This window comes from Gallinula chloropus, assembly GCF_964237585.1.
Source record: "Gallinula chloropus genome assembly, chromosome: 4".
Lineage (NCBI taxonomy): Eukaryota > Metazoa > Chordata > Aves > Gruiformes > Rallidae > Gallinula > Gallinula chloropus.
In genome coordinates this window covers 89,969,517-90,025,372 of record NC_140088.1, presented here as the reverse complement: position 1 = coordinate 90,025,372, position 55,856 = coordinate 89,969,517, and the positions used below count along the sequence as shown (strand labels likewise).

The following is a 55,856-nucleotide window of genomic DNA, read 5'->3' as shown; positions in this document are numbered from 1 at the left end:
CAACATGAGAAGCAGCATGAAGACAAGAGCAGCAATCTGTCCTGCTATTCACTGCTGAAACAGAATCATTCCAGCTCTTCTTTAAAAGAAACCTGAAGTTCTAATTTATTTATTTACAGAACTTAACCACTCATCCCAGCACCCCAGCACTGCTCCCCACATTCTGCTTGCAAATAAAGGTATTTTGCTGCTTATTCACTTCCAAGATTGGCAGTTGCTTGGTGTACTACAAACATTCAGAAAATCCTCTCACAGTTCACACCAGTCATTAAATGTCTCTGTAAGAGAGGGACAATAGATGGCTGTTGACAGGGTGGCATCTCTGCTGAAGCTTGCAGGCTTACTTCTAGCATTTGCAATAGAGTTGGTTTTATTACAGTCTTACAACCCTGGAATGTTTTGTTTTAAGGAGACAATAACAACTGCAAGATAGACACACAGCTGATGCTCACCAGCAAAGCCAGGTCATGAGTACAGAACCTCAGTGCTCCTGCTCAAGGAAGAGACCAAGGGCAAGATGATTGCAAGTTTTTCTTTTAAGCAACATGTGAGTGTGTTACTCAAGACACTTACCTGGTGGAAACACCAACTGAACTCCAGTACTCATGAGTGATGGTTTACTGACAATCCCCACAGGAGTTACAGCCAATAATACCCAAGTGGAAATCCAAAAATTTTATTTTTTCCCCACATACATAATTAAAAAGCAAGTTAACACACAAGACAGGGAGTCAGAGATGGACATATTTACAAGCCAGTGAAGCTATCAGATTTTCTCCATCTTCAAGATCAAGTCATCACAGATTTTTGTTAGTTCGTCGTTTTCTTTAGTCTGTTGAAAACAGGAGAAAAACTAGTGAGTTTCAGGTATGCCTGAAGTGAGCAGAGCCTCAAGAAGTCACATTTGCCAACACATGGGGTTGTAGAAAGTACTTTTGTATGTTTTGACTCATACTAAAGGCCAGTTTACTTTGTGAAAGGTGACATAGCAACCTCAAGAGCCTCAGGAAGTGACCCACAATCCACTACACTACCTCTGCTGCTTCTACAAATTTTTCCTTAATACATGGAGACCAATTGATCCAGGGAAATGAGACTTTCCAGACTCAAAGTCTTCATTAGATACACTGAAATGTAAGATCATGACTGTTTAGGTGTTAATCTTCAGACAGACATCTCTAGGATCATGCTTTGATACTTTTCCTGACATATGGAAAGTTTCCAGTTTGTATAACTCCTTATATGGTCAAACCATTTTAGTAACTGTTCTTAAAATAAAATATTACTGTATTTGTAACAGGAATAAACCTCATGGTAAACAGTTTGTCTTATGTCTCAAGTTAGTAGGCCTACTGTTTCCCCAGCTGTGCAAACCTTAGCCATAACCCTGAAGACTAACACAATAACAGGATTTTTCCCTAACAGGAATGTGTTGGTATTATCTACTTTTGATTCTTCCATATTGGCACAGATACAGCCAGGATGCAGTAAAATGACATTTACAGCACGCCTCAGAATGGCTTTTCTTCTGAGGGGTTCTAACACAGGAAACTGATGCACCTTTGAAATTCTAAGTCTGAAACTTGAAACAGTATCAACTGCAAGGATTAGTGTGGCCCTGGGAAGAGAGGGGTGAGGGAGCTGGGCTGGTTCAGCCTGGAGAAAAGGCTGCAGGGGGACCTCATTGCAGCCTTCCAGTCCCTGAAGGGAGCAGAGGAACAGGAGGGGAATCAGCTTGTTCAAAGGGTAGACAATGGCAGGACAAGGGGGGTGGATTAAAGCTAAAGGAAGGAAGGTTTAAATTGGATATTTGGGGGAAGTTTTTTCCAGAGAGAGTGGTGAGGGGCTGGAACAGGCTGCCCAGAGAGGGGGTGGGTGCCCCGTCCCTGGGGGTGTTCAAGGCCAGGTTGGCTGGGGCCCTGCCCTGGGCAACCTTGTGTAGTTCCAGGCCTGGAGGTTGGTGTCCCTGCCTGTGGCAAGGGGTTGGAGCTCTGTGATCCTTGGGGTCCCTCCCAACCCATGCCATTCTATGATAATACCAAAAGAGCTCAATCAGCACAAAAAAGTCCGTATCAATACTAATTGTTTACAAATCATGTATTTATGAACAAGCTGATCCAGACTGTTTTTCAAAGATAGTTCCAGATTCTGCTCGGGAACACATTTACATTTTAGATCACCGTCTCCTCCTTCAGCAGTTCACTTAACTTCCTGACACAGACTGCGTCAATCACTTCTGTGACCCATCTATGTGAACCAACCTTTTGCTTCTGAAAAAAAAACAAACTGGCCCTACAAATGAGTCTGGACATATTGGAGTTGTGCCTCAAGTTTCAGTGCCTATTTCCCAGTGCAGTAACCATCAAAACCAGCACAGTTTGCCTATCAATTTCTAGCCCTGGTACAAGGCAGTTCTCAACCTAGTTTCCAGCAATAGGTAGTTTCCAGCTTAGAGACCCCTGAGGGCATTTTGACTAACCTTTTGTTCCAGGCTCCTCTCCAAAGACTGGATCCTCATCTGCTCCTTGCGGAGACTGGCCTGGAGCGCTGCAGTCTCGGATTTCGCTTTGCTTCGCACCTGGGCAATTTCCTCATTGGCTCTGAAACCAAGCAGGATGGAGTTTACACACCCTTCAGACAGCACAGCAACACAGAATCATCCCCACTCGTACTGTGGATGAATCCCCAAGTGGAAAATGTTTTAAGCCAAGTTTTGGCACTACTGAACCCCCTTTTGCAGGGTCTGTGAAACGGAGTTGTTGACACAGTACTTACTGCTGCAGCTTCTCTTCAGCATGTGCCTTCAGTGCCTGGTATCTCTGCTCCTCCTTTTGAACTCTGGCCGAGCAATCTTCAACACATTTTTTCAGAAGTTCTTCATTCTGTCCCAAGAACAAGCACTTGGTTAGCTTTTTATGTGCTAGCAGATGGAAGGATCTCTCCACAGAAGGGCTATTTGACTACACAAAAGTAGCAGTATTTGCTCAGAGTAACAGGAGCAACTGTGAGGTCACACAGGGACTAAAGTTCCAACTATTAACTGTGCAAACTAATATTTACTCATCCTATTCCCCTCCCAATGTACTCTGTTTATTCAGTAACAAACTTTGCTAGAGGGGAAAAGTCTCTGAAACCACTGATCAGCTTTTTTTAAAGCCAGTTTTGTCAGCTTGCAATTGTCTTCAGAACACCTAGAAATCCAGCTACTTGAGAGATTCCATGAAGAGATTCAGGCTTTGGACACTTGATGTAAATGAACACAGCATTACCAGCAGGAAGGTTACCTAGGTAGGCACAGACACTACACCACCTTTTCATTATCATATCAAATTGGAATTGTTTGAAAGAAGTGCTGAGACTTCCTACCAATTAATTCCAGCTCTTGAGTTTAGCAACTCTGTCTCCAAGTGGTGCTTTAAATTCTTTGCTAAGGAAAGCACTTCTGAATTTAGGGTGGAGAAACAGAAGGGGCACAAGATGAAGGAAGTCTGATGTGTTAGTAAAGCAGGAACTAAAGTCTAAACACAGACATGTTTCCCACACCTAGACTATCATGAGCCTTGTAACAGGCTAGCTCTAAGCTTGAGTAAATAAGGCACGTGAAAGGATAAACTGAAGGAAAAATCTGAAGGTGCTTTAAGCACCAACTGCATTTTTAAATACGTTTCATGCAATAAAGACAACATAGCTTGTGCTCTCATTAGCTTCATTCCTCCAGTTTTTAAAGAGGCTGCACAATGAATGCCTGAATTCACAAGGTAAGGGTGTGCTAGAGAACACCAGATTTGCACTTGCATTAGTAAATCTTGAGCATCAGTTCAACATGACGTAGGGGAAGTATGCAGCAGTTGCTCCATGAGTGTGGCTATGATTAACAGAAGTTATACACAGGCAGCAAGAAACAGTTCATTCTTCAGTTTGAAGACACTCTGGCTTCAGTATGATAATGATCTCACTAAATACAACAAACCAGTAATTTTTTTTAATCTTCAAATAAACAATTTAGCACCTGGTTTCACAGGTAGTGCCTATACTAGGTAATTAATGTCTGCTCTAGAAATCCACCATTCCCTCTCCACTGAGTCTCCTTGATCTTGGAAAGATACCCTTTGCATTATGGTCTCTTACTTTGCAGTACCCAGCTATCACACCTTTCTGTTTCTCATATCGTTTGAAGAGCTCGGAGAAAGAGTTCTCCATCAAGTCCAGATCTGAAATAACTTGTTGCTTCTCTTCCATCATCCTCTGGATTTCGTTCTTTGAAAACTCCTTCTGCTTCTGAGCATCCTCTAAAGAGAGTTAACAGGGTTATACTTGTGGAAGTTACTGCATTAGCATAACACTAGTTCCACTATATGAGCAGTTAATCCCTCACCTTCAATTCTTAAGCAAAAAACATATTTCATAGTGTAGCCTCTTCTCCAAAAAGGACTTTGCATTTTTGCTTTTAAGGAAGCAGTCACATTCTCTAAAGAGTCACATTCTCTAAGAGACTGCTACATGCTACTTCAATCCTAAGGCCACAACAGACAGATGATAACATAACTTGCCCAAAGCATTGGTTCTCCCTGCAACGTAGTAACAACACTACAAGTTTATCACATTTGTGATTCCTGCTATGGTAGAAGCAGGAAAGCCAAAATATTTTTCATTAAATATACACAACAGCTGGAACTTTTGGAGGAGACTGAGATAACAAGCCAAACTAGCATAGCAAACTCATTCAGGAGAGATTTTTGTTAGCATACCGGAGCTATGTTTCCCATATACTTACAGAAGGACAAAGATGGCATAATATTCAGTGTCCTTAAATTTAAGCAAGGCACAGATCTGTCTCTTCAGCTTTGAAGAAGCAGAATGTACCTAAACAAGAGTTTCATTCAATCTCCTCCTAGCTTTGAGGTCACAAGCTTGTCTGAGGCAGAGACCAGATCTGTCCAGCAAGAATGGCTACTGACATCACTTAAGGCCATATAATAACCAGTTAAACACAAGGTACAGACAACCAGATCTACCAGTTATAATAAACCAACAGCTCACATTCCACTGGAGAGTAAGAAAGAGTTAGATGTGTTCATGCCTGATTCAGGAAGTCATTATTACTTACCCAAGGCTATCATGTCTGCATGAATACTAACTACCCTGTCTGAAGCTGTACACTCATCCTGCAAGCACTCGAAGTATTAAAGCCATCAGAAGTCAAGGAATACCAACTTCAGCTTAACCTGAGGCTAAACATGTCCCACCCCTTCCAAGCCGAAGGGTAGATATGGAACTTACCCATCATTTGGGTTATTGTACCTTCAAACTCAGCAACTATTTTTCTAAAAAACATTAAAAAAATGTTGAACATAAGTTAGAGAGAGCAGGTGGAGTAAACAAGTAGAATTAAAATTTTAAAAAAAAGACAGATTCATACCCCATTTCCTTGTATTCTATATGAAGCTTATCATACTTCTTTTTCCATTCCTCAATCTCCAACTGCTTCTCTTGAACCTTTGAGAGAAGGGGTAAAACCCTTAATTCTTGCACAGAAAGATACAAGATTTGGAACTCAAAACAGTCTAACAGGCAGCTTAGGTATGTGTATAACCTGATACAAAGAAAAATAAGCTCTAGCTGCTTAACAAGTGCTTCATTAAAAAGTTGAGTCAAATAAGATCTAGATTGATATTTAGATTTCAGAGTCATGATTCCCATTCAGAGCTACTGATCTCTCAAATGCAAAAAAAAAATCAGAGCCAACTGAGTCCATCTTTTGGCTACTCTTTTTCATCCTATATATAGATGATTCTTCCTTGGCCAGTAATGCTCTTGAGGGAAGTCATATTCTCAAGTGATTTATGTTTTCCTTTTCTTTACAAGGCAGATAAAAGAAGTCACACAAATCTGCTAACCTTAGCACAGGAAAGAACACACCAGAAAGCTGTTTCAGTCAGTATCAAATTGCTCTTTGGAGTCATTTGTATTTGGCACACAATCCTCCCCCTACCACATTTGCAAATTTAAAAGACATCTGAATTTATTTCAGCTGGTGTGAAACAGGTATGGTTACTCTTAAATAAAGGAGAGCTCAGTAACAGTATTAAGCAGTGCAAGTACTCTTTGCTAAATGCTTTCTGCAAACCCCATGAACTGAATTTTGCCCTGAGGTTTTTATTAAGAACTGTTCCACTGCAGCCAGCTATCAGTATCAGAGCCCCCAAACCACACAAAACAGAAGGTGAGAGCACACAATTACTGTCAGTCTCCCATCAAAAGTGCATGGTATACTTTCTTCTGCAAACCTGAAAGAAATGGTTTGCTAGACCCATCCCCCCCCCCCCCCAAAAAGCATGCTTTCCCAGAGTGCTGCATTCATCCAGAAGGAAAACAAGGGGTTGCTTCTGCTCCTCCCACTCTCAAGCTGTTTCACAAGAGCAATCTTCAAATTTGGTCTGTCTTCCTTTCAGGTTAAATAATAAAGTAATTTCAGGCATTTTTAAAGTGACACAAAGCTGGCTAGTCATCCAGTCACACCTGTCTCACTACAACTGTCTCTGCATGTTTAACATAGTTCTTTAACACAGGAGATCAGAGCTCCAATTTTAAGGTATTACAAGCTTTACTTTAATTTTAAGTTATTTATAAGCTCTTATTATACAAATTCTTAATTTCAGATCAATGCTTTAACAGTTGCCCTCTGTCAAAGCTGCACTTGCTTTCCTGTACTAGACAGTATGCTGTGTGTCCTAAGTGACAGAAAACAAGTATTACTCCTAGAAAAGCCAGGATCTCTGTACTCTAAAGGGCAAGAAAAAACTTAAGCAGCAAATAATCACAAGTCACATTCATTTGCTCTCTGTGTCACTGGCTGCAGCGTAGCTAATCAGGAATTCTGAAAGCTCCATTTGCTTCTGAAGTTCATTTTGACATGACACAATTAGATTTAAAGGCATTTATACTTAACTGCTCCTCTTATGTTTAGTATTTTTAAGGTTACATAACCCAGAAGCCATAATGAATCAAGTACATGGATTTCTGAAGTGAGGAGCTACATGACTCTTCCTGCTTCAGTATAGAAATGTAGATTCAAAAGCAATTTCTGTAGTTAGACAGTTACAGAATATGCTTGAAGTTCCACCAGCTACTTCTTCCCCTCACCCACTAATGTTTTTCTCCTCCAGAGAGGACTTCAGATCTCAGTTTTATTACCTGGACATACTGTTGTGCCTTCCCATCCTACAAAAAAGTGATCAGTGCACTGAATTGGCATTACATTTTTTTCATGAAGTTACAGCCAAAGCCTTTCCCTCCCACTGGAAAGAACAGCTATTTCCTGCTTGAATACTCTGTTTTAAACTAAGATTACCAATATTAAGCCTAACCATGCCACCTGGCAAAGGATGCTTTGTAAAACCAACAGTTCTAGGCAAAATCTGACTAAGTGAAGTTTACCATATTACCTTAATTATCAGCTCTGAAGCCTTCTATACCTACTGCTCCTCTCAAGCACACAGCAAGCTGTTCAGAATGAGATGCTTACATCAAGTATGACAAAATTATCAAACACAGAGAACTATACCAGATAATCTAAACAAAGGGAATGTTCAAAATGATGCAAAGTCTTGTTTGGAGGGATCACCATACCTCTCTCTTCACCAGTTCAACAGCTGCATCCATGTCTTTCTGGCTGTATTTTAGCACATCTATAATAGCATCCACAGGAGTGCTTGTGGAAGAATCAAAAGGGAGTGAAGGAACATCACTTGCTAGGGAGTCTGGAACTGCAGGATGTGCTTCCTGGGAGAAGAAAAAGCAGAACTTCAATATATTCCTTTTTTCATGCCATTGATTATTTGATGGTTAAGTCAACATTTTACTTAAACACCAAAATACTTCCACAACTCTGTTAGGACAGCTTTTTTTGCAGGTATCTTTTAGATCTGTGTAGCTATCAAAGTATTAAGGAAATTGCTACCCACCAGTTACAGCTAGCTGTTCCCCATCAGTGAGAAAGGGACCATTTCAGGTGCCAATCTGTTCATAAAAGGCTATTCAAATTAAGCCTTAGACTTTACAGCATGAAGCTGAATCACAGAAATGCTTTCCCTCCAAGCAACACAGTGAAAACAAGATTTTCTTATTTTTATGGCTTCAGCTGCACAAAGAGAAGAATTACCTGATTAAAGCATTCTTAAAACCAGCTCAAATCCTCCTAGAACACATACAATGCCACCAGTTCCCACAAAGAGAGACTTTGGTTACTTAAGAACATGAAGTCCATCAAAAAGTTCGGGTTTTATGTAAGTCAGCACCTGACCCGTTTTTTAAAGAATGAGTTTAGTAAGTATTCTGTGATACTTAATATTGGCCTAAGTATTTAAACCCAGAACCTAGCCAATTCCTTCTCCAAAACATCAAGATGAAACTTGATACCACTTTGGACACCCTTACAGTAGCTGTAAACGTTCCCAGAAGATCTAGTCCTTTTGGTTTTTCTTCATTCTGAATGTTCACTGCAGGCTTTTCAGCTTCCACAAGCAACGTACTTAAGTCAGCAACAGGACTGAAAGTGAGCAAACATACACCATTACATTCAAGCTCTGTCTTTGTGGAGCTAGGAGCTACAGCCTAGACCAAGTCAACACTTACCCAGAGTGAAGTGGAGCTGTCATGATATTCATGTTTGTTTCAGAGGTACCAGAAACTGGTTTTCTTGGACTGTCTCTCAACAGAGGGTCAAACTTCAAATACAGCGACTGCTTCCTCAAGGCAGACTCTTTGAACTGAGGGGAAGGAGGCATAAACTGGCAGCTATGCTGCTTCATAGCTTCACACATGTTTCCAGCCCCCCCACATACACATAACAATCCTCTGGAGAGAGGGTGAGCCTGTTCTTCAGTGGCTGAAGCATTGTTCTCAGGAGAAAAATTACATAAGAGAACTCAATGCCCACACACTTAGGTCCTTATGTAATAAGTGAACTCAATCTGCTCACACAGAGCCAAAAGGGCAAACATTTATGAACTACTCACACCAGGAGAAGACACTGAAAGGGGAAGATAGTGTTGTAAGCCAAAAGGTAAGTAGTGTATGTCATTCCCTCTTTGCTTGCAACACAAAGGACTTGACCAAAAACCCAATTTCAGTTCAGTGTATTCACTCTACATTCACAGCCACTCCTGCTCTGGACCACAGTAGGAGAAAGAAGAACTAAGCTGAACTACTGGAACATGATGTGGCCAATTTAGAAACAGATTTCCTGAAACTGCCCATGGAACAAAAGAACTTAAATATTTTCAGAACAATGGCCCTGCACTTGGAAAGCATTCTGTTCTTGAAGTTTTGGCAGCCACAGGTAAAACAACATCCATCACAGTTTCACCACTGTTAAAGAAACACAGCACCTTTCCAAACTGAAACCATAAGACCCCAAATCCTTAGCAGATTTGCTTAGAACTCACATTTCTTTCCACCCCCACCAAGGCATCCCTTTGGAACTGAGCCTGCATTTCCATGCTCAAGTTCAAAGTGAGGTTATTTCATAACAACATTTAAGGCTCAAGGTTTCATTTTCCTTTCCTCTCTCCATCAGGGAAGGAAACAAACCATTTCAGTGTCATACTTACAGATGAACTCCCAAACTGTTCCAGATAGTCTATGCCCATTCCTAGAACTGGAAAAGCAGAAAGTGATACCTTGAAGGTGCAGCGTTGTCATATTTTCTTACAGACAGAAACAAATAGGTACAGGTATAACAAATTTCCAGTCCCACCTCATGGCCTCTAGTTTCCCTGTCCCCTAACAGTGTAGCTTAGCAATCCATTGTTAGAATTAGCATGCTGCTCAGATTTGAGCAACAAAGCTCCATCCATCTCTCAATACAGTAATTCCAAAGTATTAAGTGACAGACTGCACTGCAGCCAAATCATCTGCTCATCCTTCCACACAGTGTTCTAGAAGGATAACCCTTCCAGGTGGTTAGGTCACAGCTACATAACAAGCTGTCAAGACAGGTATGCAGAGCAGAAACCCTTACACACTGCCGTATGAAATCAGTATTCAAGTAGTGCTCTGGCCACTGTAACCTACAAGGCTCAAACACAGGCAGCTGCACAGCTCTAGTGCTCTCAATTGAGAGATTAATAATTAACACCAGAAGTGATCTTTTTAAGGAAGCGTATTTTCAGCACAGAAAGCTGCCACTGGAAACTCTGAAGAGGTTGTTTCTGCGCCATCCTACATTTCATCCTTCCAGGCAGCTGAATGCCAATAGCCAGCTTTGAGTTTAGCTTAATCCAGAGAAAGTTAGAAATTCACTTAGGTACATTTCCCAGGCTTGCTGGTCCTTCTAGGTTTTACTGTCCTTTCAGAAGAGCAAAATGTGAGACAAAAACTAAAATCAATGCCAAAACTGAAGTAGAAAAATACACACACAGAGGTTATTGTAGAATAGATTGCAAAGATATTATTAAAGAAATGCCTTTACCTTCTGATGATGGTCTGAAGAGCTCTTCAGGTTCTGCATCTGCTGACTGCTCATCTGCTGTTATTTCAGTTCTGTGGGAACTAGGTGTAACTTCTTCTGCAGAGACTGACTTTTCTCCATTGTCAATAGAAAAGAAATTATCTTCAGAGGAGACATTAGCTGGAGACATTTCACATGGGCTTACTTGCAGCTTCTGAGGAGAACAACACAATCCTTGGTGTTAAAATAATTATTCCCATGCAATGAAAAATCACAATGGTCAAATTGGTTTGTCAAACTAGGTGGGCAGCCAGCATAATAAACTAATTTCATAGGCACAGAAACTCAACTGCCAACACTGAGTACAATTTATAATAAAGGAGTCGCTTTTTTAGTCCACACCCTTATGTTTGTCCTTGTATGTGACTGCTGATCAAAAAAGCTACTGAATACCAAGGTACCAATTTGGCTGCCTCTGATGTTACCTTCAAAGGACAAGTCTGCACAGTTGATATTCATTCTGGAGCTGCTGGAGAGGCATAAAAACACCACTTCTTAAGACAAAACACCAAACATGGGTTTGACAAGGATAAGTCAGGGAAATCTGTAAGAACTGGCTCTTTTCCCTGCACCTTACCATGGCTATCTCTCCTGGAAGTTCAGTCTCTGCTTGAACTCCTGGCTCGTCTATCACACTCTGCTTGACGATGTCCCTAAAGAGAGAAAATAAAGTCACACAGCCAGTTCTCAATTCCATTTGCCAGACATTTTGAATCACTGAGCTTGAGACTTTCTACTGCCACATTACAGGAAGCTTTAAGCTGGGTGGGGATGTAAATCCATTGTCTTGCCTGGTGACAACTCAGATGACAGAATGCTCTCCCTCCATCAGAAGGCATGTTATCTGGGAAGCAGAAAGTCCCTGCAGTATCACTTATTCCTGTTCTCTTACTTTAATGTTAGAAAGGGCTTAACAAATGGAAGATAGGGTTTTTTGTTTAAGTACAGAATTACAAGCAGCCTGCTACTCTTTCCAAAGTAATACAGTGATTAGTGGTGTAAAGCACAGAACTTCATTAGAGAAATCCAGTATTTTTAGTTACTGCTGACAGCACAACTTAACTTTTCAGCTTGGTAAACAGTTGCTGATTACATTAGCCAGGCAGCAAGAAAGCAAACATTTCTGTCATATGAACACCTTGTGCCAGTCTAGTTCTGGGAAGCACCTGCCTGCCTACAGCACTGCTGACATTGTAGTAGTAGTACCAAAAACCTGGCCTTTTTACTGGAGAGCATTCAGATACCAAGAACAAGCAAGGAAGAAACAGCACCTCCTCTGCCAAAGCTAGTCATCTGAGGATGGTGTCACCAGTGAGATCTTTGCTGCTACAAGTGTCCTGGTTGCAGCCAGGCCAGAGTTCCCCTCCCCAAGCAGCCAGCACAGGTGAGCCAAGTTAGCTGGGCTGTTTTCCATACACCTGACATCACTCCCTCACAGAGGGGGGCTGGTTGAGGAGGGGCACTTCTGGGTGCCTCCAGAACAGTCTGAGTGCAGCACTCTTAACACTGGGTGTGAGACTTGCCATTGGCTGTTGTTGTTCCCCTTTCATGATGATTTTGTCAGTAAACTGTCCTTATCTGAACCCTGTTCTGTTTCTCCCCCAGGATTGAGCAAGCAGCATGTGGTGCTCAGCCACTGTTAGGGTCTGAACAGCCACAACTACTGTCATGTTAAAAGGTTACAGACTCAGACAGCCTTGGAAGGAGGAAATCAAGGAGGCAGGAATCAACTAGTTAGAGATGCTATCTAAACTGTCTTCTTCACAGAAGTTCAAGGTACTTCCACATTCAGCTACAGGTTTACTTACAGACTCTTGGGTTCTCTTTTCTCAAGAGTTTCACAGGTACTTGGGCTGTTACTCAGCTCCACTGGAAGAGGCTCCCTTCCTGATGAACTACCTTGCTCCTCTTGCAGGTCAGCCTTCTGAGGGCTAGGCTTAGAACACTTGGGTGAGGTGGAAATTTTTGAGCCTCCTCCAAATGGATTAAAGTTCGGATCATCAAGTTTGTCCCAGTCAAACTTATAAGATGCTTTGGGAAGAGGGATTTCATCTTCCACATGACTTTCAGTTTGTGCTTCAGTATTCTCTGGTTTTGTTTTGGTAACAGGAGTTTTCTTGGAAGGTGGCTTAATTCCAGGTCTTTTACCTAGTTTCTTAGGAGGTGGCTTTCTAGCAGTGGTATTATCAAAGTCAAATTCCAGTTTTACTGGTCCAGCCTTGGTGACATCAGGCTTTTCTCCGGGTTCCCTTCTGGGGACAATCAGCTTTTCTGTAGGCTTTGATTCTCCTGGAGAGGCTTTTTCTGCTACTGAAGCACTCTGAAGCTTAACTTCCCCAGTTTTTGAAGAATTCATTAAATCAGAACTACTGGGACCCACGTTGTCAGACAACTGTACATGAGGTATAGGTGGTTCTGCTAATCCCACTGAATTATCAGTTTGGCTCCCATCTGTGGAAGCAGACTGCACATCCTGCCCAGAGTCGCTGACTGCCTTCTCAGGGGTCAGCTTGCACTTGTTAGACTCCAGCTTGCTCAATACAGACTCATTTTCAGAGGAGAAAGTCTTCTCTTCACTTGTGCACTCTGTACTCCCTGTGGTTGAAGCAAAAGCAGCTGTATCATCCAGAAGAGAATCCTTACTTCTTTCAGTGTTTTTCTCAGGGCTGCTGGATGCTTTTACAGGAAGCTTTTGCAGATTTCCAGGAGAATGCTGCAGCTGCACTGAACTTTGAAAGGGATTGATGTCATCTAAGTTATCAAAATCAAGACTGTAGGAACCTCGACTCTTCACTGGCATCTCATCATCTGGGTAAGGAGTTGCACTGACCTTCTCTGGCATTTGTGTATTTATCACTGTATTATTTGCTTCAGCTCCAGCCTTTTGTTGACATGTGCTGTATTTAAAAATAATCAGATCACAAATGCTGTCAGTATTTTTTAGACAAAGTCATCTTTAGAAAGCTATTTGCACAAGTAGCTTTGGATGCTTGGAGCAACAGAGTTTTTCTGACATAAGGCAACTGACAGCAAAAGAATATCCAAACAGCAAGATTTTAGTAGCCACCTAAACAGTCAGAAGTTATGAGCTCTGGTACATATGAGCTACAGGAAGATCAATTGTTGAGACAAGCCAGAATTCTGAAGGTATCTGCCCTCCACAGGTACATTACTGTATACCAGCCAGCACTGAAGACTGCTCTATGCACTACAGCACACAGACATTTCCATTTCACTACAGTGATCTATGCATTGCTTAGGAGGTATTAACACAGCTCAAACACAGGCACAACTAGCAGCACATCTTCATGCAGATTCATCTACGAGTCATGACAGACTCACAAGTCAGGGACCAAACTCAGTCATGACTCAGTTCTCCCAGTGCTAGTCATTACTTTGGCTATTCCAGTAAATATTTCCCCCCCAAAAGTATGCACAAGCATTAAATCTGTGAGGGCCTACACACCAAACAGAACCTGGACATCAGAACTCTGAACACTCCACAACATGAAAGCTGAAAAGCAAAACAGTATACAAGAAAATACTTGCCCAGTAAGAGAAAGGTAAGATTCTCCAGCAGAAGTAACAGGTTAAAGTTTGTGTACTCAGCACTGCTGGATATTCTACAAGTTCTTGCTCTTCACTTAATTTCCCCAAACTCTACTCAACTTTGGAGGCACAGCCTCAGACCACAGAGAGTTAAGCCATTACTTCCTGAAACAGGATTTCCTCCCATTGTTTTGTCCCTTCCTCAAGTTATTATTTTTATGTGCCATCCATATCAGCCTTAAAACAGAAGACAGATTAAAAGTCACTCACTACAAACACAGCTGATAAACCCGAAAGCAAAGGCAGGAGATAAGAGTCCTGGCAGCCCTTCTCACCGGTCTGAGTGCCTCTCCTCTGCAATAGTTCAGCCTCAGGCTTGTTCAACTCCTCAGGCCCCTCCCACTCTCCTCCCGCGTTTAACCTAATAAATGCCAGCCCAAGTGAGACACCTGCTTCAAACTAGCTAAAACCAACCCGATGCCAGCCCTTTAACCTCACTTGAGCCTTATATGGACTAGATCTTTGTTTATGACTGTGAGTCTGGGGCACAAATGAAGTTAATTACTTTAAAAACAGTGAAGGCCAGCTCAGAAGTACTTCCTAGGCAACAGTATGCACACAAGTTAACTGTTGAAGCAAATCTATACTTAAAGAAGACTTAATAATTCATATCTTCCTCCTTCTCCCCATCCCAAAACCAAGAATATGGGTGAAATGAAAACAGGGAGTTGTAAAAGTATGTATTTTCTAGAAGAAGACAAAGCTAGGATGTGAGACTTCTTGCCACCAGGAATTACAGATGTCAGATGTCCATACAAGTTTTAAAGCTCAGTTTAAAAAAGTCTGCTTTGAGACCTACTAAATAGCAACATTTTATTGTACCATTATAACAATATTTCTAGTAAAGGAGGGTTCCAAAACCCCAAATTAGCACACTACAGATGTTATGCTCTTCTCAAGACATCTACCATGAGCCACTTTTGAGACCCAAGCTGCTAGACTACAAAGCCACACAAACTTGTTTGTACTTGGGCTTCTTGTTATATACACTTTGTGCTGCTAGATTTTCTTTAATCTTAATACTCATTAAGTCAAGGTGTGAATTCAAGCTAACCCTTCAGAAGATGTATCTTAAGGAGAAAATCTAAAGAGAAAAATCTGTATTTAATTTACAAGAGAAGAAACTTCAAGGCTTTAGCTTTCAGAATAGTTGTAGTCTCACATGAAAACTTTACCATGGGAAACAGTTTTGTATTCTCTGCTTAATGTGCTTCTTTTCTCTTAAACTATTTATCCATAAGTCATTTCTATGTACACCTGTTACTGAGGAGTTAAAAACAGTCTAGTAATCAATATTAAAACCATGATACACATCATTACTTTTAAGAAAACTTTGTCTTTGAAAGAGTTGGTGAAAAGTCAGCATCAGTTTTAGTGCTTTTGTGCAGTTTGCATCTTGTTATTAAAAATACATCTTAATTATGCAGGTTTATAATGAGGAAAGATTAAATTGAACGTCCCACAGGGCTAATGCTGCTAGCAGTAAATACACTACTTACTCAGTATTGATGGGTACAGATAAAAGATCATCCAAGGCTTCACTGCAGTCCTCAAGAGTGAAAGTAGAATCCAGTTTGTCCATCACAGCAGGGCTTAAGATTTTTCGTGTCTGAGGATCTCTTAGAGGAGTCTGAAAGGTCACCTTTAAGAAAGGAAGAACATGAACACCACAGTATTTTCAAGCTCCAAACAGCATACGCAGTCAGTAGCATATAGAAGGCAAAAGAATGTAGCCCATGCTAAAGCACAAGTTTACCTTCATAGCTTTTGCCACGCTTTTTGGTGGCAAGTTTTCTTTCTGGGACAGGCGCAGAATGGAAGGTCTGCCTGTAGGCTCCGGCAGTGGGAAGAAGAAGTCCGAGTCCTCCGCCATCAGGTCATCGCTGATGTTTCCTCCGTTCTCTCCATTTTCTGAATTTAAAATCTGCAGACTCATTCTACAACATCAACACACACAACATCACAGCATGAATGAGAGGGTGTGGTCAGCCAGATGTACTTGCAGATAACCAAAGTTGGAAGCCTGACACTAGTAAAAACCAACAGCGTCAAGAGTTTTGAAAGTATTAAAGATCTGCATACCAAAAGGTGTCTCAAAAGACTCTGGAACCATCTAAACACAGCACTGCACAGCCCCTCTGCTGTTGTTTGGGAAGGTCTTCAAACTTAACCACCAATATTATGCTTCCCACAGTTAACATTAAGCCTCCTGTCCTTTAAAGGGAGCTCTGGCATCTGCGAGTCTCTTCATTCCCAACCCCTTAACACCAGTAGTGACATCATCACATCTCCTGTAATAGGGGCATCTCACCAGAGCAGAATTACAGCTTCTGCAGGGGACAGATAATTATTCTCCTCTATTTTATCCACACAGGCTCATTGCTACGTTGTACATCAGCAAAACCAAACTTGGTTATTTAGGGGTGTGGTTAAGATCAGAGTCCCAAAGAAAACTACCAAGAGCTTTTTGCCCCTGCACTGTCTAAGCACGTGCTGCCTTTGTACACTTAGTGCTTACAAACCCTTTGCAGCACAGACATTATTTGTAGAAAAATCTTTTTAAAATTGTAATTAAAGAGGTATTTCTTAAATATTGCTCTTGAAATGGACACATACAAGTTTTAGTAGACCATACAGGCTGATCTAATCTTACTCTTTTTTAGCTCGAAGTGCTTTGTGCTTGTAAAGCCTGCACCACAACTCAGGGCAAGGATGAAAGTAAGTTAGAAATAAAGAACATATTTTAAATATGCCAGGCAAGCCAGCACGTTATAGGTACTTTAACTGTCTTCTTGTTCCCACTGGAGTCTCTACTATTCTTAAAACTTTTAACATTAATACTCAGTGATGCTGCTGCTGTTTCTCTTTTAAAGAGACAGCAGACAAACCCAGACAAGTACCAGGGCACAGAAGGCATGTTCAGCAAGACCATACTCACTGCCCATGAAGGGCCACCCCTGGGAAGTGCAGTTAATCATCAGACAAACCACTAACAAAGTGATTCCTTTCTTAAGGACCGATGTGTTACTTCATACCACCTATGCAAGATAACCAGCATCAAATGGTGAAGTTGGCTTTCTGCAGTGCATAACCATTCCAAATCATCTCACATGCTTGATTTAACCAAACAGCTAACCCTCAGCTTGTTTTTCCATCCTCCATGATGCAGTCAAATTAATCCAGAGAAAACAGCTGAGGAAGACTCCAAATGATTGTCTCCATTGTCATGAAGGAATAAAACAAGACCAACCCCACTGAAAATCTGCAGTTATGTTTCTCAATCTCATAACCCTTATGCATCCAGCTATCAAAAAATCCTTATGGGAAAGTTTGCTTCATAATCACCCCTGAACTCAGCTGCTTTGTCTGCACACCCAACAGCAGCGCTTTTAATCAGCAATGGAATGCAAACAACGGCCACAGAAGCAATAGCAAGCAAATCATGCCTCTATTTGCTATTTCTCCATTCCTTCTTTATTTTTCACACTTGTACTTTAGCCTAAATTCTTTTTATCTATTAAGAATTTTTACATTAACAACTTTTAGATCTTGAAGTGAAATTCACTCTTTTCCTTCATTTCCAAGTAAAATTGAGACAACAGATCAAATGAATCTTTACAGGCTGGAGTTGTTCACCCAATAATTAATAGTTATATGTATGGTGTATGTATATGGTGTCAATAATGATAAAATATAACAATAATATTCACACCATGCACATACACCACATTTGCCCAGCATTTTTATTATTAAATCTAAAGATTAACCCCCTTTCTTGGATTAAATCATCAAAAGTAATTCAACATTTAAAGTATTTGCAACCAAAATTGAATCTAAATTGTATCTCACAAGTTCATTAGTCAGTAGCTGTAATAAAGTGAAAGGGGAAGGGAGGCTTCAATAAAGAGACATCTATTTGTTGAAAGTGGCCAGTGTCCAAGTTATACAAGTACCATGAAAGGCAGCGAGTTTTCCCCACCACAGCGAATCAAAGTTGACAAAAACGAAACTGCTCCTAGTTTTAGAATAATATTTATCCAGGCACAAGCAGCAGTCTGTCATTCTGTATTTAAAGATTTCCATAAATCCTCAGGTATCTGCCGTTTTTAAATTGAGAGCTTCATGGCAACTACCTGTTATTTAGCACACACTGGGGGCACAACATCCAAAACACCAGTGTGGCCTCAAACGCCTAAAACCAGCACTGAACATACAATGCAAAGATGGAATTTTCCTCCTTAATTATCCCCCTGAGCTCCTCCAGCAGCTAAGATGCAGAGCACTTGCTCACAGAGTAACTTCCTACTTGCTGTTATGTCCATGCAAGCTGACAGAGGGGTGACTGCTACGTGTTTACCACCAACAGCTCAATTCAGAACAAATAAACACTCTTCTGGTTAACAGACTCCTTCGTAATCACGACTTTCCTCTTACTGCAGAAATTGCCCAAGTCTCAGCAGACTGGCTTGAGGAATGGGAATTCACAGGGGGTTTAACCAAACACTAAGCTTGGGAGGCAGCAGATGGGGAGCCCCAGCCCAGTTAATCCCCGGTGAGGGGAACAAAAGATGGCCTTGGCCTTCAGTGGCAGTCAGAGGCAGTGGGGAGGGAAGGTGCAACAAGGCTGGGAAGGCCTTGCAGGCTCTCTGGGAAGGCACCATGGCGCCTACCATGCTTAAGTAACAAGATAAAACCAACCAAACAAAAACACCCCACAACAACCTCCCCCCCCCAGCCCTCCAATTCACTGGGGTGTCCCCAACACTCCTGATCCACCCTTGGCCACCAGGGCCCCACATCATCCACCTCGAAAGCCGTCAGGGTGCCCTCAACAACCGCTGACCACCCCGGCTGCCAGAGCCTCCCGCAGCCCCACAAATCTCACTGAAATGCCCACGGATATTTTTCTCATCTCCCCCATACTCAGAAACAACCCCAAGCACTCCTAAGCCCCATATCACACTGAGAACGCACAGAGACGCTCCCCAAGACCCCCTGAGCCCCGCCCCACCCCCGAACTTACAAGGAGCCCCTCAGCTCCACCCTCACCATCCCCGACCTCCCCTCATCCCCAAGCTCCTATTTCACCCCCCAAACTCGCAGAAGTTCCCCTCAGGGCTCTTAAATATTTAAACTCATAAAAGCGGCCCTGAAACCCCTCCATGGGATCCTCTCACACCCCCTCCTCTCCCCCCCTTACCCCCTTCTCTCCCCCTCTCACGCCCCCAAGCTCACAGACGGGGTCGCCGGGCCTACCCGCCCCTCCACCCCAAGCCCCACACCACTCCCAGGCCTACAGGAGGGGCTCCCCGGCCCACACCACCCTCAGGCTCACAGAGGAGGCCCCGAGCCCCTCCCCTCAGCCCCGCTACACCCAACTCCAACGGGGCAGCCCACAGCTCCATGGGGGATGGCAGCTGCAGCCTCCCCAGCACCCCAGAGAACCCCTACCTGCCGCCGGGCCTCGGCGATACCGGACACCAGACAAGAACAGCTCCCAACCGCGGCAGCAACGGCTTCCCCTCTGCCGCCGCCGCCACAGGATTTCAAACTTCAACGGCTCCGCCAGCCCGCCAATCAGGGAGCGGCGTGCGGAACGCGCCCGCCAATCGGGAAACCGCCCTGCGGGAGGGCGGGTACAGCCGCCACCGCTCGCCCGCGAGCCCTCGCGGTAGAGCGCTCCGGCGCGAGGCACGCTGGGAAGTGTAGTGCGCAGGGGCCCGTCATGGCGCCGCGCTACCGCTGACCGCCTCCGCTCAGAGGCGGCCGGTGGCGACATCCCGCTCTGCACCCGCGCTTGAGGCGGCGCGTACCGGCTGCGCGGGCAACCCGCGTTCCTTCGGCAGGAGCCAGGGGGCCTGTCAGCGGTGTCACCGCCAGCCCGAGGCCGGGCCGCAGGGCCCGGTTCTCTCTGCAGGCCGAGGCTGGTGCCTGCGAGTCCCGAGGTAAAAGATCCCGCCCTTTGGCGTGGGATCTTAGAGAAGGAAACACTCGGCACCTTCTGCAGCCGTAGGAGCGACTTAAGAGGGCACGGGCGAAGCCCTGAAGCCATAGGGGCTGCAGGGAGCCCGGCGTGCCTCCAGGGCAGCGGCCTTGCCGTCGGGGAGGGCCCTGCAGGCACCTCCCTGTCCTGTCCTCACCGCTCTGCTGCACACACGGATTCTGCTCAGGGACAGACCGTGAGGTGGAGGCTCCAGTACTGTGTCTGGGGGCGATGCTGGGCCAAGCATTGGAGGAGGGGTCAGTGGAAGTGTCTGGAGTGTCCCCAGAGGCTCAGTCCCGGGGTGAGTTCATAACGGGCTGCTGCTACCATTGGGATTCTTTAAAAGAAACAGAACTTGCTGATTGAGGAATTAATGGAGGCTCAGCCCAGAAGCTGGAAAGCTTTTGGAAGATGAAGGTCCACATTCAAATTCTGGTTCCATTCGGGTATCTGCATTGATAAATAAATCTATGTGAACTTCCATTGCCTTCAGCACACCTGTGTGGCTGTTAGAGCGTTCTGCCTCTCTCCCCCCTCACAACATAAACCCATCAGTCTCCTGTAGCCTCAGGTAAGTCTACAACCTAACATTGAGTTACCCTGCTTCAACAGTCTTCGAAAAAAACACAGAAAGAAAGCCTGCAGCTTCACAACCCAATTTTTATTTAAAACACTCCCGGCTCTTGAGTCATTAGATGGCATCAATGAAATAATTTATCAATAAACAATGAACTTGCCAACAATAATGTTTTTCAGAACAAAATATGCCTGTAATTCACACATAATTTCACTGATGCCTCAGTCTTACTCAAGTCACTAAACTACCATGGATTCCCAGTACTCATTAACATCTGTAACACATCAGCCACCTGCCAGCACGAGATTTCACGTTACCTGGGCAGCATCTCCTACTGACTTGGTTCCCCATCGGTTGGAGCATATAACATTGCATCTTGTTTTTCTCTGTTGTTCTTTTCCTATTGTGCAGTTTCTGCTTTCTCTAGAATACACACACATGGCAGCTGAGGGTTATTACAGGGTGCAGGTGGGGAGTTTTGTTGAATTCTAAGAGAAACGGTTGTTCTCTGTACTTCAGCAGTAATAAGAGATCCCAGTCAGGCATCTCCTTTTACTGTGTTTGGGAATAGTAACACATCTCTTCTTTTTAAGGCTCTTTACCCTGATTTGATCATTCTCTGGTAATACTACACGAAATTCACCAGGACAAAGAGCTGTGCTCAGTAAGTCAGACAGGCCATTTGCCCACTCCAGGAGGGTGCTGCCCTCATCCAGCACAGCCCATGTAAGCTCAGACCTGGAATCGGTCTCTTTTGCTGGGCCCACGAAGCTCCACTTCGGAGGTTTATCAAGCGTGAGGTCATGGGGAGGGCTGGGCTCCTGGGAGCCGAGTCCGGGCCAGCGCTGGGGGTACGGGGGGGGCGGTGCCGGATGGGAGGGATGCCCGGCCGCTGGGTAGGCCGGGATGGAGGGGCTCCGCGCTTGAGCCTCAGCGGCACCACCCGGCTCGTACCGACCCTCCCGGGGCCGTGAGCCCGCCCCGTTGCCGCCCGGCTCCGCCTCGGCGGAACTGCCAGCCCGGCAGCGCCCAGGGAGCGCCGGCTCCTCCCGCCGCCGCGCCGTCCATCCGGGGCTGCGGCGGGAACTACCGCTCCCAGGGAGCCGCGGGGCTGCGCCGGGTCAGGTCGTGCCGGGCCGGGCCGGGTCGTACCGGGCCGCGGCGGGAGCGGGTAGTGCCCGGCGGGGCGCAGCATGGAGAGCCCCGCGGTGACCTTTACCTTGGCCTACCTGGTGTTCGCCGTCTGCTTTGTCTTCCCGCCCGACGAGGTGCGCTCGGCGGGGCTGACGGTGCAGAGCCTGCTGGCCGCCTGGCTGGGCAGCGAGGACGCGGCCTTCGTGCAGTACCACCTGCGGCGCAGCACCGGCACGCTGCTGGCGCACTCCCTCCTGCCCCTGGGTGAGCCCCGGCCGGCGGCGGGCGGGCGGGCCGGGGATGGAGGGGGAAGGGGGATCCCCCCCCTCCCCCGGGCAAGTCACCGCGGGGGGACGGCAGCCCTGAGCCTGCGGGTGTGAAAGGCGAACCGGCTGCTCTCGGGAAGCGGCAGGGCACGGCGTGACCCCCGGCCGGGAGGGAGCAGGGGGGTTCCTCAGCAGTGTCTGCGGGTGTGGGTGAATCCGGTCACACTACACGGCTCGGGGATGAGGTATTTTAGTATCTCCCCGGTTTTCTACACCCTGAGTTTTGCAACTAGTTGGCTCTATCAGAGCACAGGTTCCTACAAAAGGGTTTAATTTAATTCAAATCAGCTTGCTTTAGCTATGTAATTCTGCCAAAACTAATGTTGTAGCTTCTAAAACGCTTCCAGAAGTGGTGATTTTATTCAACCAGCAACTTCAAATCTGTTTCATTTAGCCGTGTTATTCTGACAGGTAATTTACCTCAGATTGCTTAGGACAAGAGGCTTGAATCTGAGTTCTCACCCAGAAATGCAATAGCTATCCTGGAGGTGACGTCACTGGTTGGATAACTGTATGACTCAGGGCTGAGTACGTATGTGTGTACTTAATTGCTTTCTGAAAGTACGTGTTTTTCCTTGCAGGTTATTACCTTGGCATGTGCTTTGCTGCACCTGAAAAGCATCTTTGTTTTTTCTACCTGGCTTCAGAAGGGTGGAAAACTTTCCTCTTCTTCGCTGTTCTCCTTCCGGCGGTCACCAGCGCGCTGGCGTATTACTGGTCACGGAAAGGTTGGACGAATCATCCTTTAGCCCGGACGCTTGCTGTCCATGCTCTCCCCCAGTCAGGTTGGAGGGCTGTAGCTTCTTCCATCAACACAGAATTTAGGAGAATCGACAAATTTGCTACCGGAGCCCCAGGAGCCAGAGTGATCGTTACGGACACGTGGGTGATTAAAGTGACCACCTACTGTTTACATGTTGCCCAGCAGCAGGACATTCACTTGACGGTGACAGATTCCAGGCAGCACGAACTCACGCCAGACTCAAATATGCCCGTGCAGTTCCTCACCATCCGTGTTGCCAGTATTAATCCCTACGTGAAGGCATTTGATATCCGGTAAAACAACTACCCTCTTACCTATTTGCTGTTTGATGGTGCCAATGGAGTGCTTTTGTGGCAGATCTGAAGACTCCTTGGGTCTCATCCCTTCCCTTTTTGCTGTGTGCCTGGTGTTCAGAGGGGCTTTATGTACAGTTCTGCCATGCAGGGCGCTGAGGAGAGGGTGTTTAGAAAGATTCAGCATACACCTACAGTACTGAATGCACAGTGGTTGAACAGAGGGACTGCCCTGCTTCAGCCGGTCTGAGGAAGAGGATTGTGCTGGATACAGAAAGAAGTAACTGAAAAAACTTAGGTGAAAGATGGAGAACAGGAATAACAGGGAAAATCTTTGGTCTTCCAAATTTTGGGCAAGGGGAAATAGTTTTTTGTCTAAAAGTGGCTTTTTTTTTTTTGGTCCTTCTGGTCAAGGCTTATAATTTTGTGATGGTCAAGGCTTATAATTTTGTGACCGCTCATAAGCGTTCTCATTGAGCTGCTGCAAGCCAACTGTCCTTAAAAGCAAGCAAATAATTATGTTCCATTTCTGATGTATGTGTATTTGTAGCAGTAAATGAGAACAAACCTGCTGTGAACTGTAAGGGCTCGCTTTCCAAGGGCCCATGCTATTTTTTTCAGCAGTCTCTTTGTGTAGCTAGGCCAAAGTGCAAGTTCTACAGAAACCTCTAACAGAGTAGAAGGGTGCTAAATTCTTCATTGTTGTGTCATTAAAAGAACTACAGAAAGTCACATTAGTGCCCTTAAAACTGCATATTTGAAAAGGTGTTTGGATGCCTGCTTGCTGTAAATCTGTGTGTACGCAGCATTTCTATACGAGGTAATTAAAAGCAGGCAGGTCACCAGACTGGTAGGTGAGCAGAACGGTCCTGGCAAGCTTTGGGAAGGCATAGAGGTGATTGTGTTAGATATCCAGATGAATAGAGCTCAGAACAAGAGGTTAATTGAGGTAAGTGTGACTATCCTAAGAAAGGAAGAGACTGTTACAGACCTGTGAGAGTGGTGACCAAATAAGTATTAAAAACCTAATGATTTTCTTCTGGAAATGGTTCAGTGCAAGAGTAATAAAACTACATCCCCAGCTGAGAAAATCATGGCTTCTCTGACAGTTCTTAGGGGGGAAAAATCCAAACCACAAAACTTTGGCAGCTAAACAGAACAGCACCAAGAATGCTGTTGAAATGTTCTTATAATAAGCCAAAATAGCAAATCTCTGCTAGAATACAGTGGTGTGGGATTTAAGAGAAGTGTCACAGGACACAATTCCCCTATTAAAGATAGAGGATCATTGTATATATGCAGAATCAGAATTAGAATAAGTGTTCATTGTGATTTTTTCCTCTGGTCTCTCATTTGCACAGATAGCATCTGTTAACAAACAACATTACCCTGTAGTAGTTAAAAGAGTGGAGACCACAGGGAGCTAAAGCTAAGCCATGGGCTCTGGGAACAAAATGTGTACTGGAAAGAATGAGGTATTCTAGGGTGCTGTTCCCAGGGCTTCTCCATGAAAGCTGTTTAATGAGTGGAAACACTGAGTGGGGGATTTCTGAACTGTTACATTAAACAGAAGTAATAAGAGTGAAGTGTCACTGCAGGATCTGCACAGCATCTCCTGTGCCACTTGAGGTCTGTGGGGCTCCCTTTGAGAGACTTCAGCAGAGGCAACCTCATGGGAAAGGCAGCTTGTAACAGGCTTAAATCAAAGCTAAGTCAGTCACATTCAGCAGCTGTGTGTAAGGAGCCTTTGTGAAATTTTAGGCTTTGAATCATAGAATCCCAGACTGGTCTGGGTTGGAAGGGACCCCAAGGATCACAGAGCTCCAACCCCCTGCCACAGGCAGGGACACCAACCTCCAGGCCTGGAGCTACACAAGGTTGCCCAGGGCCCCAGCCAACCTGGCCTTGAACACCCCCAGGGCCGTTGGCTAAAACTGTATCAAGATCACAGAAACCCATTGGCATTCTTCTGACAATTACATGCACTATATCCCACGTGGTACATGCCACATGACATAACTCTAATTGCTCTCCTTGGCAGCTTCTAAACTAGAATTTAGATAAGGTATAAGTAAATAGGCATTAAAAAGGTGGACAGAAATTGCACAGGCAGTACAGTGCATTATTTACATACCTGTATTGCTCTTTTTCATGCTGTTTACATAGAAAAATAATTTGTATGACCTCTTAGATAATCTCTGGCATATCCTGTCACAAATACGCACGTCCTGCTGTCTAAGTTGGGTCAAAACCAGCTAAACAGCAAAATAAAATGCTCACTGTGTATCTATTCCATTATGTACCAAGCTAAATAGCTTTGCTGGGGATTCACTTCTCAGATGTTAACCTCTGCAGTGTAACATCAAGCTGTTTGAGTGGATAATCGTGGTGATGTCTTGTTCCATCTTTCTGTCTCCAGGTTGAACTCCACAGAGTACGGGGAGCTGCGAGAAAAGCTCCGTGCTCCCATCAGCAACGCAGCCAACGTTGTGATCCATCAGAGCCTTAGTGATTTATTCCTAGAAACCTTTACATCTCTGGTGGAGATTAACCAGACCTATTCTGTTCCAAGCACTCAGGTGAGACTTTCTGTCCCTAAGAGAAGGCAGTGATTATGCTGTTCAGTCTTGGTGAGCCTGTGATTGCTGTGCAATTGATAGCTGTTAACTTAAGGTCATCATAGGTGAATTATTAAGAGATGTCTTTGTTGTGGAGTTAACCAGAAGGTTTTATTAAATGATGATTGATGGTTAAATGATAAATAAACAGTAATCAAATGGTAATTCACAGAATCACAAGGTTGGAAATGCTACAGTTCCCTCCATTGCAGCTTGCTTTTCTAGCCAGATTTTTATTGTAGGAATCCTTCCTTCACTAATATTTGTGGAAACGTGGTTATTGTTGTGCTGCAATCAGCATAGTGACCACAGCACTTTGTAATGTACAAGAGGTAACTAATTACACTAGTTCTTGCAGTGATTCTGGGTCAGATGTTCCAGCTGAGAGAATGAGTACTTGGTACCTTTGGTAGAGTTGCACAGCTCGTGTGCTGTCTTCACTGTATGGTTCCATGAACTAGCTGAAATAAAACTGGATCAGACCACTTGTGACACTTTTCAATGCTGAGCTACTGAGTTTTGGTTTGAGATTGAGTGATAAATAACATCAGAAATTATCATAGAGAAGACATCAGTAATACATGGGATTTGCCTCTACGATGAAGCTCCATGAAGAAATTGTAAAAGTTAACTAACCTTTTCTAGAGTTTTTCCTGCCTAAAAACTAAGTCCTAGAGACCACAAAGCAAAGCTACACCAGGTAGCATTGTGAACAGGATTCACATCTCCACTGTGCTGCTGTTTGAGTCAAGTTCTTGAAGAGCTTTGGCTGGAAGATATATGGGAAATGCTACTTAGTGTTTATTAATTGTAAAACACTACATAGCAATATGACCTCTATATGCAACTGCAAGTTCATGTGGCATAATTAATGGTGGGCAAATATCAATTATTCCAATATTATCTAAGAAAAATTAATTAAATTTATGGTCCTTGAAGATGAGTGCCCATTGTGTTCAGTAGAGTCCAAATTTCCTCTGTTATTTCTGTTTTTTACAAAGGTGGAAGATAGGAACAGACATTTGCTGTAATAACTGCCAAGAACTGTTTGGGTTTTTGCCATATTTTATTGGTATGTTTTTTGAAAAACAGTATATTGGAGTGGTAAAGATGGTTTCTTGCTTACCTTGCTCTGGCTGCTGTGCTCTGGGAACAAGTGGAGCTCTTCAGAGAGAGAAAGAACTGCTCATTTTCAGTCATTTTTGTTTACTCAGCCTCATGTAGCAGTTCTGGGTTTTCTCTTTAAAGTGATAATTTGTTGTCATTCTCTAGAGAGCATTCTGATAAAGCACAGCTCAGGAGTTTGAAATGCTTGGTATCTTCTGGTGGGGCAGTTCTGCCCACCACAGGTTCCTGCTGGGCTTGTGTGCAGATAATTTTCCAAAAGCCCTCTGAAGACCAACAAAAGCAGCCTGTGCAGTTCAAAACACATTGGCATTTTCCCCCTCCTGTAGGAGCTGGAGCCGTGCATCGGGTGCATGCAGAATACTGCTAACATCAAACTCCTCAAGAACTGCCAGGAGCTGAACGAAGGGGAGTGCCAGCAGTGCTACTGTCGTCCCATGTGGTGCCTCACCTGCATGGGCAAGTGGTTTGCCAGCAGACAGGATCAGCAGCACCCAGAGACCTGGCTGTCCAGCAAAGTGCCTTGTCCCACCTGCCGAGCCAAATTCTGCATTTTAGATGTTTGCATAATACGATGAGTAACACTTGGGTAGGTTTTAACTTCCTAAATTTGTATCTATTTCATAGTGGGTTTGGTTAAAAGGCCTGTTAGATTTGTTTCTGAGTTGTCACAGGAGTAAAAACTCCAGAGCTTTCTTTTACAGTGTTGAAAACAGATGTCTCTTCAGTTCCTCTACATTTTTACCTCTGTCTTTGTTTTTTATTCACTAGATGTCAGTTTTTGGATTTATTTTTTTTAAACTATATTTTACTTTCTGATGTGTTGGATGGAACAAGGGCATCCCTCTGTATTTCCAGTACTACTCTCAAGTTTTAACACAGGTTAAATTCTTTACATTTTTAAGATTTAACCTGGCTTTTGATTCTTTAGTAAAGGGCTAACTGAGAAAATCGCTTTGGTTAGACTTCATAGGTACTTCTGTTCTCTCATCAATTTCTAAAGTTCTTACTAATCTTTGCAAGTGTTAATCAAGCAAGTATAAAGGTTGTGTTTCTTCTGCTGGTCCCACTTACAGAGGGGATCAGTTCCTGTAGGCTAAGGAATTTAATCCCTGAAGATATAGAACTCCCACAGGGACCTTTTATCCCATTAATCTCCTCTAGCTTATTTTTGGATGGATGTATATCTTCCAAACAGCAGGAAGATTCAGGAACACACCACATCTACCTACACTGCTAATGCTGGGCATCATCAGTTCTCTTGGGTTTCCAGGAGGAAATTTGCTTAGGGTTTCAATGCTCTTTATGTGGTGGAATTCTTACTACACATTTGAAGTGACTGCAGCAAACACCTGAACTAACTAATCTGGAAGAATACTCAGCTATTTCAGAGCCTGTAAACTTTCTGAGGAGTAACCTTTCCCCTGAAAGAGATCACAGAGGTGTAACTTGCCATGCCAGATGCCCCAGCAATGACCACTATTAACAAAAGCTTTTCAGGCTTGCAATCCAAAAACTGATCACAAACAGTTGTCCCTGGTTTAGTATATACAGAGTACTGATGCACACTTCTTGATCTGATCAGCATCAGAATAATTTGTGAATTAAAGCATTTTCTATGCATTTAAAAGAGCCCTCCTCCTATACTTAAATGCAGTGCTTAGTGTCCTGGCTGGCTGTCACACCCGTCAGTGAACAGTCATTTGACATATTGCATGGGGGAGACTTGAGCTGCTGGAGAATGTGTGTTTGAGTCCTTATGCTATCTTAAGACGACATAGCTGGCAAGAGAAAGGACCATTTTAATGCTGTGGTCTAGGAGAATGAAAGCCCTAACACCTCCTACCTGTATAATCAGAAGGGTCTTCCCAGTACATCACCAGCATAGATGATGTGCCAGTGGTTAACTGAAAACCTCTTGATTACCACAGGCAAAACTGCTCTGAGCAGGAATGGGTGGCAGGATGTCAGAAAGGGGACAAGTCCTGAAAGCCCTAAAAGATTTCACTAGGGTCTCAGCCTAGCTACAGGTTGTGCAGCGAATGCACCAAGCTGCACTTAGCCAGCCAGCCAGGGAACGGTTATGAGTGTGGCTGCAAGCCACGTGTTGGACAGGGTTAAAGCCTTGAGAACAGATTTGCCAGCATCATTTGAGAATCAATGTGTATTTTATATTGTTGGTGTTGGGGGTTTTTTGTTTGGGTTTTTTTTTACTAATACACACTTTTAAAAGTCCAAACTGTTTGGGTTTAAGGATGCTAATTGCTGGTGCATATCTCAGTTGTTACATATACATTTACTATGCAATTATATGTACTACCAGTTAATAAGGGTGATTTTTCTGGTTTTCATTACCTGTTGTTTTGGACTGTATAGACTGAAAAGTTGACACTGAGACTGCTTTTGTCTCTCTTCCCCAAAGAGATCTTAAGTGACATGTCCCTCTTCATCTGAACAGGATTAAATTGAGCTCCTGACTTTCAGACAGATTTGCTGACAAGTCTGAAAATCAATTAAAAAAAATCAAGAAGCTGATCAGTGATTGAATTGAAAATATTTTCTAGTACTTCTGTAGGAAAGTTATGTGGAAGTTTGGAATGGTCTCTCAAAGGCATTGAACCTTTGGGCTGGGTGATGTCACCTGACATACACCTCACCACGCACACAGCAGCCTTTACACATAACCATTTTGTCTCAGTTACTTCTGGGAAGTTTCTATCAGGTGGCACAGGTACAAGGGACATGGTCCTTGAAATGTTGCAGTAGAGGGCTTAGGATTTTGGAGTTGTGGTTTTCCCACTGGCAGTCATTCAATTCCTGCAGCTCATGTCATGTTTGGAACAGAAACATTTATTGTAAAGCTTGCTGAAGTTAAAGGCCATGAGAAACTTGGGTAATAGATGCATGTAGTCACATCTGGTTTTATACAAGAAAAACAGGTCAGTTGCCAATAGCATCTCATGTAATAAGAGCTTCAGTCTCCTAATTGCTTGCACAGTGGAGTAGTTCTTCACAGAAATCTACTTTGGATCGCTTGGAAGTTTTCATTTCAGTGGATCTTGGCTTTTTTTCATCTTACTTCTTTTGCCTATACCACAAAACAACAAAGTAACAGTCATGTGTGTATAATACTCTTGCATATTTGAATGGTAGTGCTCTATCCACAGAAGTGCCTCTTAGAAAACTTAGTAATAATTACCAAAATAAAATTGTGATCTGTGTTAATAATAGTGCCTGGCTTACATTCCTTAAAACAACCTTAATTTTTCCCAAGTTTAAATTCACAAAGTAATCTGGCATGCCTCCAAAGTTTGTAAGCTCCTTAAAGGTTGTGTGAAGAGCCAACTTGTTCAAAATCTCTATGATGTGTCCTTCTTGGAGATAGCAGAAGGAGAAACTGTGACTTCTCTCCCCCTGCACAGTCATGGGGTATCTTATTTGTCTTGAATAAATCCCTAACAATAATAGAGTATAAAACCAGCCATTTGTCTTTGTGACAGCTCCAGGTCATTAGCTGAAGAACCACTTGCCTGTACAGGGCTGTTTCTAGAGATCTCCATTTGCAGGAAGAAGAAAGAAATAGCCTCCCACCCAATCTTGACACAGTTCTTAAACATAATGGTACAGACTTTTACAGCATTTTTCTAAGAAAACAAACACAAACAAGTAATGTGAGGGGCTAAAATACTTAATGACTTTTTTTTAGTTATTAGTGATTTAGTCTTGCTTTTTCAGCTGTGTGTGAGCTTTTCATCACTGCCTTGTGGGTAGGCAGTGTTAGCATACTGAAGGGTGTTCTATACATGTCATGTCATTACAATGAGACTGTATGTGGATGCACAGTGTCAGTAGAAATACCCCATACGTACGTCTACATGTATAGCCCAAACTTCCCCAGGTGCTGCAGCTGAGTGGGTGTTTGTGGAAGCGTGGGCTGTGGCTACATCACTTATTTCCATAGTCGTGCTATTTCTGTAACTGTAGCATTCCAGAATGTTTGGGCAAGACCTGTTATCTGTTGATTTTTTGGGTTAGCATAGTTCACTGACCCTGCAAGGGCATTTTGTCCAAGCAGGCTATATTTTGAATCCATGATCAGGCGGCAGTGGCTTCCCACAAGGCTTGCCACAACTTGAAACTGAACTACCAGGTTACTGTGTGATCTTGGTAGGAGCAGTTTTACTGTGTTCCAGCAGCACCATACAACTCCAGTCCAGCTGAACCTCAGCGAGACACAACTGGCTCAACTGCTGGCTGCCATTTCTTAAGAAATGTTGACTTTAAGACATTTAAGATATAAATATATAAAAAAATATTGCACCTTCCCTATGGAGAGAGGCTGAGGGAGCTGGGCTGGTTCAGCCTGGAGAAGAGAAGGCTGTGGGGGGACCTCACTGCAGCCTTCCAGTCCCTGAAGGGAGCAGAGGAACAGGAGGGGAATCAGCTTGTTAAAGGGCAGAGACTGGCAGGACAAGGGGGATGGAGTGAAGCTGAAGGAGGGAAGGTTTAAATTAGATATTAGGGGGAAGTTTTTTCCAGAGAGAGTGGTGAGGGGCTGGAAGGGGCTGCCCAGAGAGGGGGTGGGTGCCCCGTCCCTGGGGGTGTTCAAGGCCAGGTTGGCTGGGGCCCTGGGCAACCTTGTGTAGCTCCAGGCCTGGAGGTTGGTGTCCCTGCCTGTGGCAGGGGGTTGGAGCTCTGTGACCCTTGGGGTCCCTCCCAACCCGGACCAGGCTGGGATTCTGATTCTATTAAAGCTTTCACATGCATTACAAAACACTTTCTTCCAAAGATGTACTGCCGGTGTGTGCATATATGTATATATTTCTGTGGGTTTTTCCTGTTTTTTGTTGTTTTTTTAGCCTGGTAGCTGCCCTGGTTTGAGATGCAGTGTTATTTGTTTAGCCTTTGACGAAAAGGCTTAACGAATGCGTGCATTTAACTGTGAAACCCTCTGCAGAGCTGAATAAAAATACAAGTTATTTTATGTAAGACTTAGACTTTCATTTCAAGGTTATGTTTGACAGCTGAAACTTATGGCCCTCCCCTGGCGGTGCGGGTGGAGGTGCCTGTCAGCGCCTCCTACAGAGCTGCTTAGCTCGCCGCATCTAGCAGGAGCCAGACTGGGCCAAACCCGAGAGGCCCCCGCCACCCCCGGCCGGGCTTTAGCAGGAGAAGCTCCTTTCCAGCGCAGCCCCTGCTCATGGCGCGCAGCCGCCTCAGCCTACAGGGCTGTGCGCGCATGCGCAGCCACCGCCCCTTCCCGCCCCGCGTCCCTCCCGGCAGGAACGCCGCGCCTGCGCACTGCCCGCGGCTGCCTCCCCGCGGAAGGAGCCATGTTCCGTGGCGGCGGCGCCGCTCGCCTCAGCCATGTTCCGCGGGCAGCCGGGCCCGCCGCGCCAGGCCGGCCCGCCGGGCGGGCTGCGCAGGTGGGAGCCGCGGCGGGGGGCCGGGGTGGCGCAGCCGCGGCGGGAGGCACCGCTCCCTCGGGGCGGCTGTAGGGGCTCCCGGCGTGTGGGCGGGGCGGGGGCGTGGCGCTGCCCGTCCCGGGGTGCCTGTTGCGGGGTTAGGCGGCGGCGGGGGAGGGTCGCAGGGTGCTTCGTGCCCCCTCCTCTGCCTCGTCCCTACCGGCGCCCGCCAGGAGTGGCGGGACGGGGCAGCAGCTGGCAGCCGCCGCCCCCACCGCGCGTCTGCCCCTCCCGCGGGGCTCGCCGGGGCAGCCGCCTCCTTCCAGCGGGCGCTCTGCTCTGTCTGGGCAGCGGGGAGAGAGGCCGGGGCTCGGGCAGAAGCGGCGTGGGCAGGGGTGAGTCCCTGGGGTGAGTCCCTGGGGCTTGCCGGGAGCCTGAGGCCGGGGAGGGCGGCAGAGCCCGGCGCTGGGGAGAAGGGTGGCTGGAGTTGTTCTCAAGGGCATCACTTTCGGTTGGCGCTTTCACGTGTGTGGCGTGTGAGGGGCTGTGCCCTCCCCTTCCCCCCCTTTCTCTCAGGTCGTTACGCTGCGTGGCTGCTGCTGAGGGCGGTTAGAGGAAGGTTTTGTCAGCTCGCTGCTCCTGCAAACCCCCAGTGTTTTGAAGCGCCCCTGAGCCTAGATCCTGGCTGGGAGTGAGCTGCCTGTTCCCTCTGCTGGTAACTGAGCCCTCTGGGAACAGGAAACTCCCGAAGCCTGTCAGGGTGAGAGGAGAGGAAAACACACATACTTAATCCGGGGTTAAAACAACAAACCCCTCCCTTCCCTTTCAGTGTTGAATTAAAGGTGCAGGACAGGCAGTGTCACAGTTTGCTGTGTGGGCAGTGAACAGGGTGATGCTCTCAGGCAGGGGGGGGAAGATCTGCTTTCAGTCTCAGCCCAGAAGCCAGGTCTGGTGTCAGTAGACACTCTGGCCCTGTTTTGTTTAGTAACCCACCATTCAGGATGTCAGAGCTGCCAGAACTGAGGAGGAAAACGTAGACAGCTCTTAATCCTTAAACAATCTCTGGCTGGCCTGCCAGCATGTTGCAAGTGCCCCTCTCTAGCTCCTTGTCCTGTGCTTGTTTGTGAAGCCTCTGCAGCAGTATCTGGTAAAGAGTTCCTGTGTAAAATTGTTCCCACGCAAATGTTTGACCATCTTCTCCTTTGACATGCTGTTTTGAAGTGCTATTTCTGTAGCTGCCTCTTTGGTGAGCTTAATGCTGGGTAGAATGGCATGGAGATGTCATATAATGCATTGCTGAGGGAAGGTCTGTGAGTGTTCACACATGACAGTGGTTCCATAAACACTGATGACACTCCTCATTTGGGTTTTTTTCACCCTTTTTTTGCAAATAGAGAAAGGATATACTTTTGGATATCTAAATATTAGTAGTTTATTTCAGAATTCTCATGTTTTAACTGTGTTAGTCAAAGATCTTTTCTCAGCAGTCATGTTACCTAACACTGTCATTAAGCTACTGTTGCCTGAATAACTTGATGCAAATCACCTGTCTATGCCAAGTCAGCATTTTGTAGCTCTAAATTCTGATAATCAGGTTGTCCATGTTTTGTTTTGTTTAGGCAGTGTTCACTGACTTGAATTCTGATCCAAATTCTTACTTTTCTAGTTCTGTGCGACATCCACACCACTGGCATCAGGAGCAGGACTGCAGAGGCTGGAGTGATTCAGGTTCTTTGGTCCTTGGTGAATATGGATGCAGACATTTAGACCCGTGGCTGGAGAGGTAAGGACAAAGTGTGTTTTTCCAGATCTTCATTCTGCTGCATTCTTTGAGGAATCCAGCAAAACCTTGGATGTGATGGTATTAAAACTCTTCTAGTAGTACAGTAGCATAGGTGACACCTGCATCACCCAAGAGCAGACTATTCAGTTTGGCTAATTGAAATACATGCCATAATATTAGCAAGCATCCTATGTGAAAAAGAGTAGTAGTATATGCTGGGTGAGTAGTTTAAGCCCTTTACTGCTGAAATTTTCAATTTCAACTGAAATAGTTGTGATCAACAAATGTTCACATTGAGTTCTCATTGTTTTCCAGCTCTACAACACCAGAATGTTCCAGGCCTCTTTCTAGTTGCTCCAACTGGGAGGATAGAATTGAAGAAGGCAAAACAATGAGGACATCAAATAAAAGAATAACAAAGTAGGTGTTGAGTGCTTATTAACTATTGCTGTGCTGGCTTTGGCAGTAGCCATCTGATGATCTCCAGCTGCTTTACATGCATTAGTGAAGACCTGAAGGACAGGCAGGCTGTTTCATACTGAGTCTGAAGGAAGCCTTAAGGAGACAATAGTGCTGAGAAGTCTTAACCTCATTTCACATTGTCTTCTTTTTCAGTTTAAGATAAAGCTTATCTTTATCTTAACACTTTCTGTAAGAGAACATACTGGATAGTGAAAGGAATAATGAAAACCAACCATCAAGGCTTGGAGAGAGAAATAGCTGTTAGACCATGGGAGTTAGCCTCCTTTAAATTCCCCATCTTTGGTTTATTGAGTTGAAGATTTTTTTATAATTATGTGAAGAGGTTGTTACACAGCTGTGCAGCAATCATGTATCCTTGGATTTCCTTGCTGTAGGACTAACTAGCTTCTTGTTACGGCAGCTCCAGCACCAGAACCCTCATGTATATGTTTACTTGTTAAAACCTGAGCAGTTGGATGAACTTGGGAAACCTACACTTTTTGTTGTAGGGATTCATTTGGTTAGCACAACTTTCACTTCTGTAACCTGATGAAGTAAGAGTTGTGCTTGCTGGCAGAGTAAGAATACATGCAGTTCTAGAGCATGCATCTCTGTATGACTCCTTGTAAAGCTGTTAAGGTTCTTTTCAACCTAATTCTCATTTTTATTTTTAAGTTCTGTCTCAAATGATTCTGCTAATCCAGTTGAAAGGGAAACAGATGAAGTGGTTCTGAGGAGAAGACAAAAACAGATCAATTTTGGAAAGAATACCCTTGCATATGACAGATACATTAAGGAAGTTCCAAAGTAAGTTGCACTATGTTGCCTGTTTCCAAATAAACCATTTTATTTGTTCCTGCTGTGCAACAATCATCACACAGCTTCAGCTGGCTTAAAATTATATCAACAGTAAGTAAACAAAACCGGAGTCAGCTTTTATCAGTGGGAAGCCAGGTATTTTCTGCATATGAGCAAATTTAGCTGGGGAAAATGTAAAGCTAAATGTTCCCTTTGTGTATTGCCATTGCTAGTAGCAAATATGCTTTAAATACACTCTGTATTAATCAGCTCCCTGTGATGCTCCTGGTGACTCTGCTGCTACAGCAGTGTGGAGTTAATTGATGCCAGGAAATGGCAGCTTTGAGTGGAGGCTGAATAAAGACTTGCATTTAATTACTGGCAAGGAAAACCAGTCTTCAGTGATTCATTAGTAGCTATCAAATCAAAACCTGGATGTCTTGCTTCAAAGTCATTTGACTTTGGGCTTTGGAGTCTGTGAATTACAGCATTTCAATCCAGATTTCTGAGCCAGCCCCCTCTGCTGTGGAGTGTAGAGATCAAGCAGCCAGTCTGTAGTAACGTGTGGATGTGCATCTGTGTTCTGGTTTTTTGGTGGTGTGGGTTATTTTTAGAGGGGTTTTTTTTAAACATAGCTTAGAGTTGTCAGCTTCCTCTGGGCTCTGCCTGTGGGAGGATGTTGTGAAAATTGCCAGCCAAGTGCAGTGGATGCTGCAAGCTGCTTGTTGAGCAGAACCTGAGGGATTAGACTAGACTAAAAATCAACAACAGATACTGTAAGTAGATCAATGATCACAGATCCCTTCCTCAGTTGGAAGGGATCCTTAAGGATCATCAAGTCCGACTCCTGGCTCAGCACAGGGCCAGACACATCACAATGTTCTGAGCACATCTTCAGTAATACTCTTTTCCATGGAAGTACCTTGGATTGCCTTGTGAATTGTGACTTTGCTTGTTGCTTTCTTGTCAGAGGTAGGACTGCAGCCAGCCTTACAGCGATGCCTGGCATTTACACAGCTGTGCTGTGCTTAGTTATATCATAGGTGGAGAACAGGAAAGGTCTAGAACAATGTTCTGAAAACTAAACATGGGATGAACTTGAAAAAAAAGTCTTCTGGGTAGCATTTTAATAGGGTAGTTTATAGTACCATTCCTTAGCAGGGGTCTCTTCATCTTACAAAGAACACTATGGCTAAGTACAGTGATCTGTGAAGCTGGTAAGGGGGGGATCCACTTGTGACCAAAGTACTTGATGTGATGTAAAATTTTTCCTGCTCCAGGCCTAAAGCTGCCTCCAGTATGGCAGGACTATGAGCAGAGTTATTTTGTGTTGGAGATGCAATTTGAGTGAGCTCTGGAGTAACGTGGGGTGGGCAGGAGCTGGGTTTGGGATACCAGCTGAGAAATAGCACTTCCAGTCGTGGGGTGATCCCAGGCAGCTTTGTTAGTGTCTGCCCAGTGTAGATTCAGTGGGAAGATGTACCATGTACCAGAGAGTGTGGGTGCTTTTGTTGCCTGTAATCTGAAGAGACAAACACTCTTTAGAATTACAACCATCCCTGGTGTAATAATGCACAGACAGGGGAGAAATAGAAGCTCACTGAAGATGCTTGTGGGTTGACCCCTGCCAGTACCCAGGTACCCACACAGCAACTTCCTCCCTCCCTCACCCCTGTGGGGTGGGGAAAGAACAGGGAGAGGAGAAGTGAGAAAACTGATGGGCTGAGCTAAGGACAGCTTAATAGGTGAAGGAAAGAAAGAGGGGGCAAAGCAAGTGAGGCAAATGCAATCACTTACTGCTCCCCACAAGCTTCCTCTCATTCCTCTGCCCCAGTTTGTATTGCTGAGCATGACATTATGTGGGGTGGAATAGCTCTATGGGTAACCCAAGCCAGCTGTCCCAGTGGGTTCCCCTCAGTTGGGTGGCTGTGGGAGGGGCAGGAAAGGGGAAGAAGAGAAGGCGTTGAAGCCTTGCAAGCACTGTTCAGTAATAGCAACAAAATACAGTGTTATCAGCACCATTTTAGCCATAAATGTAAAACAGCACTACAGGGACTGCTGTGAGGGAAGTTAACTCCATCCTGGCCAGACTTAATACAATACTAAATACAGAGAAACTGCACCTGAGGTGGGAAAACTGAGGTAGAAGTAGCTGGAGGCTCAGATGCTGTTGAAAGGGTATGAGTTATGCTTTTATTTTTCTTAAAGGAAGGAAGGTCTAAATTAGATATTAGGGGGAAGCTCTTTACAGAGAGTGTGGTGAGGGGCTGGAACAGTCTGCCCAGAGAGGGGGTGGGTGCCCCATCCCTGGGGGTGTTCAAGGCCAGGTTGGCTGGGGCCCTGGGCAACCTTGTGTAGCTCCAGGCCTGGAGGTTGGTGTCCCTGCCTGTGGCAGGGGGTTGGAGCTCTGTGATCCTTGGGGTCCCTTCCAACCCAGACCAGTCTGGGATTCTGTGATATTTGTCCATGGGTAGTAGGGATCTGCTTCTGGCACCTGTCAGAGTGCAGGGCTGGGTGACCCTCTGGTCTGACTCTTGCTTGCATGATCTGTTCTCAGCAGTTTTACAATATGTGCCTTTGAGTGAAGTGTTTTAAAATAGGGAAATTTCTGTAGTGGGCCACTGATGCCTGTGTGGTCTGATGGACTGAGGAATTTTTTAAAAGGATGAAAGTCCCATTCTGAGTTAATAACAGTTCCTGTGTGTTTACAGGAATCAGCGGATTCCAGGAGTTCACCCCAGAACTCCCAACAAGTTCAAGAAGTACAGCCGGAGATCCTGGGACCAGCAGATCCGGCTGTGGAAGATAGCACTGCACGCCTGGGACCCTCCTGCTGAAGAAACCTGGGACTTGCAGCCTGTGTATGTGTGGCTGAATTAAGTTAGCACTTGTGTCTTGCTTCATTGGAGGACTCTCTATTTCCCTGAAAGCCTTCCTGACTGGGAGCAAGAGGTCAGGTTCAGAAATGGGAGTCTCCTTGAAAGCCTGGTTTTCCTTTGGAATTCTGTTAGTCTTCAAGATACTCCCATTTTTTAGTCTAAATTCGTCTCTGATAAGGCACTTGGGGAAGGAAGGCATTTGTTCTGGCTCCTGCAGTACACACCCTTCCCCTCTGTGTTTACACTGGTCAGCACAAGGAACAGTAAATTTGCCAGAAAGGAATGGGCATAAGCAGAAATTTGGTGATTACTGTTCCTTGACTTGATCAGGTTTCCATCATTCATCTTTCTGATGTCAGTGGAGCCACCTTTCCCTGCAATAACAGGATTTTTCACAGGGTTTGACAAGTCTAGGAAGATTAGAGCAACATTTCTGTGCTCTCTGCAAGATAATTCAAGATAGACTACTTTTATTTTACCTTTTCACAACTTTGAATTGCTGTAACAAGGCTAGCTCTGCTAATTGATGGCACCTAATGCTTTACAAGATTTGACCTAGTAGATTGGAAGGAAGAGTGAATGGAATTCCATGAGCTCTGAACTGCTTGGTTAAATACTTGTAGCTGTTGTCGTTGATTTATGGTGGAAGTTGCAGTTGTTTGCACCATTTGGATGTCACATGAGATGAACTGTTAACTATTACTGCAGTTTATTCTGCTTGGAGTGGTAAGACAGATGGGTAGTATTTTAAATCTTTTCTTTTTCTTGTTTTTAGTAGCACAGAACCCTCAGGCAGCTCCCAAGAATGGTTCTGCAAAGATGAGGATGTTTCTGGCTCCTCAGTATTTGATGAAAAGCAGAAGAGAAATGAGTGTGAAGATGAATACAGACAGACTGACTCCACACTGGAGAGGTACAAGATAAAACTTCTGTGGTTAGCTTATTAAAGGAATTCAATGTTATTGAATATTGGGGCAGTTAATGCTCAGATTTGATGGGAGCAGCTAATGCTCAGCGTTGAAGTTGGTCACTTTCGCTGTTGAATGTAAACCCATCACTGGCACAGAGCCTTGAATGTGCAGAAACTCCCAGCATTACAGAATTGCATGATTACCAGCAAAAAAGGCAGTGTTTTTTCAGCTTCTCCCTATACAGTGGAGTACTGAGGCTTCTTTAATTACTGTTGGCAAGGGCTGAAAACAGGATACCTTTTCCAGAAGCAATAGTGACCATCCTTCATCAACAGTATAAATCCTCTCAGCAGAACAGCAGGGACACTAGCAGAGAAGTACCTCATGCACTTCCCTGTTTTCTGAGGGGTCTGGATCTGGGGGCAATGATGTGGAGCTGAAAATGGTTCTGCTTCCAAATTCTGTTGTGCTGGGTTCACTTTCCAAAGTACGATGGAGTTGTTACCAAAACTTGAGCTCTGTATTGCTCTGCTGTGACTGAAGAACCATACCTCAAAAAAGTAGTCTTCTGTAGCATATGCCATTGTTTTGCAGCCCTCTGATAAGCATTTAAATAGAGATTAAAATGCTACATGTGTAAAACGTGTCTTGTTTTTGTAGTTCCTATTCTCCTGATTCTTCTCCAGTTTGGAAGCGCAGGAAACGGAACAACTCTGACTCCTCTGTGGTTTCAAAGAGCAAAACCCAGCATGTGCACGTGTACCACACACTGGAAAGGTATGGCATGATGTAAGAGGTATCAGTGATATTATGCACCAACTTGCAGAACTTCTCCAAAAGCATTTAATAGCTTTGATTTTATCTAAGTGAGCATGCAGTTTCATGAGGAGAGGAAACCATGTCAGAAGAGCTGTGTTGTATGGTAGCAAGTATTTACAGGAGTTCACTACAAAAGAGATGAGGCTTCCATGTTGGAAGACACAACAGGTTATTTTTTGCTTGTACATTTAGGCAGCAGTAATGTGGTGTTCCTGATGTCTCATGGAACCTGGTGTCTGCTGCAGAGGCTGCAGTTCCAAATTGGTGTGTGTCTGGCACAGTTATTTCCCATCCCTTCTACACGCCTCGTGTTCTGCTTTTTGGCATGCAGCGCCTGGTGACTCTCAGGGTAAAGGAATGGAGCCCAACACGTGCTCCTGAGTCTCTCAGTGAGCACTGAGACTCATTGCCTGTTTAATTCTTACCATGTTAAGCTTATTACTGCAGGTATTACAGAGAATAAATATTCAGGAAGAGATGTGGAAGACACTTTATGTATCTGGATTAAGCTTTTCTCTGCCTTGTGAAAGATGGTATGGAAGAAAATGCTTGTTGGAACAACAGGGGATTAGGCACCCAGCCTGGGACTGGAACAGTGAGGTTAATGTTCAAAAAATGGGTAACACAGGGTTTCAGACCTTTTCATTTCCTTTCTAGTCTTGCTGAACCAGGCCATCAGGATGCTCTTTCCAAGTGTTCAGAGTGGGAAGTGCTCAGTGAAAACGATGAAGTGATGACAGTACAACATGGTGTAGAAATAACAAGGTAAATACCATCATGATCATGATGCTTGTTCTGTTCAGTGCTGGCGCTGGGAAGGTGTCATTGGCTTCTTCTAACCTTCCATTTCCTTCACTCTTTGACACTACTGTGGGTCTTTTTCTCCTTACACTTCCTCCAACTCCTGGCATGGCTGGTTGTCATGTTTGTTCTGTGAGTTTACTTGGCTTTTCCCAGTCTGACTCTCCATCAAGTGATGCTGGAAGATGCTGAGCCCCTTTTGCCTTCTTTGCTTGACAGAAAGCAGTGGTCTTTTACAGAATTGATCCCCATGTTTGTTACCAGCCTGTCACTTGCTAAGCTGAGGAGCTGAAAGCTTCTTCTCTGTCTCCTCAGATTAGTTTCTGTAGCTGACAGTAGTGATAGTTACTTGTTTTTTATGCAGTGACCCAATTCCAGCCAGTTACTCATCAGGATGGAACAACCAGAAACAGCAGAAAACCAACTTCTTTGTGCCTGACAGCAAAAGTTGCCAAGATAAAGACTGCAGACTGGAAAGGTACAAAATTCAGCTGTTCAGTAGTTGCCTTCTTGCTGTGTTTCAATCCAAGCTTTTATTATAAAGGTGTTTGGGGGGTTTTCTGTGCTGCTGGGGGATGTGTTGGTCAGTATTTATATCTTGTGTGGTAAAATTCTGTCCTTGTGTTCCCTTGTTACAGAGAATAAATATTCTTGTATTTGAGTAAAGAGCAGGTTGTAGCTGTATTTATTGTATACCACAATAAAGACATTCTCTGGGGTTTTTTATTTATTTATAGGCTAAAACTTTGTAGCAGTTTTTTGGAAGGAGGTCAGTTAGAGTACCCTGAAAGGGGATGGGGATGTGCAAGTCCTGAAGACAGAATAATGAAGAAAAAAATTTAAATACCAAGGTGAGTTCATGCTAATTACTTACTTTACTTGCTCTGTTTCAGTACCTCATAAGCAGAATCCAACTGCTCAGTTCAAGCAGATGTATTTCTCTTTTTATTCCTTTATTATATTAATATTGTCTCCTATCCCCTTTTAATTAAGGGGATGCATTAAATACAAGATCTAATACTTCAGATGTAGTAAATGGAAATATTTACCTGTTCAGCCAGAACAGGTCCAAATTAAAAGTGTCAGGCTTTTTCATTATTTAATAGCAGTTTTTCTGTCCCTTAATATGTATTGTTTCTTATGGCAGTCACTCTTTTCACTTGCTGCAGTAATTTCAATGGAACTTTTCTCTTAGACTGTGGTGCATGAATAAGATGGGATAGTATCTCCAGTCAAACAGCTTGGATTATAAGTATTTTGTATCACTTGGCTGACTTGGATCTAATTTAATGCAGCCTTTGAAGTATTACAGACTAGGATATAAATGGCTCTTTAACAATGATCTTGGAATATTTTCCATAATATAACTCATTAAGAATATGTCAGACAGTTATACACTACTTAAATATTGATTTCTGGCAATGTGAGGAAAAGGCAACTAGAGCTTTTAAATTGTGCTAATGGCATTTTTCTCTTGGTTTTACTGATTATTATTGTTTTTTAATTTAAATTCTTTGAGGATGAATAAGACTCTTCACCTTTCCAAAGTGCTAATTCAATATTTAAAAATATCTAGTCTCTCTTTGTATATAGAAGTATGGAAGAAGGACTTTCTCCTGTGACAGAAAACAACTTGAAGAATAGGGATGTAGCCTGAAATCAGCAGATCAGCTCTTGGAAAACTTGGTGCAGTTGCCTAAGATCTGCACTGAAAGAGGAAGGTTTACAGACAGCATATGTGCAATCAACGTAAGGTGGAATGTGCAGGTAAAAGAAGTGTGCCCCTCTGCTTTTCAGGGAAGAGACCCTTTCTGATCATCTAGATAGTTGCTGTTTAGCTGCTTTGCAGTTGTCCTTGCTGTAGGTAAGGCTCTGTTAAGGGGTGTGTATGATCAGTGGGTTCACAAGCCCTCATTCTAATAGAAGAAATACAGTTGTGACATGTTAAAATGTAGAAAACAAGTTAAATAGCTTCTCTCTGGAGCAACACATTGGTTTCCTGAGATGCAAAGGCAAATATTTAGAAAGGTGCTGCCTTTAACCATGGTTTTCAGGTGTGGTGAGCTCTAAAGTGTTCCAAAGGCAGGAACCTCATTTGTGGGAGGTGAATTTCACTTGAAAACCAGATAGTGGGCGACAGGGTAGAGCTCCACACCACCTGCCTTTGTGCCAACAGAGTATAACTTCAGCATGATAATTTATAATGAAGTTAGAACTTCTGTCTTAAATGGGAAAAGTAAACGTGGCAGCCCCAGAGCCCAGTTAAGTATCTGTCACTTTCAATGTGTCTGATTTGCCTTTCAAAGGAAGAAAAGAACCCAAAACTTGTTCAGTAGGAAACTGGAGCTATGGCAGGAATGTGTTAATGAGTATTGAGAAGATGATGTATCTTACGAATTCCTAATGGCATTTAGGTGAAAACTATGTGAGGGGTTGGGAAGCAAAGGCTCAACTGCCTCGTTTCCTTTCTGACCAATACCTGAGGAATATAGGGCATGTAGGACTCTGTTTTTCTAATTTCTTCTCTCAAAGTGTTTGTCCTAGCTTTTCTTTAACATGGACAGCATAGCTTTGTCTTTTATACACTGAGGCTTAAAAGAGACAATGTTTTGCTGATGATGTCTAGGTACATTGTATTTCTAAAACACTATTATCTACCCCTTTTTTTGTTTAGGTTTCTCCAGATTAAGGCTAGATTGTTCCTGCAAGCTCTGCCTCAAGTGTAAAACTTGAGGTTTCATTAAGCCTGTGCTACAAGGAGGATGGATGTTCCTTAAAGCTTTTGTGAGGATGTTTCTGCTGTACCTGCCTTGGTGGATGGTGTAAAGGCTCCTTCAGTTGATGAATCCTTCTATGGCCATTGGGAGATCATGCTAAAGTTGTACTGGTGAATTGGTCCAATATCAAGTGAGACTAAAGAATGCCACCTCTTCAAACAAGGAGTTAAAACCTCTTTCCTCTGCTGGACCAGAATTGTACATCCAACCTGAAGAACTCCTTAAAAAGAATGTAGATAATTCCCACCTTTCTCCAGTTTTTAAAGACAAACTGTTCTTGGCTTTTGAATTTGGTGATCATCCATTTGGCTTATTTGCTGTTCTCTGAGATAGGCAAATGCTACCTTAATGCATCTTAAGCCTAGTGTGAGAAGGGGAAGGTAGATGGTTTATCAAAATCAGTTTGCTCTCCTCAAGGAGCCTAAACACCTGGATTTTCCTCTTCTGTAAGTTGTGGCCTGACCTGAGGAGCCAGTCTGCTTTCTGAGACTGTCAAAGAATGAGTTCAGTGCCTGCTGTTCCTACAGGGATTGGAGGTGAGCAGCAGTGTTCGGAGATTTGGAGCAGTTCTTGGGCATGGGGTGTCCAGACTAAGGGTTGTGATGGTTGAGATAGGGTCTGCTTTGTTTTACTCTCTACTCAGAAGGTCAAAGTGAGGACCATGCAGTTTAGACCAGGTTCATGTGTCAGTTACAAAGCTTCTTTTACAGCCCTTGTGGCACTTTGTGTGGCGTGCTGCAGGATACAAATGGCACTTAGAGCTGGGAATTGCTGCTCTGCAACAGTTTGCTTTGGGTTCTCACAAGGTCACTGCGGCATTGGGGCAGTGACAGGGAAGACAGCAGCCTTGCTGTGGGGCTGGCAGAGTACCCAAGGGCCAAAAGCCTCTGGTGCTGCCGAGGTGGAAGTGAGCTGCTTCCCCAGAAAATACTCCCAGACCCTTCCAAGATGTCTGTTGGTTTTTGGGTATGCTCAGGCATTGGGGTTCAGTAGTGTCCCAGCACATGGGTGGTGCAGTCAGGCACGGTGGAGTGTGTGTATACAAGGAACACACCTGTACAGCACTTTTTAAAGTACTATTTAGCCCCCTGTTGATCCAGTGTGCATGCTTCCATGTGATTTATGATGGTTGTAAATAAGGGAATGTCTTGTGCTTTTGGCATTTTGTCTTTATGCAGAATTATTAAAGTCTCTAACTTTAAATATCCCTGTTAGTCTGCTTTTGTTGTAACATTTTCAGTGTTATCATGGAATCCCAGACTGGTCTGGGTTGGAAGGGACCCCAAGGATCACAGAGCTCCAACCCCCTGCCACAGGCAGGGACACCAACCTCCAGGCCTGGAGCTACACAAGGTTGCCCAGGGCCCCATCCAACCTGGCCCTGAACACCCCCAGGGACGGGGCACCCACCCCCTCTCTGGGCAGCCTGTTCCAGCCCCTCACCACTCTCTCTGGAAAGAACTTCCCCCTAATATCTAATTTAAACCTCCCCTCCTTCAGCTTTAATCCATCCCCCTTGTCCTGCCAGTCTCTGCCCTTTAACAAGCTGATTCCCCTCCTGTCCCTCTGCTCCCTTCAGGGACTGGGAGGCTGCAATGAGGTCCCCCCACAGCCTTCTCTTCTCCAGGCTGACCCAGCCCAGCTCCCTCAGCCTCTCTCCATAGGGGAGCTGCTCCAGCACGGCACCCTCACCGTGTCACCCAACCTTCTCTGATGTTGATGTGAGACGCGGTTCGGGGCCGTGTCCTTTCGAGTCCTGAGCGGTAGGGGCAGCCGCCCGCCCCGGGCTGCGCTGATGGCAGCGCTGCTTCACCTTGACATCCCGGCACTCCCTGGGTTCAGTTTGGTTTTGCCGCTTCGCGCTGTCTCAGGCGGGCGACGCTTCCCCGGCACAGCCCGGCCCCCGGACCCGCCGTGACGCGGGTCCCGCCGCCCGCCCCCACCCCCTGCGCGCCAAAACCGCGCGCCGCCGCGCTTGATTCTCCCGCCAACACGCCCCGGGGGCGGGGCCGGGCGGTGGCAGCGGACTCAACCATCACACCGGCCGTGCGGGGGGGAACGGTACATGTCCTCGGGGGCCAGGGGTGCGGCGGAGCGGAGGGTGTTCGCTTCGTGCTCCGCAGCGGGTTTAGCTCGTCTTGGCTCGGCGGGCGGGGAGGGGGCGAGGGCTGGCGGCTGCGCCTTCCCTCCTCTGCTCCCCCCGCGTACCTGTCCCCGTGCAGGGGCTGGCGCAGGCGCCCCGCGGGGAGGCGGGGCGGGCGGTGCCAGTCAGCGCCGGCGGGAGATGCGAAGGGGCTGGGCGGGAAGGCAGACGCCTCTCTCCCGCGGCTCGCTCCGGTCCCCTCGCCGCCCCTGGCTCTCCTCTCCCTCCGTCTCACCTTCCGTCTCCTTCCAGCCCTCCCGCGAGCGCTCCGCACCATGTCCTTCCGCCAGAGGAGCCCGCACGGCGGCGCGGAGAGCAGGTGAGGCTGAGGCGAGGGGCACCGGTACACGGCGGGCAGCGGCGAGCCGGCCTCGCTTCCCCGTTCCTCAGGCGGGCCCCGCTCCGCAGCGAGGGCGGGAAAGGGGAAGGGGGGGGGGGGTGAAACGGCGTCCCGCGCGCACCTGCGCGGTCCTCACGCGCCGCCGCCCGGGGTTCGCCATGTTGGGCCGCGGGGCAGCCCGTCCCCCCCCCGCTGAGGTGCGGGTCCCCCCGCTGAGGTGCGGGTACCCCCGTGGGAGCGAAGCGGGGGAAGGGAGTACGAATTCCTCCCCCGCCCTTGTCCGCGGCGGCGGGCGGCAAGGGGCAGCCTGCGGGGCCGGTACGGCGGAGTCGCCTCTGAGGGGGCTCCTCAGGCCCAGGGCCGGTCGCGTCGCTGCCCGGGTTTGCCGGGGCAGCGTTACTGCAGATGGCGAGCTGTGCCCGCGCCCGAGCCCCGCAGAGGGCCGGGCAAACACCCGTCCTGCTCACGTTGTCTTTGTCTGCGGCCAGCCCGCAGCCCCCGCCCCGCTGGTCCCAAGGAAGGAAACGTGGCGCCGATGGGAGGTGGAGGAAGCAGAATGAGTCCGACTCGTCCCTTTCTGAGGGAAACAAGCACAAGTCTCGTGACAACAGGCTGGACAGGTAAGCGGTGAACACCTTACCTGCTCTTTTGTGGGTGAGGAGCTGTTGAGCGGCCCGTTGTGCTGCTTTCCAACCCCTGCCTGTTCCTAAACCACCTGGTGGCCATAAGCAGTTGGCCTTAGAGGAGGGAAGAGAATCTAGTGCAGGGCTCTGGTCTTGCAGTGCTTCTCAAGAATGTACCCTTTGCACTCGTGTGTCCTGAGCTGCATTCTTTGTGATTTTCTGCCCTGTCTTATGCTTGCTCAATGCTGTTCATCGTGAAGCAATAAGACCATAAGCCAACCATGTTCCCTTATAGACGTAGGCTGTACCTACTGGTCGTGGTTTTGCCCCCAGCCTGGAGCTGAGCACCACACAGGCACTCTGTCACTCCCCTTTCCAACTGGACAGGGGAGAAAATGCCTATTGAGAGGCTTAGGAGTTGAGGTAAGGACAGGGAGAGATCAGTCAGCAGTCAGTGTCACGGGCAAAACAGACTCAACGCAGAATGAAGGAAAGAAAACTCTCTAATTTATTACACTACACAGACAGTAAAACCAGAGTTGGATAATGAGAAGTGTGGCCAGATCTTAAAACACTTGCCCCCACCTCTCCCTTCTTAGCAGATTTAACTTTATTCATGATTTCACTCCCTTCTCTCCCTCCGTTGTTGCACGAGGAGGGTCAGGGAACGGGGATTTTGGTCAGTTCTGAGTAGTTTTCCTTCTTAGCTGAGGTGAGGGGGGTGGGGGCATCCCTCACACCCTTCCCCTGCTCCAGGTGGCTTCCCAGCAACAGAACACAGACCTTCAGGACCTTCTGCAGTGTGAGTCTCTGCCAGCAGGAGTCACTTCTATGGGGTGCAGGCATAAGATCACAGAATACATCTCTCAAGCCTAGACTGGTGTCCCATGGGGTTACAAGACCCCAGAAAACCTTCTTCACTGGCCTTGGTGTCTGCACAGTTCCTTACACCCCCCCCCCACTCACTTCTCTGGTGGGAAAAAGCTGCTGCTTGCAGTTCTTCTTCCACTCAGATGTGGTTCAGAGGCGCTGTGACTGTCACTGCTGTGCTCAGCCTTGCTCAGCAGTGACTCTGGCCTTGAGTTGACTGGTGTTTACTGTCAGGCCTACAGGAAAGCTTCTAGCTGCTTCTTGCAGAACCCAGCCCTGCAGCACCCCCTTCTCCACCAGAGCCTGGACACACAAAACTGCCACTGTTGTGGTAAAATAAAACCAGGTGACAGATTAAAAACATAAGGCTTAAAAGTCACCTGCCTTCCTATTTCTGAAATCAGTACAGGCAATCCTGAGTGTGACTCTGTGTGTGTGTCAACATGTGTGGTGGGGTCTCCTGAGGTCATTCTGCTCACACTGCTGCTGGCTGCCTGCCTTCCCAGCACAGCCAAACTTGAAAGTGCCTTGTTTTCTGTCTCTGAGCTGTTCACAGTCCCTGTAGCCCCTGTTACCAGTGGTGGGGAGTTGAGACCTGCAGCCCCATTGATTGAATCTAGAACAGGGTGGGTTGTGCCCTGTAATTACCCATTTGTCTTTGCTGATAAGAAGCAGGGAAGATGTTGCTCAGTGGCACTACACACAGTGTAATTAAATTAATTCCAGGAAGCCTGTTGGAATATAAATACAAAGAAGAAACTTTACAGATTGCTTCATCACTTTCAGCTTAATAAGCAATGCTTTTGGGTGTCCTCCAGGATGGAACTGAGCAGGCATACTCTGCTTTAGTTTATATCCTACTCTGAACGAAGTCTTTCTCTTCCTAAAGCTGCTTTTTGGCCATGCCAGTTAAACATTGTCAAGATAAAATGTTCAGATGAGAAGATTAGGATGGATGGATGGATGGATGGATAGATGGATAGATAAATAGATAGTGTGACACAGGAAAAAGCCCAAATGGTGAGACTGACTGGGTGCTTCTGGGGTTGTGCTGTTCTTTACCATGGCAGAGCAATATTTGAATGTGGGCTGCATTTTTAGCAAAGTTAAAAATCAATACAAGCTAAAGTAAAAATCCTTGGAGGCTGAGCAGGTATTTGGCAAGGGACCTGTACTGTTTGTTGGGGATTTTTAAGTTTTCCAAGTTGGTTTAATCTTGTAATTGGAATTTAACAGAAACCCCACAGTCATGCAAGTCAATTCCTGATGCCAGAGGGCAGCCATGAAGTTGTTAAACACCAGTTTGCAGTCACAGCAAACCTTGGTTTACTAGCTAAAAACTGACTGCTCTTTTTTTGTGCCTTTGCCTTCCCTACTGGGTATGTTTTCCTGGTGCTTTCACACTAATTTTGATTAGCTGCACTATTTAATTACCTGTTCTAACTTTTGTATAGTTAATGAGCCTGCAATCATGAAAGGATAAATATTTAATTTGTTTACTGGAGTGAAAACAAGTGAGTAAAGGAGTGAAGTTGTGTTCCACGTGCTGTTTTGGGAAGGACACCAGCTTAAAGAGAGCAGGCCAGGTGACATGCTACAGTGGTTTGTTTCTGTAGATATCTACATAAGCTTTACTTAAAAAGAGAACCCCAAACCACCCCCAAACCACACAACCTCCAGGTGGAATTCTCAACTGGTGCTCAGTTTCACACCCCCCCCCTCCCATTCATGTTCTCTTCTCTCCAGCTTTACCACACCAGAAGGCCCTGGGCCCCTTTCCCGCTGCTCAGACTGGGGAACTGCAGTGGAAGAAGATGAAATGAGGAACAGTGTCAACAAAGAAATGGCCAGGTACCTGTGGGTGACTGAGATGAAGCTGTGGAAGGAGTGGTTGTCTTGGAGAACCTGTATTTTATTTTAAACTTCGTTACTGCAGTACAATCAGCCAACCTGAGCTTCTTGTCTGCTGCTTTTAGGCCAGCTTTGGCTGAAGTCCTGCAGGAATGACATAGCATACTCTCTAGAGAGTTGATGTGCATCACTAAACACCTCCCTTTGGGAAGAAAACTTTCTCTAATCTCTTAGATTGAGTTACTTTTCAGTACATCTGAACATCCTTTCAGTGATACTGGGTTTGTGTGTGATGGCTATAAAAAGATTTTTAGGGAAAAGACATAAGGCAGCCCTGAGAGATGGTTTTCTAAGAGGAAAACTGAAACATTTGCTCCATAGAGGAAAAAATGTGTGTTTACATTGTCTGAGTTGACTTCAAGGCTGCTTCTTAGCTGAGAAGTAATATCAACTGTAAACTGTGACAGTGCAGCCTCTTGTGTTCTCTTTGGGTATTTATAATCTTGAAACTGACTTGAACTCTTTCAGATACAGAAGAAAACTCCTGATTAATGAGTTTTCAAGAGAAAGGAAGTCCTCCTCTGGAAGGTAGGTGAAATTTTTAGCTTAGCTGGGGGAGATCCTGCCAGTAGGTCTGAATTTTCACATGTACCATGTTGCTTCTGAAAAATGCTCATTTTGAAGCCCTACATCTTGGGTCTGACCCAACACTGGGTCAGTGTTCAAGGATCCACTTGAAAAGTTCTAACCTGTTTCTGTATAATCCTCTACATGGGGGGTTGGTTTGGAATGTTGCATGTTTTCTGGTAATCCCAAATCCACAATGTGTTTCCTCCAGTTCTGACTCAAAGGAGTCCACTGTGACAGTAGAACTTGAGACAGATGAAGTGGTTTTGATGAGAAGACAAAAACAGATAAACTATGGAAAAAACACAATTGCATATGATAGATACATCAAAGAAGTTCCAAGGTAAGGTGCTGTTCCTTTTGGGGAAGTTCAGTGTTCCATGCTAAGTCATACCTGTTCTTTGTAAGCATATTGACATACTAAGCTCCAAACAGAAGGCATCTACAAATTAAACCCTCAAAGACACTTCTTAACAGACAAGTGACACTGACAGTCAAGTGAGACCTGGATTATTTGTTATTTCATTTTTCACTGACTGATCCATGATGAATCTCTCTCCAAACTCTTTCCTGCTGCAGAAATGGAAGTGAAAGTTCTTTTGGTTGTGCTTGTCAAGCAGAAGAAATGAAACTACTTTTTGCAGTCAAGTTTCTCATTAGGAAATGAAAAGGGTGAAGGGATTACAGTTGCTCCTAAGTTTGGAGTATGTTATGTTCATGCTGGAATTTGATGTTGATGCTTTCAGACCTAAGATTTGATACTATTTTGGTTTTATTTCACTTGACAGAAGAACTACAGTTTTCCTATGGAGCTGACAGCTTAGTGGAGTGTATTATAAATAATCCAATGACTTGGACTCATTAAAATCCATCAAATTCTGTGTAGCAGGCAATAGGTCTGAACTGGGGTGGCAGCAGGGACAGGGAGGGGATTGTCCCTCTCTGCTCTGCCCTCGGAGGCCCCAGCTGGAGTCCTGTGTCCAGAGCTGGGGCCCCAGGACAAGAAAGATGTGGGGCTGTTGGAGAGGGGTCAGAGGAGCCACAGAGATGATCAGAGGGCTGGAGCAGCTCCCATATGGAGAGAGACTGAGGGAGCTGGGCTGGGTCAGCCTGGAGAAGAGAAGGCTGTGGGGGGACCTCACTGCAGCCTCCCAGTCCCTGAAGGGAGCAGAGGAACAGGAGGGGAATCAGCTTGTTAAAGGGCAGAGACTGGCAGGACAAAGGGGATGGAGTGAAGATGAAGGAGGGAAGGGTGAGATGAGATATTAGGGGGAAGTTTTTTCCAGAGAGAGTGGTGAGGGGCTGCAACAGGCTGCCCAGAGAGGGGGTGGGTGCCCCGTCCCTGGGGGTGTTCAAGGCCAGGTTGGCTGGGGCCCTGGGCAACCTTGTGTAGCTCCAGGCCTGGAGGTTGGTGTCCCTGCCTGTGGCAGGGGGTTGGAGCTCTGTGATCACTGGGGTCCCTTCCAACCCAGGCCATTCTATGATTCTGTGATATTAACATAAATGAGTCTTCAAGCTGCATGATATGTCTGTGTGGAGAACCCTAACGAGTTTTTGATGCCTGATCTCTGCACAGATGCCATCGGATTCCAGGAGTTCACCCCAGAACCCCAAATAAATTCAAGAAGTACAGCCGTAGGTCATGGGACCAGCAAATTAAACTATGGAAAGTTGCACTGCATTCCTGGGATCCCCCTACTGAAGATGGATGTGATCTGCAAGAAATGTATGTATGGAGTATTCACAGTGTCTTACAGAAATTAATGTAAAATCTTAGGGTAAAAAAACCCAACACCCTCCAAAAAACAAACCCCACCCAAACCAGCACAGCCCTTCTGGAGCCAAGTCAGTGATTTTGAATGTTTTCATTCTTTACTTGTCCACACTTAGTGCTGCTCAGTGCCTTCTTGATCAAAACATGTATCAGCTTTCTGGGCCTAGTTGGTGAGATGGGACTTGCCCAGTGTCCTTGCAAAGGCATACAGATAAACCACTGGCTGCTTTAATGTGTGTCTGCTGGGTGAAATCAGAGTTCATTCTGAGAGCACACCACTGAGGCCAGCTGGTTCTTTTAGAGCACTCTGCAGATCAGTCTGTGGTGGGAGCAATGCTGGAGAGGTCTTACTGGGAGACAGAGCTCTCAAACACTGAGCTTGGACCGATGCAAGGTGTAAGAAGGTGCCTCATAGCTGTCTCACCAGTTAAAGAGCAGTGGAGTAAGTCCTTGTTTCTTGAGCAGAGGATTTGTAAAATCACCTCAGGGCACCATTAAATTAAAAGCATGTCCCCAGGTGTTCACTGTTCAAGCTGCTGTGGTGTTCTGCTCTGGAAGAGGAAGAATAATGCAACTAGGTGCTTCCCTCTCTAGAAAGCAGTGAGGCAAATGGGGAACATCTGAAATAAAGCTGTAGTACTACAGAAGGAAGGTGTACAGATGTATCTCATTCCTCAGCAAAGTTTTGTAGTAATTAACCCACTGTTTTTCCCTAATAGTCATGTTGATTTTTAAGACTAACATGGAGCAATGGGATCTAAAAGCAAGGGCTTTACTTTCAGCTTCCTTCTACTTGTAATGATGAGGGCAGTTGGTACTTCAGCCTTCACTGGTGTTGAAATATTGTTTCTTCAGATGCTGGGGTCTAGTGTCTCCAGTGGATGTTAAATCCTGTGTTGCAAATCAAACTGACTAAAACCTTGTCTGGGGAAAAAAATTTCCTTGTTTTTTCCATAACATTTGTTCTCATTTCATTGTTTTGAGTGTGACTTTAATCTTGTCCTTAGTCATTTTGGCTGCACTGAGGTGACCTGCTATTCTGTCTGGTCTCTGCAGTTTGCCACCACTGTCCTTATCTCTGTAGGTCTCTCTGCTTTTGTTTATCACTTTCAGACCTGCACCTACAAACTGCTACTGACTATGAGCAAACTGGAATTGTTTTTAATTCTTTTCCAGTAGCCCTGTTGACCTTGGTGAGATGGAGACAGAATCTGTGGGAAGCAATTCTACTGAGTCTCAAACAAGCTGTCAAGAAAATGATGTAAGCACACTTATCACCTGCATAAATACTTGTTAATAATTGGCCCATTACTTAAAATTCTCTCCAGAGTAGCCTGGATATATAAGAAATCCCATAATCTGTTTATAAAGCTGAGTGGTTTTCCCCAGCTATAGCCAGTATCTGCCTGTAGTCTGCATTTAGAGAGCTGGAACTGAAGTGACCATCTCAACTGACAAGACATCTCACTTCTCCTAGTCTGCACAAGAAACTGGGTCAGTCTGCAGCACGTCCAGGGGAAATGCTGCTTTAGGTTGCAGTGTCTAATGTTAACATGGGCTGCACTTTCCCTGGCACACTCAGACTCTTTGGAATAGGCTCTGCTTATATGCAGCAAGCATGTAGTCCAGCTGAGCAGTAACCTTGAGTAAGATCCAGTACTGTTCTTACTGGTTCTGTTTCTCTGAGTGTTGAATCTCCAGTGTTTTAATGCAGGCACATGTATATCCTTAAAACTCTTGCAACAGATCTTAAATGTGGTAGAATGGACAGAAGCCTTCATTTAAGTCTCTTCAATTTAAGATTAGCCTTTTAAGTGTTTGTAAGCCCTGCTGTAGTATGGTCTAAATTAATTATTGCATAGCTAAACCTGCATTGAGCTGCTAATTAGTACCTGACTTTGTATTCCAGGATACCTGTTCCAGCACGCCCACCAAAGTCAGACATGTTGACTATGAAGCAGAAGGTGAATTTGACTTGGAAGTGTGTTTGAGTGAACCACTTAAAGATTTTGATACTGTGAGTTAAACAGCCTCTTGCAAACTGTTTTAGAAGAAGTTTCTTTTAAAGCTCCAAGGTGTTAGCTCCATTCATGCAATGTCCATAGCAGGAAAGCTTAAAGTTGAAGACTGTTCTCCAAGTTGTGGTTGGTCTGTGTGTTCTGTGGGCCAGGCGTGTGTAAAAACACAGTTAAGCTGGCATGACTTCTTCTTTTTAACATTTAATTTATGTATATCAGAGTTTTTTTATAAAACCTTTCAATAGAAAAAATATCCAGAGGCAGTGCTGTCCTCAAGTAATGACCAGCAAGCCCTGCTGTGCCCACTGCTGCCCACCTGCAGATCAAGAGCAAAGCAGGGAGGTACTCTGGAGCATCTGTATATGCTCCCTGGCTTTTCCATCTGGCTCTTCTACAAAGATCTCACCATACTGTTACTACCACACTCATCTACTGCAGCTATTTACTGCAAGATTCCCTGCCTTACCTTTACAAAAGTGTTCCAGAAGCAACTGGAAATCAAATACCCTCAAGAACTTGGTGGTCAGTGTGGCACAGCCCAGGCAGCAACGCTTTAACAAGCAGGAGCCTGGATTTGAAACGTGTAAATAGTCTGGAGTCTTTTTTTTTAATACATTCAAGAAAAGAACATGTAAGGAAAGTGCTGGATTCTTTTTAATTTGCTGATTTTAAGTGTAAAACTGTTGTAAATGGTAACACTGTACAGACTTTCTGCTGAAAGCAGTTAATGTTTCTGTTGCTTTTGTAATGGGATGTTGCTGGAAAATAAATGGAATTGCATTTGCTTCTGACTCTTCACTTTCATCTCCTCCATCAGTTTTCCACAGATAACACAGTGCAGGAAAACACTGTAAAGCATGGATCTGAGACTGATACCAGTGCTAGGCCACCTCCCCGTCCCTGGGGGTGTCCAAGGCCAGGTTGGCTGGGGCCCTGGGCAACCTTGGGTAGCTCCAGGCCTGGAGGTTGGTGTCCCTGCCTGTGGCAGGGGGTTGGAGCTCTGTGACCCTTAGGGTCCCTTCCTACCCAGACCATTCTATGATTCTATGTGTGTGTTAGCATCATCCTCTGGCTTTCAGGGAGACCTTAAACCCTGTGTAGTTGTGTGCAGGCCACTGCAGTGACTTCCAGACTTGGCCTGCTGTTGACCTGTCACACGCCTCAGAAGCAGTTCAGTTTAGGAGATGCCCATTAGCTGGTTACCAAGTTCTGCTCTCCAGAGAAACTCCTAAAAAAGCAAGAGTGGCAGCTGGTCTTGCTTACTACTTAGAGTAGCCATTGCTCTGCCCTCCCAGCTCAGTAGTTGTTTCCTCCTTGTGCTGTCCCTGGGGTTGTGGAGTTCCCCCTCATGGTAGTTTAAGCTGCCATTTGGTTTGGAACTTTTCTCCTTTATCCCCTTCAGTGAAAGTGATCTTCAGGTCCAGCCAAACCCTTCCACATCTAATTAGAATCGTTGGATGTCTTAATGCTTCTACAGAATGGCCTAAAGGGGGTTAAACCAGACTCCCCAGGTGGCTCAGGAGCTGTTATGGGTGCCTCTCTTTTTAGCTTTGATGGTAGGCTGAAGACTTGGGTTTGGGGGAATGTGGGGAAAACCTCCTGAGGAACCCTAATGCCTGCACAGAGCAGCCAGACCTCAGGCAAAGAGCTGAGCCTGGTGCTCCTCTGGTCCCGTGGCACACACAGCACATACTTCTGTGCTGGCAAAGGTCTTGAGATGCTTTTAAGCTGCTGCAGAGCTCAGTCCATAACCTCATCTGTAATTTGAGACAAAGCCAACTAACTTGCTACCCCTTCTGCTTCAGAGTGTGGGGTCCTATGTTGCTGCTGTGTTTTCTGTGCTAATTTATCCCTGTTAACAAGCTTTGGCCAGCTTGCAGGCAACTTCTGCTTCAATAAAAATGAATCTTGGAGACTGTCCAGCCTCTCAGGTCTGCAAGTGTGCTCACCTCTGTGTTGGTAAAACCTTTCAGCCTAGAAATGGACCTGGGCTCTGCTCAGCAGCCACTTGGGAAACAAGCACAGATCTGTCTAATC

At 45.3% G+C, this 55,856-nt stretch overlaps 3 protein-coding genes across 3 annotated transcripts; 2 read left to right on the top strand and 1 right to left on the bottom strand.

Annotated features, from left to right (window-relative positions):
* Positions 1-660: 660 nt before the first annotated feature.
* On the bottom strand, positions 661-16,471 carry TACC3 (transforming acidic coiled-coil containing protein 3). Its single transcript, XM_084262940.1, has 16 exons — positions 16,431-16,471; positions 15,876-16,056; positions 15,619-15,761; positions 12,319-13,407; positions 11,088-11,163; positions 10,472-10,664; positions 9,612-9,658; positions 8,635-8,768; positions 8,437-8,548; positions 7,630-7,782; positions 5,420-5,496; positions 5,281-5,324; positions 4,129-4,289; positions 2,776-2,882; positions 2,480-2,600; positions 661-832 (listed from the first exon to the last, which is right to left on the bottom strand). Exons 2-16 carry the CDS (start codon positions 16,053-16,055, stop codon positions 767-769), a joined length of 2,703 nt encoding a protein of 900 aa, XP_084119066.1. The 5' UTR covers position 16,056; positions 16,431-16,471; the 3' UTR covers positions 661-766.
* A 5,401-nt stretch (positions 16,472-21,872) lies between these two features.
* TMEM129 (transmembrane protein 129, E3 ubiquitin ligase) lies at positions 21,873-27,579 on the top strand (the record flags this gene model as incomplete). The annotated part of the gene is made up of 4 exons (XM_084264004.1): positions 21,873-22,077; positions 22,721-23,195; positions 25,615-25,774; positions 27,268-27,579. The coding sequence occupies 4 exons, from the start codon at positions 21,873-21,875 to the stop codon at positions 27,514-27,516; spliced, it is 1,089 nt and encodes a 362-aa protein (XP_084120130.1). The 3' UTR covers positions 27,517-27,579.
* An 18,412-nt stretch (positions 27,580-45,991) lies between these two features.
* Positions 45,992-53,827, top strand: SLBP (stem-loop histone mRNA binding protein; the record flags this gene model as incomplete). Its single annotated transcript, XM_084263626.1, has 8 exons — positions 45,992-46,035; positions 46,545-46,676; positions 49,296-49,400; positions 49,929-49,988; positions 50,239-50,370; positions 51,604-51,753; positions 52,978-53,062; positions 53,711-53,827. The coding sequence occupies 8 exons, from the start codon at positions 45,992-45,994 to the stop codon at positions 53,825-53,827; spliced, it is 825 nt and encodes a 274-aa protein (XP_084119752.1).
* Positions 53,828-55,856: the final 2,029 nt, after the last annotated feature.

Bases quoted from the DNA above. Each gene is read 5' to 3' on its own strand.
- TACC3 (XM_084262940.1), bottom strand. From the start codon at position 16,055: ATGAGTCTGCAGATTTTAAATTCAGAAAATGGAGAGAACGGAGGAAAC. The intron at 7,783-8,436 runs GTAAGGGTGTCC...TTCTTCTCCCAG, and splicing joins TGGGAACGTTTACAGCTACT to GAAGCACATCCTGCAGTTCC. The intron at 2,883-4,128 runs GTAAGAGACCAT...TTCTTGGGACAG, and splicing joins TGATAGCTGGGTACTGCAAA to AATGAAGAACTTCTGAAAAA.